General features: G+C 37.2%; 2 protein-coding genes across 7 annotated transcripts; one reads left to right on the top strand and one right to left on the bottom strand.

Moving 5' to 3' along the window:
- Positions 1-1,995: 1,995 nt before the first annotated feature.
- Positions 1,996-60,403, bottom strand: NGLY1 (N-glycanase 1). Of its 6 annotated transcripts, XM_032860984.1 has the most exons (14): positions 60,143-60,220; positions 58,422-58,494; positions 55,412-55,546; positions 49,540-49,654; positions 44,600-44,845; positions 29,916-30,081; positions 22,106-22,328; positions 19,543-19,664; positions 18,414-18,559; positions 15,807-15,917; positions 14,383-14,547; positions 10,347-10,532; positions 3,296-3,473; positions 1,996-2,926 (listed from the first exon to the last, which is right to left on the bottom strand). In XM_032860984.1, exons 4-14 carry the CDS (start codon positions 49,552-49,554, stop codon positions 2,751-2,753), a joined length of 1,734 nt encoding a protein of 577 aa, XP_032716875.1. In that variant the 5' UTR covers positions 49,555-49,654; positions 55,412-55,546; positions 58,422-58,494; positions 60,143-60,220; the 3' UTR covers positions 1,996-2,750. The 6 variants fall into 6 exon arrangements, with proteins under 6 accessions (XP_032716875.1, XP_032716877.1, XP_032716876.1 ...); XM_032860986.1 differs by lacking the exon at positions 58,422-58,494 and having other exon boundaries at positions 60,143-60,231; XM_032860985.1 differs by lacking the exon at positions 55,412-55,546.
- A 5,249-nt stretch (positions 60,404-65,652) lies between these two features.
- On the top strand, positions 65,653-70,102 carry OXSM (3-oxoacyl-ACP synthase, mitochondrial). Its single transcript, XM_032860990.1, has 3 exons — positions 65,653-65,742; positions 66,287-67,394; positions 69,650-70,102. Exons 2-3 carry the CDS (start codon positions 66,415-66,417, stop codon positions 70,050-70,052), a joined length of 1,383 nt encoding a protein of 460 aa, XP_032716881.1. The 5' UTR covers positions 65,653-65,742; positions 66,287-66,414; the 3' UTR covers positions 70,053-70,102.
- The last annotated feature ends 1,987 nt before the right edge of the window (positions 70,103-72,089 follow it).

Raw genomic sequence — 72,089 nt, forward strand, 5'->3', positions numbered from 1 at the left:
TCAGTTTCAAAATACATACAAGGTCACTATGATCGAATGAGACACCGAAGTCATTGACATTCATTAGACACTACAAAGGTGACCATTATTAGCTTAGGTCCATTCTAAATCTTTTATTAGAAATAAAGCACTGTTTTGGTCCATACAAAGATGTGACTGTAATACAGGCTAAGTGGGGTAAAACCAATCATGACTTGTGTTGCTTTATTCTTATTCTTTTTCCCCCAGGAGTGTTTAAGGAAGGAATGCCACCTGAGTCAGTTACTAGCTTAGAAGAGTGTATTCACTTGGACTATAAAATCAACATACAATTTATTGTTACAGAGGAAAAAAAGTCTTTAAAAAATTATTACACAAACACCAACGCAACCATATCTAGACAATCCATCATAAAAGTACAATAAATTTGTTCTCCAGGAAAGCTTACCTATAGGTAGAAAAATCACTGATTCTACTATCAATTTTAACACCTCAACTTGAACATTCCTATAGAAGTATCTATATTCATGAAACACTCACTAAAACAGCAACTCATTGTTTAGACAGGTCATTTAACTTCTCTGGGTTTGAGTTTCCTCAGTGAAAAGTGAGGATTCCGGGTGAAATGATCACCAACAACGCTTCCTATTCCAAAAGTCCATGATAAATGGTTCTCTAACCCTCCTTCAACATGAGGCACTTCTTTTCCTTGCAAACTGATAAAATTCACAATTTTATCAGTTGTAGCTTCTTGTTCATCTTGAGAATGTGAATTCCAGCACAAGTACTTTTTTAAACCACCCTCTACCCAAACTCACTGTAACAGAAAGCAGGCTGTAAAATTACCATGATGGGACCTGAACTGAAGCCAGAGTAAACAGCCTTTTTAAACAATGAGCAATGGCAGTAGAAAGCTCCTCAACCAGACAGAGCCTGTTTCCAGAAGGTGGTGCAGTTACGGCCACCCTGCCCTGGCAGTCACTCTCAGCGCAGCACACCATGTACTCCTCTAAGCGAGAGGATCCTAAAGGACGGCTACACAAACTATGCTCTGATACTAGTGTCGGTTTGAGGCGGGCTCTCCTATCAGCCCTTCCTTGCCTATTCCTTTGGCCTTACCAGTTTACCGTCACTTAGCTTTATACGTTACCGAGAATTGCTTTGCTCCGTGATTTCTGTACTATTGCCAACATTTTCTGTGTAATAAAAAAATCTATTATTATGTATTGGGTACCCTTGGGGTTGAGACTCTCATGGAATACACTTAAGAAAAGCGTGCAGCCACTTTTCCTTTTCAACATTTCACGTCTATAAAAATAAGACATTTGAACTCTAATCATTTTTTTGCTTACTGCCACAGTAAAAATTACAATGTACTCTTTTCACAGATGAGGTACATTCAGTTGAGATTGACATTTTTTTTTTACATCTTTATGCTTGCCAATCTCTAGATTTTCTCATGAGGTTAGGAAGGTTGGCCCACCTGCTCAATCACAATACTCCTGTGCCAATACCAGACACCTCAGGACAGGTAGAGTCAAGGCTCTCCAATTTTATGTATTTGGCCACTATATGAAGTTATGATTAGCGCAGGAGAATTCCAGAAACCCTTTTAATATTAAGACGCATAACTTTAGATGCAGGAAAATTTTTTTGAAATGTAACTTTTTAGCAAGAAACTGATCAACAGTTTGATTACAATTAAAAAGCAAATATAAGAATTTTGTTAGGCATCTTAGTGCATTTTTTTTTTAAATGCACATGAATATCCTATGGAGTTGCACAGGGTAAGAATCTCTGAGAACGTACTTTTTTTGTATGAAGAGTTAAGAACTCACTTTGCAGAACCTCACAAAGAGTGAGAGTACAGAACTGTGTCCTTCACCTTTGCCTCCTTTGGTGCTATCACAATGCTTGAACACAAACACTTAAATGTTCACTAAATTCAACTGGGGAGGTTATATGGACACACCAAAAACTCTTGATTAGCATATACTACAGAATCTAATTACATAGTTTCAAAGACAGGAACAGATCTTTATTCACTGAGGTAGATAGAAATACTCAAAAGTAAACTCAAAAGTAAAGCATATTCTGAAATGTCCACACATGGATTTATAATGTACTTCTGAATATACAGTCAATGTTAAATGTTTTCCTAACATTCGTCTATTCCAACAGTCTTCAATATTTAGCATAGCTTTATTAAAGATTCTTATTTAGCCAAAGTAAACACTAAAATGATATAAGGCAAAATAATTCATTTTATTTCTTAAATACCTATGTATGTACAATCATAAAAATGTTCATGCATTATAACTCATGAGATACTATACTTTCACATTTATTAAAAATTAAAAATCTTGGGAAATCTAATTACTTATGAAGAAATTAATGGCTGATCAAAAAACATCGTATTACTCTTATTAGCTTAAGATTATATCATAATCATGAATAGCATTTCATCATGAATACCTTCATTTTACTTTTAAAATTATACTTACAGTTTTAGATTAAAATCTCATATTGAGGCAGTAAGACTTTACTTCAAATTACAGTCACATATGGAAGGGGGCTTTTGATTCAAGGTTTCATTATGGTCCATAGTATAAAGATATATTTTCATGAGGGGTACATGATGGATAGCCAGCAAAAGAAATATGCTAGCAGAGGGTAGTAAATTGCCAACTAAGCATGCACTGAACCAACAGACTACTTTAGAACATGGTAAGTCCTTGATTATTGCCAGCTTTTCTATAATGTTCAGATTCTCAAAGGTCACTGAATTTTATAATTATCTCCAAACAATTTTCTTCATGGTCATTTAAGCTTTGTCTAAACAGCTGGGTATGTTGCCAAGCAACAACACCATCTCCTCTGCTTAATTCTGCTTCCAAAATAACTTCAGTGGCACCAGAAAAATCATGATAGGAGCGAAGAGTTTTGTCTGTTGGAGGAAAAAAAATAATTAACACTTCGCTTTTAGTAACTTAAAGAATATAAAGAGATAGTTTTGGAATACGTATTTTATACCTAACCTGTAGGTAAAATCAACTCTTAAAAAAATAAATACAAATTATTCCTTACAGAGGAAATATGTCTTTTGAAACAAAGAAATGACTTTTCTTCATCCATTTGTGTTTCACAATAAAAACAAACAGTTCTATTAGAATGAGGTTATAGAGGTTTTAATTTTAAATTTTTTTTTCTGCAGTTATATGAATGACTCTTGGGTATGAAAAGCTCAAATAAGTACCATTATTCTTCAGAGTGTTAAATATACTCATCATGATTAATTCTCCATTCAAATGCTTACCGCCTGACAGTTCTACTTGGGCTGCTTCAGATCGCAATTTCCACTGTATTGTTCCAGTCTGAAAGGTTTGACTACTTGTTTTAATGGAAATGCTATCTACTTTTAGGCCAACTGACCCACACTCCAACTTCCAGGAAATATAAGCATAAGATGATCCCTCCCTTCGGGCTAAATACACCTACAAAGGAGGAGGAGAACAAAGAATTGTCATAAAGAATAAAATAGTGTAGAAAACACATATAGTCAGTCCTACTGTCATGATTATTAAAAACCTAATTTCTTCCCCACTGAGGAGATTTTCACTGTTAACATTTTGCATTTTATCAGCAATTTTCCCTATTGTGTATTTTGCTCCGGAAGAAAGATAGCTGGGATACAGGTGCTCCGATAAGTATAGCCCTAAGGGGTAGATGTTAACCAAATTTTAGTAAATCTTATTTTCTTTTCAATTAGTTAAGTCCAGCTATTTGATATGAACTTGATGATGAGTCCTGCTGAAAATGAAGAATCCTTTTAAATGCAATTATTCTTTATCTTCTTTTCTAAGTCTGGATTTTCAGATAAGCTTTCCCAGAGCGGGATGGGCTATCCAAGTCAGGAAGGCAACTGAGTCATTCTTAAGTAATGGCTTAAAATGTAGTATTCATGCTGCCTCTTTACAAAGTATGCTCCCATTCCTTCACTATCAGAGACCCTTATCACTTTAAATGTATACTGTTTAAGGCATCCAAGTTTACTGGCTGCTTCCAGCTCATCTTCGCTCATAGTTTCATCCACATTCTACAAAATGTGCATGTGAACACTGACATCACAGCCTTGGTCTTTCACGGGTAACTTCATTCACTCAGGCTCAAACCCCTAAGAATCTGACTCTTTATTCACTTATCCCTCATGCTCAAACTCACACAGTAACTCATGCATTTCTTTGAAGTAAGTCTCAAAAAAGACCTGTCCTCATTTATACCATACTTACCACTATAGTCATGACTTAATGCTCATCTCTCTCCAACTGCCTAATTAACATTTTTAAAAGCCCACTTCCTTCCTACATTTGCATAGTTTAGAATGTACAGTAAGCAACTGGCTCCAGCTTTAAATCCAAACTCTCAGCTTTCAGTCCTTCACAGAATTTCACCCCACTGTGAACTGTCAATAATTCTCCACCTAAATGTAACTTGTATCAGATGAACTTAGTATGATCTTAACCAAATCACACATTTTCTGGGGGCACAGGCTCGGGATTCATATGGATTTAATAAATAGTATTTAAGTATTAAAAGTCTGCATACACAACCTATTCTTTTAGAAACCTCTAACTTAAATCTCAGGACAAACACAAGTACCATATGACACATCTGCCATGGAAATGTCCTACTACCTGTTTTTAGTCATCAAGTAAAAAAAATCAATCACTGCTAGTATTCTACTGATATTCTATTCCACTTCACAACCTATTGTTCTTCTTCCAGGTTAAATATGTCAGCTAATTTAATTGGAAAGTTTTTAGAATCAGTGAGCCAGAGGTTATCAACAATTAAAACAATCACTCCCCAAGGAAAATGATTTAAACTCTTTAGACTAGATTGTACGGGATGGCACACCTAGATGTATGGAAGTGTCGACTGCTCCACTCAAGTTCAGGGCAACCTCACTGTAACCTCCTCTAATGTCCATATAATGTCCTCTAAGGTCCATAATGTCCTATTGCAGTGTTCCTCCTACACCTGTCTGTGAGGAGAACCTGGGGCTACTGACCAGTGCTCCCTGGGAGTCACTGGTTCCATCTATCCTAAACTACTGGCCATCTATGGATTACCTATAATTACTACTTCAAAGGTGTGGATAGTAAAGGGGATTAACTGCAAAAGATGAGCCAAACAGTAGGGTTATTGGAAGAAAGGTGGTTGAAAAAAACAAAGACTGGGGAAAAGAAATCTTAAGACAAACACACTTAGATTTATGTCTCAGTATAAGCTTTTTTATGTCTTGTGTGTTTTTTAAGAGCTCAGTGGTTTCAAATGATACCCTCCTCCCCAAAAGTGGGGGTATAAAATACGACAGATTCAAGTCAGGTTAATTCAAATTCCTAGTTTACCCTCAGAATTGTCTTAGTAATACCACATGGGTCTAGGCCACAACTGTGATTTTAACTGTCATAACAAGGTTTATAATAGCTGTTGAACATGTCTGAGAGAATTGCTTATTCTAAAACATACATTTTTCAGTCATAAAGGCATCAGCTTTTAAGACTCTAAAAAACTAAAGGATAGGATAGAATTCACCACAGAATTCTTAAATGCTTAAATAAACATTCAAACACATTGTGAGCAAATAAAAGGTCTCTCAGGCTAAAGAAACAGTATATGGAAATAAAACAGACTCTACTGATACTGAAAATTCATGTCATCTTTTTCTTACAATATATTCCGTCTGTTCCATTTTAACCAACTAATTTTAACCTAGCATTTTTAGAGGTGGAAGTTATCAAGAACATGTATACTCAGTCTGATAACTGAAATGTACCCAAACAGTAAGATTTTTATAAACACCAATTATAGTCCTTTCTATGTGTAATAGCAACAGAACTGGTAATTATAATTCATTTAGGAGAAAAAATACTTTACAAGTTTTTAAATATTCAATTGTTTGGTCTAGAGAAAAAAAAACAACTTTTTTTTTTTTTACTATTAGGTGTTCCTCACTTTCTTGAGTTATCTTAGACAAATCTTTGCCTGTCAGCTTTTTAATTCATTGGTATCATTTACTGTGTGCAGCTCTACCTGCTTAGTTTTTCAGTTCTGGGGACTACCAAGAGCTACCTTACTTTAGCAGCAGAAAGAGTAAAATCAGAAGTCATGGACTTTACCCCTACAGACCTGAAATCTATACAGTACGCCAACCCCTCCCTCTAGTGACCCATCCTTGCCCGTTTTTTGGCAAGTGTAAGGCATAAAGTACAGGCAGATCACAACGTGTGGGTGAGAGTAAGACCAGTCTGTGTACGGCTTAAGGTCTCAGCTATGCCACTAACAAGGGACACAACAGAAACTTATCCTTTCGGTTATGGCTGTGACCACTATTTTCAAAACTGAGAACAATTTGCATGTGAGCTTCTTTATGCTCTACGTTTTTCACAGTCTATAGAAGATCCTCACTTAAAGATTTTCTGATCACTATATGCCAGGCTCTTCTGTCCACTGCTATGGTTTTCTGGAAGTTTGGTTTGTACTGCATTGTTGAAGCTGTTCTTTGCTCTGCTCTTAAAATGATTTTTCTGCTTAGCCTGTTAAGATTAACTCTAGTTAAAAAAAAAAAGCTTAATTAAGTTTACTGTGCAGCAGACACTCTGCACATATTCCTACACATATCTAATGAAACAAGTTGCATTTCAATTGATTTTAATTTAATGCTGGTAAACTGGTATTGCTCATGATTCTTATTTTTGGTTATTCCATTTTATCACTGCAATCAAACATTACTCACTGTCCCCACTGTATTTACATCTTTCTGTACTATGCTTATTTTTTCTATCTGCAGCCTCTGTAATTATCTCTGGATCATTAGTGTGAGCATGTCCTTCTCTTGCCTGAAATCTTTCCTGGTTTCCTGTTACATAACTGCAAGGTAATCAAAGTCCTTGGGACCTGACCACTGTTCACCTCTCTAGTCTCACTTCCCATTCTTCTTCCCCATATTCCTTACAACTTACTCTTCCCTGAATATACTAGGTGTTTCTCACCCCAGTGCTTTTGCACATGCTACATCTCCTGCTCCCTTCTTCTATATTCCTTCTCCAAAAGCCTACTCAGGTATTACTTCCTCTGCAAGGTCATCATCTCTGACTCAAGAAGACACAGTGGCTCTTCCTTCTGTCTTCTTTCCCTTAGAGTCACAAACAAACCCATATTCTTCTAGGACTTATCTCACTAATCTAAACAACGGGCCCACATGTCTTTCTCCTTCACTAGTCTATGCTCACCTTGAGGTCTGACTCCTAATTTATCATTACTGAATGACTAAATGAATCAATTCTTGACATAATGCCATGCACCAAAAAGTGCTAAAGTGACTCTAGTGACAAAGATGATACTTTACAAAAATGCAAAGTACTTAAGAACATGCCAAGGGATCGTCTGAATGAAGACAGAGCATCTTTGACAGTCTACACAGTCTTACACAGTCTGAGGGTGGTGTAGAATTTATGCCATATGCATTCAAACATTTTTCTTACATTCGGTAATCTTTACTAAACATTTATCAGGCACTATGCTAGATATATGCATACTGAAAGTACAAGTGAGTAGAAAAAGACAAAGCCTTTTCTTTGAGAATGTTTACAATTCTGGTAGGACAGAAACAAATAATCTATTCTTACACAAATTTGTTAAATAAATGTCATGAAGGAGAGGTACATGAACAGTGAATAAATAAAGGGGGAAATGGATCCAGTTAGCTAGGACTAGAAGGAGTGAGGCTTACCCTCAGTTCCAAACAAAGGAATAAGTGAATCTAACACAAAGGAAAGTAAAAGGGGCTCTGTGCAGAGGGCAGAAGGGCAGTCCAACTGCAACGTAGAGCAAGCGGGTAGCACGGTGCAAGGCAAGGCCAGAGAAGAAAGCAGAGGCCAGACTCAGAAGAGACTTGAGTTCTTTCTTACTCTACGAGCACTTAGTAATGACTGGGGTTTGGGAAATGCTTTTCTGGCTTAACAGCATGGAAAACAACTGTGAAATCCAGGAAGACTAATTAGGAAGCTATTAACACTTTTATCAAGGTGTTATCATTTGCCTCCTAAAAGATATAGTGGTCTTTTTGATTCAGCTTTTTATACTCCTTCCAAACTAGACGTCACTGAACTGTGTATCTGCCAAATAGTAACACTTAGTAAGTCTCCACAATCCTGGGAGGCTAACTCTGAGACAGTAAGAATCTGTTCTAAATATCTGAGGGCAAGGGGCATGATATCTGTCAGGATTCCACGCTGGAGGTTACTGAGGAAAGGTGTGGTGGGAAATAGGCTTCTTCTATTTAGTGGAGCTAGAGAATCTCTAGTCGGGAACATGCTAATACAAAACTAAAAATACGGACTTAGGTAGAAAATTCAATGTTTCAATGGCGATATATTACTTCTAAGTTATCAGACTCTGGAAGTGCAATGAAGATTCTCGTATTTTCTTCATATTATAACTTGAAACAGACTCACTCAAGTTTTAAAAGTGATGTCCTCTGCATAGGTACATCAAGGCATAAGCTTTAATTGAGTGGGAGTCTGTTTTTTATTTAATGGCCTCTGCATCTCATTTACAATATTTAAATCTTACTTATAAATACACCCTCTGGCTACAATGGTCTATTTAGAGAACTCCAAAACATGCCATGTACTCCATGCCTTTCCCCTGCTGTCCCCTTGCTTCATGAACACCTACTCATCCTTCAGCGTCCGGCTCAAATGTCGCTTGCTCTGTGGAGCTTTCCCCAACTCCCACAGCCAGAGCTAATTACTCCCTCCTCGGTGTTTCCATAGCAATGTGTTGATATCCTTATTATAGCACTCTGCATCATGGGTAAGATGGCTGTTTATGCTTCGGCTTCCCCTGTTAGACTGTGAGGGTAGACACTGTATCTTTATCTTTTTATCCATGTAGCTGAGACAATGCCTGATATTAACAGGCATTCAATAAATGTTTGCTGATGAACAAATGAGTAAGACAGAGAAGAAATATTACATAGAATCGACCTGTTTCTCATCACACCAAATTTTCTGCAGAAAGTCATTATTTTCTCCGTTAACTTTCTCCATTAACACTGCTGGTGAGGGAGAAGGGCATACTCTTTCATTAGTTTCAGAAGGGTAGCTTAGTCCTTGGATACATAACATGTCTATGCTATCCTGCTTTCTGTTCAGAACAATCTTTGGGATAAGGATAGTCTTCCTGAGAAGTTCATCCACTCTCATCAACTATATTGTCAATTACAGATACAGACATCTTAAAATTTTCAATTTGATCTTCTTCTATTTTTTATGTTCTTCAACTCAAGAAGAAAAGTCCTAAACCTACAATTATAATAATGTTGTAAACCATTCTTAGTTTAATACAAAAAGATCACCAATATAAGCACAAAGGTAAATTGTAGAACAAAAACATGACTGGAAAAAAAGGCAGGGATCCTGTCTCTGTATGTCTTCTGTATTCAATGCCTAGAACAGTCTAGAACAGTGATAAGCATAAACACTAGCAGCTGTTAACCCATGACTCACTTTTTAAACCTAGCCAATGTGTCTTACAAATGAGAAACTTCCCTTCCTACTCAAAAATCTTGGGAAGTCAACTTTAAAAGCTCCCTATAAGTTGATGAACTCCTATGAAAATCTATCAATAATATGGTTCGATGTACTGAGGTCATGTGCATAATTTTGTGTTCATTTTTTTTTTGGTGTGTATCTAAGGGGAGGGCAGTTTAAAGGCAAAGCTTCTACTTGTAACAGATAGCCTGTGACGACAATGCAGGTTGATATAAGTCAACTACTAGTCCTAGCATCTGTATCTTTATTCTTTAGGGCATGGAGAAGAAATAACCAATGTTGCTGCTCAATCATCTGCATTCTTATTAAATGAAAGTGTGTTAAATGGTTAACTCTTGGGACTTCAGATTAAATGTTAGAGTCCCCAGTAGCCTGCTTTAGTAGGTAATCAATAAGTACCTATCAAGGAATTAAATAACACTATATTTTATACACTCATGCAAAAATTAGTCATGAGCTGGCCATACATTTATTTTTCCCCACGAATGAATTAATTTCAGCCTCTTTAATGAAAATGGATGCTTCCTTGATACAAATGCACAAATTTCTTAGGGACTTTTGATTAAACGTTGGGAGGATTTTCTTTTACAGGTTTGAGTATTATTAAAATTTTGATAAATCAGTTTTCACTTTACATAGTTTTTTTGATAGATCAGTTTTCACTTTACATACACAGTTTTCACTGAAACAATCTACATTTGTTTAAACAATGACGAAGTTTTTAAATAGTCTCATGCATGAAATTACCATGTTCCAGTCTGTTTCAACTTTTCTGAATATGGATTCCATTTTCCACACACCATTCTCCCATCCGGAAATGGTTTGATTATTATTTGAAACTCGGATATAACAATCTTTCACAATATTATAACAAAGGTGGAGTTGTTTCGAAATCTTCTCATTTTCAGAGGGAATGAACAGAGTTTCTTTTCTCTTAAAAAAAGAAAGCAGAATTACTTTTCAAAATAATGGAAGACTCCACATAGTAATGAAAGTGATTTCCTAGAAATTGGGGTAAATTAGGATATGTCACCTTCTTGCTTAACTCACTCCAACAACTTCTACTGTACTTAAACTCCAAACCTTTATACTAGGACTCTAAATGATCTATTCCCTACTTACTTCTCCAATCAATCTCAAGTTACTCTTCCATTAGCTCCTCAAAAAGGTCCATCCAGGTACTTCCAGCTCAGGTCCCTGACACATACTCTTCTTTCTACTCTCCATATACTTGGTTCTTTCTCATCCTTCTGGCCTCAACTTAAAGCAACATTGGGTGCTAGGTATTAAACAATAAGAAAACTTCAAATGTACAAGAATCAATAAGCAGAATATAAAACATCTTAGAAACAAAAAAAGTGTGTGTGTGTGTGTGTGTGTATACATCACTGTCAGCATTATTAAAATAGTAACATTAAATGTATGAAAAAGATAATTCCCTAGTAGAAACTGTGATATTACTGTCAAACAGGTAAAGAAAAAAAGCAGCTTATTTTTAGAAAATGGTTTATAATCATGAATGACCAAGTGTGTAACAAAACTTCCCAGTTCTTTTCCTCTTTATCAAACATATTCTAGGGTACTGGGGCACCTGGGTGGCTCAGTCAGTTGGATGGCTGCCTTCGGCTCAGGTCATGATCCCAGTGTGGGATCAAGTCCCGCATCGGGATCCCTTCTTGGTGGAGAGCCTGCTTCTCCCTCTCCCTCTGCCTGCCACTCTGCCTACTTGTGCTCTCTATCTTTCTGTCAGATAAATAAATAAAACCTTAATAAACGTATTTTAGGGTACTGACATAAATCAAATGGAAATAAAATTTAAAAGTAGCATTATCTACTCATTAAAAAGGATAACTAATTACCAAAGGGAAAAGATAGATATTTATGCTACTGAACATAATCATATATGCAACTGAATAATCTGGAGTAAGAATAACATTAATATTTTGCAAAATCTTCTGTTTTTTTTTAAAGATTTTATTTTTTTAAAAGATTTTGTTTATTTATTTATTTGACAGACAGAGATCACAAGTAGGCAGAGAGGCAGGCAGAGAGAGAGGAGGAAGCAGGCTCCCTGCTGAGCAGAGAGCCCAATGTGGGCCTCGATCCCAGGACCCTGGGATCATGACCTGAGCCGAAGGCAGAGGCTTTAACCCACTGAGCCACCCAGGCGCCCCGATTTTATTTTTTTATTAGAGAGAGCAAGTAGGTGGTGGGAGGAGCAGAGGGAGAGGGACAAACACACTCTGCACTGAGGCAGAGTCTGATGTGGAGCTTGATCTCACAACCCTGAGTTCATGGCCTGAACATAAATCAAGAGTTGGATGCTCAAGTGACATAGCCAGCCAGGTAGCCCTCATAAAATCTTTAAATCTAAGATTAAGATAAAACTTTTCTCTCCAAAAATAATATCACCGTTTCCTTCTTTTTCCAAATGATTTCAAGGTACAGTTTCATTTTTTAAGACTAACATTTTTTATTATTCAATTTACTCTTAAAGTGTTGGTGGTATAGTGGTGAGTGTAGCTGCCTTTCAATTTACTTTTAAAATAAATATCTACTTCTAAAGAGGAAAACGATTTTTTAAATCCATGCCTGTAATGGTCTCCAGTAACTGGGAAATTTAAAAAGAAATTTCAAAAGGGAAGACAATCTGGGCATATGACCCAATTCATATTTTTAAAGTTTAATCAACTTACATGCCATACAAGAGGAAGCATATCCGTCCATAAAAAGAAAAAAGAATGAAGACCTAATATCGATGTTTTATTTAAACTGAACACAGCTGTGAATTAAATTAGCTCTTTTAAACTGGCTTCATTTAGATTTAAACTTGTAACTTGCACTGCATCAGCAGTGATTTGAATTATCTGTTGAATTTAGATCTTGTAATTCTGTGGCTGAACCAACACTTTCAACTGTCTCTTAAAGATGATGAAATAAATTAAAAAGCAAACATAAAGTTTACTGGGGATAATTCACCCATTTTGGACATATTCTTTTATTGGAGAAATGAGCGGCAATAATGGCAAATTTAGAAAAAGTAGATATAAAACTCTAATTTATTTGGAATTCTGATATGATACAGTGATGGGTTATTTTCCATCTAAGCATTTTTCATTACATATCTTCTTAGACATTTATATAACATGCTCAGTAGTGATTGACTTTGAATTCCCTAAGGGCAAGGGACAGGTCTACTGTACTTCCTTAATATCCATTACAGAGCACACTGTTTTTCACCTAGCCCCTAATAAAGGCACATTTCCTCTGTTCATTATTTAATTTTGGGTCATTAATCAAGACATAATGTCTTAATATAAATTTGACAATAGTAATCACACCAGAGATGATAATTTCTAGCTAATATGAGATGTATATAAGTATATAAGAAATAAACACTTTCATCCACTGAATTACCCAGAGTCTATTATTTTTCTCACTGTACTATATGTGTATGTATATATATACATGAAAACAGGTAAACAAGTTTCTCTAAAACGTATAAAATCTTATTTTGAAAAACTTGAACAGGCATTTCCCAAAAGAGGATATCCAAAATTTAAGGAACAGGCATTCAACTTCATTAGTCATCACCAAAATGCAAAGTAAAATCATAATGTAATACTACTACATACTACCAGGGCTGCTAAAATGAAAAAGACAATACCAACTACAGGTAAAGATGTGGAAAATTCTCATACACTGCTGGTGAGAGTGTAAACTGGCAAAACCACTGGGGAAAGCTGCTTGGCAGTATTCACCAAGGCTGAACACACTCCTAGCTCCTACTCGACCACCCAGCAATTCCACTCCTAGGTATATACCTAACTCAAACGGATAAATACATTCACCTAAAATGTGTATAAATCGTCTACAGCAGTATGATTTTTAACAGTCAAAACCCATAAACAGCCCAAATATCCACCAAAGGTGGCATGGATAAATTACATTTATACAATGGAGTATTATAGAGCAATGAGAATAAACGTGCCATTAAAAAGCAGTAACAAAAAAAACAAAAACAAAAACAAAACTGCAGCATCAAGTTTGAATTTCATAAAATAATGTTGAGAAAAAAAGTATTCACGCGAGTATGTATGGTACAATTCCAGTTACATAAAGCACAATAACAGGCAATACTAATCTATGATGTTAGAAACCACGATAATGGTTATTCTTAGTGGTGGCAGAAGTGACTGGAAGGGAACAGATGGTTATTCCTTGGATTCTGGTGGCCTATTCCTCAGGCTGGTTGGTGGTTATGTGGGTGCTCAATATGAAAATCTGGTAAGCTCTACTTTTATAATTTGTGAATTTTTCTGTACATACTTCAGTAACAGTTACACTCTACTGAAAACATAGAAAAATATTATTTTAAAATGCCTTGCTAACTACTGCATGTGGATATACTATGCCAATCAATTACTGCTTCTTTCAAAAGTTTGTGTTTTTCAATAATTACTCTAAAAAGTTCATTGGAAGGTCGTGGCCTGGGGCACCTGGGTGGCTCAGCAGGTTAAGTGTCTGCCTTTGGCTCAGGTCATGATCCCAGGGTCCTGGGATAGAGCCCTGCCTTAGGCTCCCTGCTCAGCAGAGAGCCTGCTTCTCCCTCTCCCTCTGCCTATAGCTCCCTTTGCTTGTGCTCTACCAAATGAATAAATAAAATCTTAAAAAAAAAAAAAAAAAAAAAAAAAAAAAAAAAAAAAAAGGTCATGCCCAGTGCATTTTTCTGTAAGCAAAGAGCACAGTACTGGAAGCAATAGAGAAGATTAGAATTAAATACCTCTAGACCCATTTCACCGCGGGCTACTCTCCAAGCCACTGACCCAGATATTCTTCCACCAAGTTCTCCAGGTTTAGGGGTTTTGGGAGATATAAATTCAACAAGCTCCACAATAATCCTCTGGAGAAGTTCTTTTCTTCTGTTTTCTGACAGAGATATTTGCCTCTGTAATTCATATTTTAAAAGAAGTCATTAAGATTAGGGAAATGTAGAGGTCCGCCTCTAAGAAAGAATATACATAAAACATTTGTATTTTAATGGGATCTTGAAAGACATAACCAACTTTTTGTTCACATGTAGTTATTTGGAATGTAAGACAATGTGGAAAACTTAAAATAATTTTACAAATTTTGTGTAAAGAAATAATTTGACATCCATAGCCAACTCTTTATGACCTTTATTGTCCTAGATTTTAAAATGGAGGTAGCAACTTCTGCTTCCAGCTATGATAGACTAGCTGTGTCAGACCAACTATCCTACCAAAGAAAGGTAGCAAAAGCTGGGCAAAACATTATATGCAGGTACACATGTACAAACACCTGTTTAAATACAACAGAAAGCTACCAAGGTAACCAGAGCTAAACAAGCTAAGATCCCAAAGAAAGAAATGAATGTGGTCAACTGAACATACTCCACTTCCTTCCCTTCCAGGCATTTGCCAATCATTAACTGGTCTGAGCCAAAGAGGGTGAGAAAGAAACCATGAAATGATATTTTATGTGCTGAAAAACACAGCAAATTTTTACATTATCACAGTACGGCGGACTAAATCAGCTGGAGTTCAAAGCCTTTCAAGGTGAGCGGCTCAAGGGCCGTACATTGGAAGGTGAAATTCCAAACAGACCCAAAGACATTTCACCTTGAAACTCAATCACTGGGTTAAGGGGATCTGCCCTATCCTAACTGCTTGCCAGAACCAAGATTAGTGGTTTGGCTTTTAAATCATAAAAAACCCCACACTTGTATAATAGTAAAAAATTTCAATACTACCAAAGGGATATTAAATAAAAACTGAATCTTCCTTTTTGAACCTCTAATGCCTTTTTCCAGAAGAGTCACTGTTAACAATTTCCTGTGCCTTATTTCAAAAATTTCCATTCTTGGAGAAATGTTATAATTATATTCAAGACACAATTTCTTTGAAAAATAAAAACACACTTTTTATGTCTAGTATTACATACACTGAAATTTTGTTTCACGAAACTTTGGAAAGAGATGATATGATAACTGAATACACAAAAAAGCCATGATATTTAAAATAAGACCTCAAAGTTTTCAATGAACAAAAAACCATTTAACATATTAGAATATTTTTGCTTGCAAAATAATGCTGCTACTCTCAGAGTTTCAATGGGTTAAAAACTGGCCATTCCTGATTCTATAAAAACTTTAAATGTCCTCTCAAAAATGCCAAGTGCTCATACCTGTTTATTAAGTCCATTAATAGTTTCTCGAAGTAATTCTTCTTTAACCTCAGTTCTTCTGGAGATTACCTCATCATGTTTACAAGAATATCGCCAAGTGACATCAACCACCTCAAATTACAGAATACAGTATTTAACAAGAATACAACCATCAACCTTAATTTGCTAACTACCTAGAATGTATATAATTCTTAGTTTTTTTAAATGCTATCCTTTGTTTAAATTTTAAAACCTATTAAAAAAAAAAAGAATATGCTTTTTATTTATTTTTCTAAGATGTACACTTCCAGGAAAGCCTATGATAAAATGAGATTTCCAGGGCACCTGAGTGGCTCAGTGGGTTAAGCTGCTGCCTTCGGCTCAGGTCATGATCTCAGGGTCCTGGGATCGAGTCCCGCATCGGGCTCTCTGCTCAGCAAGGAGCCTGCTTCCCTCTCTCTCTCTCTCTCTGCCTGCCTCTCCATCTACTTGTGATCTCTCTGTCAAATAAATAAATAAAATCTTTAAAAAAAAAAAATAAAATAAAATGAGATTTCCAGAACATTTCGTTTTTTAAAACTTATTTACAAAGTTGATTTCATAAAATTAAATAAAACCTTGTTCCATTTTTATTGTATTAAATTTACATTAAAGAACTAATTTGTGACAAAGGTACAAGACAATTTAATGGAAAAAAGAGAACATTTTCAACAAGTGATGCTAGGGCAACTTGTTATTCTAAAGGAAAACAATGAACTTCAACCCACACAGTGGACTACATACAAAAATTAACTCAAAATGGATGACAGACCCAAATGTAAAACCGAAAATATAAAACTTTGAAAAGAAAACACAGGATAAAATCATTGTGGCTTGGGCTACGCAAAAATTTCTTAGATACGTCAAAAAGCACAACCCATCATTTCCACCATCTATACGAATACTGAATCATTATGTTGTACACATGCAACTATATGTCTGTTATACCCCATTTAAAAAAGAAAAAAAGCACAATCCCTGAAAGAACAAATTGATTAACTGGACGTTATCAATTATGTCTCTTCAATAGTCACTGACAGAATGAAAAGACACACCAATAACAAGGAGAAAATCTTTACAAAGCATCTATCTGGAAAATGACTTGTATGCAGAATATAATGCAGAATATATGAAGAATTCTCAAAATTCAACAATAAGGAAATGAACAATCCAATTTTTAAAAAATGGGCAAAGAAAACTATGCATGGCAAATTAGCACATAAGAAGATACTCAGTATTATGTCATTAGGGAAATGCAAATGAAAACCACAATGAGATACCACCTCACATCTATTAAGAAGGCTAAAATTAAAAAACAATAACAACAAAAGCGACAACAACAAAAAAAAACAAAACCAGATGACCATACTAAGGATATAGAAGTTAGCAAGCATATAGAGAAACTGGGAACTCTCACATACTGCTGGTGAGAATATGAAATGGCATATGACTTTGGAAAAGAGTTTAGCAGTTTCTTTTTCCTTCCTTTTTTTTTTTTTTTTTTTTAAGTTTAGCAGTTTCTTAAAAAGTTAAACATACACCTACCATATGATCCAGTCATTCTACTTCTAGGCATTTACCAAAGAGAAAAGACAGCATATGGCAATATAAAGACTTGTGCATAAATGTTTACAGCAACTTTATTTGAAATAGAAATAATAAAAAACTGGAAATTACCCAAATGCGCATCAACAGGTGAATGGATAAACAAACTATGGTATATGCATACAATGGAATATTCAGTAATAAAAACAATTTTTTTTTATGACTTTAAAAATTTTTTTTGAGAGACAGGGAGTGGAGTGAGCAAGAGAGAACATGAGTTAGGGAGGTGAAGTGGAGCGAGAAGGGGAGAAGCAGGCTCCCCACTGAGCAGGGAGCTGGACACGGGGCTCCATCCCTGGACCCTGAGATTATGACTTGACTCAAAAGCAGATGCTTAACTGACTGAACCACCCAGGTGCCCCCAAATAATAAATTATTGATACATAAGAATAACATGGATGAATCTCAGAATTATTATGCCGAGTAAAAGAAACCAGACCACGCTCACCAAAAAGAACATACACTGTATGATTCCATTTTATATAAAACTCTGGAAATGCAGATTCATATATAGTGAAAGAAGGCAGACGCATGGTTGCCTAGAGAGTGGTAAGAAGGAGGGATAACAAAGGAGATAAGAAAACTTACAGGGATAGTGAGCAACTTCACTATCTTTTTTTTTTTTTTTAAGATTTTATTTATTTGACACAGAGAGAGAGATCACAAGTAAGCAGAGAGGCAGGCAGAGAGAGAGGGGGAAGCAGGTTCCCCGCCAAGCAGGGAGCTGATGCGGGGCTAGATCCCAGGATCCTGAGATCATGACCTGAGCTGAAGGCAGAGGCCTAACCCACTGGGCCACCCAGGTGCCCTGTAAGTTCACTATCTTGACTATAAAGGTAATTTCATGGGTGTACACAAATGACAAAATTTATTAAATTATTTATTTTCAATATAAGCTGGTTCTTATATGTCAATTATACCTTCAAAAGCTGTCCGAAAGAAATATTTCATTCTCAGAATATAATTTTTGCGCTTATGCCTTACCTCATCCTTAGAAAATGCAATGACATAGGAAAGCTTCTTGCCCCACCCAATTTCATAAAGGAGTGGCTTATCACAGACATCTTCACAGGCGTCACAGTGCAGCCACCGCTGCTGAGAAGGAGAATAGACTTCTGTCCAGACATGGTCTACTCAAGAGACAAGAGAGCAACAGAAAGAAAGGAAATAAAAGTTAAGTTTATAAAACCAGAATGATTTCCAACAACTATCCACAAACTCTAAAGATAAGGATCACAGAAGAATTTGTAAGGGTCTAAATTTTAGTTAATAGGTCTGAGCATTTTGTGGCACACAAGATTCTTAGCATACTTGTTTAAATTTTTTTGTCTCTCTGAAATCCTTAAAAATGTTTTTGGACTATGTCCTTTAATGCGGTCAGTTTTAAGCTTAATTAAAAATAATGTGAGCTCTAACTCTAAAAAGGTGAATATATTGAACAACGGCATCAAAAATATCAGGCTCAGTCTTTGCTAATATGAAGGAGCTAATGACACTTTTGAAACTGTAGTCTCTTTTGCCCTGTAAGACCCAAACCAGTAGGAGGTCTAACGAAGGATCTCTGGTTACTGATGTTCTATATTTGATTGTAAGAGAACAGTAATTCTTAAGTGAAGGTTTCATTTTATCCTAAAAAACAATAGAAACACAAGTAAAATTCTGACAAGGGAAACAACTTTTAAATACGTAGAAGAGTCATTTCTAAATAAGGACAATAAAAATTTCACATGGTTTTTATTACCCTTTTTGTACACTGAGATTTAAGATTATTACACCTTTTACACTAATTGCTATCAAAACAAAGATTTCTAGAGCATATTACATGTTATTATTCATACAGAAAAAGCATTAAAGTGTCATGATAAACTGTTTATAAAACAATGTTTATATTGTCATGTTTAAAGTGCCCAGCAAAATGTAAGTGTACTACAAAAATCTTGAGATTCCCCACAAAAAACTCGAGGTTGATATTCTTATTTTACAGAAGGCAAATGGAAACTCAGAATGAATGACAAGGCCAGAGAGTAACAGACAGAAAATGATGAGCCCAGACTGTAAACCCAATCTTGAAGTCTGCATAGCCCTATTGATCTGCTCACACCATGTTTTGTACCTGTGTAATCCCAAACATAGCGAGCTTCAAACCCTAAGGCTCGGCAGCACAGTGTAAAACAATTGGCCCACTCGCCACACCGTCCACATCTTGTTTCCAAAAGTTTCTCAGGATTATTATATCTGTTTTAAAATAATCATAAAAAAGCTTTGATTCATTAACAAAGAATTTTAAACATTTTTTATTACCTCTGTGCTAAACAGTAATATTTCTTATTTTGTATTTTTAAAAATTATTTTAAATTGAAATATATTTGACATACAATATTATATTAGCTTCATTTCACATTCTTAGACAGTGATTATAGAGCCAAGAATATATTATTGTTAACAGAAGCTTTTTTGTTACTTTTGTTAATTTTTTGTTACTTTTGTTAATTATGTTAATTTAATTAATTTTGTTAATAGAAGCTTTAATGAAAATGATTAAACAGTGGTACAGCCTTCAAGGAGTTTACAGGCCTTAGAGGAAGAAGAAATTAACACAAAAACTAATACATGGCAGAATGTGACAAAACCATACATTAGGTCAGATTGAGTGTTATGTAAGAGTGGTTGTGAGGACAGCTTGTATTTAAACTGGGCCTTGAAGGGCAGATTAGATTTGGATAGGAAGAGATTCTCTAGAAAATCTGCTTAAAGCATTGATATTATTCTAATAAGTGGTATAATTAGCTCATGCATTTAAAAGGTAAACAACTTAATAAAAATTTTAAAAACTAAGTTGAACTCAATTCTACTTAAAATACTACTTTTCTAATGATTTTTTTTTTTTTTAAGACTTTGTCAGAGAGAGAGAAAGCAAGCAAGTGAGCACACAAGCAGGGGGAGCAGCAGGCAGAGGGAGAAGCAGGCTCTCTCCTGCTAGGGAAGGAGCCGAGTTCAGGACATGATCCCAGGACTCTGGGATCATGACTTGAGCCAAAGGCAGATACTTAAACCAACTGAGCCACCTAGGCATCCTTCTAATGATATTTTTGATTGATTTTTTTTTCCCTTCTTAACTCCTTAAAGGTGCTTGCTAATATGGAAGTTGTTTTTTGAAAGATGTTTGCAACAATGTTTTAAAAAGGTACTCCAATTATCAAATTATCATAAATTGGAGAACACCAAGCTTTGCATACTGTGTTGAGAAGGATCTCGGTTGATAAAGCTAAACAAGAAATGGGCCCTAGCTGAGTAGAGATGCTGGCCGTGAGCTTGTGGAAGGAAGCCATTATGTGAATAAACTGGCTCGACAATGACAAGTTTGTCTTAAGTAGACGCTGTTGTTTAAACTAGCTAAATTAAATGAATTTAAAATTAAGTAGTTAAGTAATTGAAAAAAGATGTAAATTTATATGAAGAAGTAATAACCACAGAATTAGAGCATCCTATGCCTCTTCTATATACTACTTGTATCAGTTGAATGATCAGCTTAGCCTAGAATTAATAGTGTTCATCATCCCAACTCTATACATAGTTAAACAAGTTAACATTAACAAATTAACAGTTAACAAGCAAACAAGTAGAAAGGAAAACAGTAAATATCTTTGTTAGCTTGTGCCCCCTCCACACTGCATTATCAGTTTATATCTAACGGCCTAGAAAAGTTTATGAGGAAAGAGATTTAATTATTATTTTTTATCTTCCAATCTTTGCAAAGTGCCTGTGGCAAATGTATGCTGACTGAAGAAATAACCTGAATTAATTCTATGTCATTCATAGATACTAGATTCTGTATATTCCACAGGGCTGGTTCCTAGTTAGGACACAACTGAGTCCTTAAGCTCCAAAAATTAGGGATTTCAAATACTTGGTATCTTTTCCTGACCAGTGATACAATCAACATTTGTAAGTATTGTCAATTTAAAAAAACACTGGTAAGAGGCTTGTGAATTAAAGGATGAAAAAAGTTAACTAAAAAGTTCAAACTTTTTTAGTTTAAAATTTAGGTAATGAGGATATGTTAGGTTGAGCCTGGGAGGCACCTGATTAAAACAAAATTCTGTTGTTAAAAAGAAAACAGCAAGATGGTATTATACTTCTACCTTCCATATTACCATCTGATGATTATTTTAAGTACAGCATTGTCTTTAGTGTCACAATTTATCAGTATTATTATTAATGTTGCTAGTGTTATTTTTATGTGCTATCAATCATTATTAAAGTTATCAGAAAGTTAAAGTTATATAAAGATTAATACAAAAGTTACATTAAAAGTGCTAAGACTATACTCAATTTATATTCCAGAGCAAGAATAAACATACGTTTCCTATAAAAAGGCAGTAATTACTTTAGACTTTGCAGGCCATATGGCCTCTGCTGCCAGTATTCAACCCTGCCACTGGAGTGTAAAGAGTTATAGATCATAAATACATAAATCAGCATAAATGTGTTCCAATAAAACTTTATTTATAAAAATAGGATGTGGGTTGGGTTTAGCCTGTCAGCCACAGCTTGCTGACCTCTGTCCTAGAGGAATGTATTTCTAATAATTGAAGAGTTCATCCAACAAAAATTCTTTTCTAACCATTCCATTAAGGAATAATGGAATCTAACTTTACTGTCCCGTGGACACCCACCTTGGGAATCGATTGCTGAACTGGCATGCACTGCAGTAATGATCTTCTACTCTGTTTGCACCCCACTTCATCTCATCATCATTGGGGAATAGTGATTCACCTCTACACTTAGTCTGGCCTCCACATTTGCTGCACAAAATGTCATTCACCCATTGAAAAAATTCTTCCTTAAACCAGTGTAAAAGCTCCAGCAGAAGAAAATCCTCATCACTTACATTAGTACCTGAGAAGTTAAAACAGAGCCAAGTAAGATCTAAAGCTGATAAAAACTAAAAATAGACATACATACTTTATTCTCGAATATGGAGCCAAAATAAATGAAAATATAAGAAGATCTAAAAGGTTTTCTCAAATCTGATGCAAGAAAAGAATTGTCAGCATATTGTGAACCAAATACACTGTACATTTACAGGGGCAGGACATTTACCACTCTGTAACCTCTAATCAACATTATGCACTAACAAGTGAACTGAACACAGCAACCTCTCAGGGAACTGTGGTCAATAAGTAGTTGATCTTGAAACATAGGGAGGTTAAGAAATCAGTTTAATTTTAAAACATTTAAAAAGGACTACATTCAACTTTTTATCAGGTATATATACAAGTAAACAAGAAACAATAACAAAATCACTAGCAGAAAGCACAGAATTCCAGACACCTTAAAAATTCAACCTATCAGCTTTTCTATCAGTGTTTCAACTATACAGTATAATCCATCTGTGAATACTCACCATAAATCACCAGAAACACAACTATGTCCACACAGTATACAACAACCCTGGCAAGTAAGTACAGCCTATATTATATAAAATTGTACCTATTTGTCAAAATAAAAAGATGTCTCTTAACCATATTCAAGACTGTGGTACCTTGGGTAAGAAGAGAAGGAGAGGAGAAAAGAATATATAGGAGACATATAGGAGTTCTCATCTCTTTCAAGTTTTATTATTAAGAAGTGATCATAAAACATACATATGAAGGTACTATATGGCATAATGTGAACATCTAGTAAAGTTTAATGCTGGTCACAGGTGTTTGATACATTATACTCTATTTCTATAGTTATACTCCATTTGTTTGATATCGTTCAAGATGAGAAAACTGTATTAGGAAAAAAACTAGAGAATATAAAGGCTAGAAATATATTATGTTCCTGGATGGGAAAACAATACTCCAAAGTTGTTACTCCTCTACAAATTAACCTGTAATCTAATGTAAACCCAATTACAAGATAATTTAAAAAGTATTTAATTTAAAAAATTTATTTAAGAATTTATAAAATAATTTTTCATAAAATTTGGCTAAGAATATAATAAATTCATTTAGTAATGTCAAAACACATTACAAAATTTTAATAATTACAATATTGTGATATTGGTGAAAAAAAAAAGCAGATCACTGAAACAAAAGAATGATTCCCAAAAGATCTTTTTTTTCTTTTTTTAAAGATTTTATTTATTTATTTGACAGAGAGGACAGAGATGACAAGTAGACAGAGAGGCAGACAGAGAGAGAGGGGGAAGCAGGCTCCCTGCTGAGCAGAGAGCCTGATGCAGGTCTTACCAGGACCCTGAAGGCAGAGGCTTAACCCACTGAGTCACCGAGATGCCCTGATTCCTAAGATTTTTAAGTGATACATGATATCTAATAAAGTTAGCCTTTCAAAGTAGTTCTAAGAAGATGGACTGTTCAATAAATGATTTGGGGACAATATATAAATTCTATATTGAGAGAAGGAATACTATAAAGGTAACAGAAGTCACAGAATATGTTAATGACTGTGGTAGGGAAGGGCCTTCTTAAGCAAGATGTAGACTGTGAAATCAGTAATGGGAAAGAATAAGCTTTCTTAAATTAAAAGTTATAGCTTATGAATTTCAAAAGATACACTAAATGAAATTAAAGAACATCGGGAAAGGGGCATCTGCCTTCAGCTCAGGTCATGATCCCAGAGTCCTGGGATCAAGCTCAGCATCAGGCTCTCTGCTCAGCGGGGAGCCTGCTTCTCCCTCTGCCACTGCCCCCTGCTTGTGTTCCCTCTCTCGTTGTGTCTCTCTGTCAAATAAATAAATAAAATCTTAAAAAAAAAACCAACAGAAAACAACACTGGGAGAAAAAAAAATGTAATATATCTAACAAAGTATCCAGAATATATAAAGAATTTCTATAAATTGCTAAGAATATTAGCAAACCCATTAGAAAAGTTCAAAGTCTATAAAAGAAGTCCAATAATTTCATTAAGTAGAAATAAGTACTCTCGGTACTTCTGATGTAAACTGAAAGATAATTTGTTTGATAGGATCCTTTACAGTGTTAAGTCACACACCCCTGATACCTTTATATTTATCTCAGAGAAACACTTGTGCATATACACCACAAGGCATGCTTTACAAGAATTCTCACTGCAGGAGCATTCAAAATAGAGAAAAATGGTAAACAGTCTCAATGTCTAGCAACAGGGAACTGTATAAACATTAGTATATGCATACTATAGAACACTATGGAGGGTTCAAAAGGTTTCTAAGACAAGTTAGTAAATGAAAAACACCAAGAAACTGAAGATACATGGGATGATAAATTTTATGTAAACCCACACAACTGAAACTATTTTTGCAGGTAACTATGCATGTAAATACATACGAGAAGGTATGAAAAGAACATATCACACGGTAATACCTGTTACCTACAGAAGAGGTGTAGGACTGACTGGGAGGGAGAGTTTAGCTTTTCTCATATAATATGAAAGTTTGTATTAGATTACAAATGAACTTTAGAAATACAGCACTGCCACCCTTCTTCTCCATCAAGTGCCTAAAGCAGAGTAATCTTTTTAAAAATGCAAGGCCAATAGTCACTTGTGGTTAATGTGTACTTAAAATGTGTTGACTATAGCTAAAGAACTGGACTTTTGATTTTTTAAAGCTTAATTTAAATATAAATACCTATATGTGGCTAGTACTGCCCTGTTTTCTAGAATCTTTGCAATCGCTCCGTTCCCCCTTGTCTTTTCATTCTGGAAATCTCCTTTACTTGCAGAGATTTACCTATCACCCTAAAGTGTACTCCAGGCCTACATTTTCACCTGGTTCAGATAATGGCCAGCAGGTACTTTAAAGCATTTCCCTTCAAAGACTGTTCCTATTGACTCCTCTAATCTTCCAGTTGCCTGAATTCAAAACTGGACAGTCCTCCTTGACATTTTCCTTAAGCATACACAATGCCTTGTCACATCAAATGCACTCAGCAACTGCAAACAACATGTATTCTATCACCCCAGTAACTCACATCCATTTTCTCCCCTGCTGTCAATACCCTGTTCACCCTCATTCCTCTTTTGGAAATTCTATTACTACTGTGTTTCCACTCTTCTCTCCTTGCACTCTGTTATTCTTGTTCATTTTACAAGTTATAGCTAGATCAATTAAGCACACCTCTGAGGTCACTCACATGCTTAAAGCTTCGATGGTTAATGCAGCTGAATTAAGTAATCAAGAATACTTGACTTCCTTGAGCAATGGCTTTATTTCCTCCTTGCTAATGAACAGACTACATAACCTTTTTGCTTCATGTTCAATCATACTAACATTGTAATGTTAGCTTTACCACTAAGACATGTACATCCTCCTTATTTCTTTGGTCCTTATTTTCTATTTCAAAACTTTGTCGAAAGTATTCTTTGTTCCATTTTATCTCTAGTTCTTTTAGGAAAGATTAAAAATGTAAGATAAATTCAGTATATATTTCTCTGCCTGAAATTCAATGTCAACCAAAATATGATCTCAGCCTACCTGATCTCTCACTACTCTTTTACCCACTCCTTACACTACACATAGCCAGATTTTATTACTCATTGTTCCCCACATAGAATATAACTTTTCTGCCTCCATACATGCTGTTCACTACATTTGGAACAATACCCCTGATTTCTGCCTTAGTAATTCCTGTGGCATCTCAGGTTATTATTCCAATTCATCCTTTATAACTTTAAAAAAAAAACCCCAAAACTCAATCTTCTACTGATTTTCACAATACCATTCTACCAACCTGATATATTCTTTCTTTCCTACTTAAAGCTCCATTATAGTGCTCTTAAATTTTATGTGTGAAAGAATATATAGACAAATCTCATAAGTCACACTCTGATGTGAAATTATAGATGGCTTATCTTACCCCCATTTTCTAAATTTTCTACAACAAAGCCATGTATTATTTTTATAATTACAGGGAAAAAATGCCAGGCAAATGTCGAGAGGGAGACTGCTGTGTCTCCTCTGTGGGGCTCAGCCAAATGAGTCACACATAAAACATGCTCTGGTAAGTACCTGTTAAACAGGCATTTATGTCAGGGATTATCTAAAGGAGCACAGTACTTTAATGTGGACAGGGTCTTTGTGATCACATATTAATAAGCATTCTTACTCCATAAATTATTAAAAAAACTGTTAATTCAAGAATATGAAGAATTGTCTCAAGGTCTCACAACAATGTTGCTGAATTAAGTCTCAGGCCCAGAATGGTTTTCAAATACAAGAAAATGACATAGTATAATATAATAAAAACAAAACTACCAAAATACAATAGGCAGCAAAATACCTAAATGAGATATGTGAGGAGTGATTAAATGATTAAAAAATGGAAAAGAGACTCATAGTTAATCCCTCAGAGAGACTTCCAGTTTTAGCTCTGACATGTAAAGAGCTTAGAGTTGTCATTCCCATCATTACGACAACAAAAAACTGAACAAACCAAAATCACTGACTTTTCTTGAGCTCCTTAGAGTTCACAGGGCAAACTGTCACCCTAAAATCTGGAGAGACAGACAAATACAGAGAATCTCAGACAAATACATGGAATCACAACCAGCCATCTGCTATACAGAACAGAAGCCACCGGAGCCATTAATTGGTAGAAACACTTAAATGATAATTTTGACAAACTGCTGGAGTCTGAATATGGACAAGCTTTAATAAGAAACACAATCTTAGGAGGGGTTCCTTACACTTTTGTGGGTTTTCCTTCCAACAATCCTACCAGGTTTTCTTGGTGAAGAGCCAAAAAAGATCCCCTCATAGCTCTGAGAAGAGAAGATTAAGAACTGCAAAGTATGGGGCACATGGGTGGTTCAGTGGGTTAAGCCTCTGCATTTGGCTGAGGTCATGGTCTTAGGGTCCTGGGATTGAGCCTCGCATTGGGCTCTCTGCTCAGCGGGGAGCCTGCTTCCCCCTCTCCCTCTGCCTGCCTCTCTGCCTACTTGTGATCTCTGTCAAATAAATAAATAAAATCTTAAAAAAAAAAAAAAGAGAATTGCAAAGTATGCCCAGAGCCTTCTTTACAATTAAGACTTACTCTTCAGGGAAAAAGATTTTACTAGAGCCTTTGCTGAAGTGGGGAAAGGGAACTTCCTTGACCTTAGCCACCTCTAGCCTTCCTATCTCATCTATGGGAGGAAAAAGTTAAGAAAGACTTGGCAAGGTCACAGGTCTGAGGATACAGGCCCACTAAAGCACTGAGATTTAATCATCAGATTACAGAGGGCTTCTACTCCCCCTTGCCTTACCACTACACCAAAAAGGCTCTGGTGTAACAACAATGGAATCTACTAAAAGATGCAGACTATATCTAAGGAGGAGTTTTTTAGAAACAACAGGGGAGACAAGAATACCAGAGGAAGTCCGAAGTTTCTGACACCTACTGCTAACATTAAACATAACCCAACTCCTTGATGTAAGACCTTATATAAAGGGCTTATTCATCTCAGCTCCTACTACCCAATACATCATGTCTAACTTACAACAAACAAATACAAGATGTATTAAAAAGCAAGAAAAATCAGTCTAAAGTGATAAAGCAAGTATCAGAACCACCCTGATTTTGGAATAAACAAACAAAGAATTTAAAATAACTATATATTAGGTGTTCTCATGAAAAAAGTAAACAACATGTAGGAACAGATGGATAATGTAAATAGATTTTTTTTTTTTGTCTGTTTAGAAACTTCAAAAAAATTTAGAGGAAATGCTAGAAATCAAAAACACTGTAACAGAATGCCTTTCGTGGGCTCATCAGTAGATGGGACACAGCCAAGGACAGAGTCAGTGAGCTTGAAGGTAGGTTAACAGAAACTTCCCAAACTGAAAATCAAAGACCAAAAAAAAAAAAAAAATAAAGAAAAAAGGAAAAAGAGCACAGAACATTCAAGAACCGTAGGAGAATATCAAAATGGACCAGAACATCTAAGAACTGTGGGAAACTGAGGCAGAGACAGATAAAAGTAAAATAGGATACCTTCATTTTGGAATACCAGAAGGAAAAGAGAGAAAGAAACGAAATATTTGAAGCAATAATGGCCACGAATTTTCCAAAATTAGTAAGATTCCAAACCACAGACCTCGGATGCTTAGAAAACACCAACCAAGAAACTACACCTAGACACGTCATATTCAAACTGTAGAAAACCAAAGATAGAGAAAATCTTGAATAAAGCTGGGGATGGGAGTGAGCTGGGGGAAATGGGGAAAACCTTACCTAGACAGGAATAAGGATGAGGATTATAACAGACTTCTTGTCATAAACAATGGAGGCAAGAGTACCGGAGGGTAAAACATTTAAAGTATTGTTGAAAGAAAACCTCACCAACCTAGAATTCTATATCCCAGTGATATTTCCTTCAAAAGTGAAGAAAAAAATTAAGGGTTTCTCAGGCAATAAAAAATTGAGGAAATTCATCTCTAGCAGATCTGCTCTGAAAGAAATATTAAAAGAAATTCTTTAGGAAGAGGGAAAATGATATAGATCAGAAATTTGGATCTATGAAAAAGAAGTGTCAGAAAAGGAATATATGAAGGTAAAAGAGAATCTTTTATTTTCTTATTCTTGGCCTAAAAAGTAACTTCTTTAAATCATAACAAGAGCAATGTATTGGGTGATTACAGCATATGACTGCAATATTATAAGGATGGGAGGGAAGAACTGGGATGATTCTGTTAAAAGGTATCTGCGTTATACATGAAGTAGAATAGTGTTTTTGAAGATAGACACAGTTAAAACATTTACTGGAAACTAAGGTAACCCCCAGACAAATTATATAATCCCCTAGAAAATATAGTATTAAGAAATGACTTAGATAAAAGCTAATCACATAAAAACTCAAAGTAAAAATGCTAACACTGGAAAAACCTAACAACTAAAATCTTAAGACTATTAATGATAACACACAAATATTATTGGTTGATGAATGTGGTAGGTATCATTCTGAGGCATTTACATGTACTATTTTATTTATTTAAAAAAATCATCCTATTTTCAAATGAAGAAACTGAGGCATAGAGATCAAATTACTTGCTCAGTGATGCACAGTAAAGTGGCAGAGCTGAATTTATTCCCAGGCAGCAGACAGCAGTGGGTGAGAAGAACCATATCATATACCTGTAAACACTCTCTCTTTATTAGCCGAAATGAATCAATGGTCTAATCATATGGATTAATCTTCAATGTGGCTTCTAATTCACATTAAAATTCACTAATAATACTATCATACGTTCCACAGACTTAAATTATATTATACCTAAAGAAATTCATATACCAATGATTAAGCTGCAAACATATACTGAGGTTTAAAAAAAAAAAAAGATGTGTTAATGATGTGTCTATGAGGTACACACAGTAATACTTTACCACTGTTATACATCTTAAAAATCAGAATAGAAATAGGTTAGAATTTTATGATGTACACAGCAAAAGGCAGCATTTCAGTGTTTCTCTTTAGCAACAGATGTATATTTAGCAATGAATGGTTATATAAAGCTACTACCTTTATCCAATTTTCTAGCTCTAGATAACTTTTCTTGAGATCTCCTTTTTAGTTCTTGGACTGGAATACAAGCCAGTGCTTTCTCTTGGAGAGCAAGGTTCTCATAGACCAGCACATGCTGAATGTTGGACCGGAGAACTTTTAGAATGACTGAATCAGTAGTAACCTAATAGAAAAAAAAAAAAAAATACTGGTTAGCTTTTCTTTGTATGCTACAAAAATAACATATAATCAAAAATGGTGGTTCTATGATTTCATAGGTAAAGAGGAATTATGGGTTTACTAAAATATAATACTCAAAGCCTATATAATATTAGTTTTAGGAGATACCCTAGAAGTATATCTTTAGGAGATATCTTTGTCACAGTCAAAGATATATCTATTCTTTTTCTTGGAATATATTATTGAGGATATATTTAAACAGAGGTATGCTAGATTCTTGATTACAAGTTTGGATCAAGATAGTGCTCTGAGGGGTGCCTGGGTCGCCCAGTCAGTTAAGTGGCCAACTCCTGATTTTGGCTCAGGTCATTTCTTGGCTCAGGTAATGGTCATAGAGTCCTGGGATTGAGCCCTGAGTCAGGCTCCATGCTCAGCAGGGAGTCTGCATGAGGCTTTTCTCTCCCTCCCCTGCAGCCCCTGCCCCCATTCACATGCACCTGTGTGTTCTCTCTCTAAATAAATCTTAAAAAAAAAAAAAAAAAGACAGTGCTCTGAGCAATGCATCTGACAGCCCTTCCAGTTCAAATCCCTGCAAGTAACATAATTTAAAAAAACAACAACAAAAAAAACCCCTCCATATGGCATTAGTAAAGAAGGAGTACTCTTCAAGGATCAGGAATTTTGAAAAATTCCTAAAAGAGGAATAACAGATACAAATGGACTAAAGGAAAAAACCATGGAAATATGACTCCCCAAAAGAGTGGTTATACAAACTAAAAAAAAAGTTTTCAAAACAATCCCAAGGACAGAGGAGCCACAGGATCCAAAGCAGAAAAGGGCCTTGGAACAAACGTTAGTGACACTGGCTGGGCTCTGCAGGAGGAATAGCTAGACATCTCCCGCCTGTCCCCACCCCATCATTCCTTCTCAACAAAGAAGCATGCTTCTGAGAAGTGAGAGAGGCTGCTTAGTCCCAAAAGGAAAGGGAAACATCCAAGCTCACAACAGTGGCTTCTGGTACAGCCCATCTTGTAGCATGTCCTACCCCTCCCCATGGTTGCTAGAAGCAGATGCCACATTGACAGGCTAGCAGGAGCTCTCAGACTCACTGGATCTGCAACAATCTGCACTGTTGCAAAGATACACTAGAATCAACATCAGAAGAACTAACCCTGTGGCCATTAGCAGCAAGTCTATCTTCAGAGATTTGACAGTATACTGTATTCAGAGAAAGACAACTATGGATCTTGGAAATTAAAAATTTAAACACTGAAATAAGACAGTACACATCGTGTCAAACAGTAGAATAAACATAGTTAAAAAGTAATCAATTAGAAGACTAAGCCAAGACATTTTCTGAGAATGTGGCACAAAAAAACCAAATAGACACCGAAGATAAATCCAAGTTTCCAAATCCAGTTAACAGAAGTCTAGAAAGTAGAGCAGAAACAGTAGAAAAGAGAAACTTCTCAAAGAAACAATGGAAACCAATTTCTGAGAGCAGAAGAGCCAGTATGAATGGAAGAATAAAACAAAGCATATAATAGTGACATTTTGTAACAGTTAGGTAGAAAAACAAAATCCCAAAGCCTTTTATGAATCAGATAACGTCACTGGAAACAATGAAGCAAATTCTTTGAAAATGTGAGGGAAAATGACTGGGAATATAGGATTCCTACCCAATCAAGCTAATCACACAGGAGGGCAGAATATATACGTTTTCTGATATGTAGCAGTACAGAAAGTGTACCACTCACAAATCTTATCTAAAAGAATTCTTAGAGAAGTTATTGTCCCCTCAAAATACAATATAATCAAAGTAAATAAACAGCTCACCTAGGAGTAGAAATTGATATAAATAAAAGTGGGAGGAGTGAGTTAAAAAAATAAACTAGTAAAACCTAAGTTCTGATTATAAATAATAACTGAAAAGCAAAATCTCAATTTTTCTCATAAAGAAGGTATCAGGGAAGGGAGCAGAAAGAGTTAAAGCTTTCTGAGGTTCCTGTCTTGTTATGTTATTAAAAATATATAAAAGTTGGAGCGCCTGGGTGGGTTGAGCCTCTGCCTTCAGCTCAGGTCATGATCTCAGGGTCCTGGGATCGAGCCCTGCATTGGGCTCTCTGCCTGGTGGGGACCCTGCTTCCCCCTCTCTCTCTGCCTGCCTCTCTGCCTACTTGTGATCTCTCTCTCTCTGGTAAATAAATTTAAAAAATTTTTAAAAAAGTAAATATTTGTATTAAAAATTTAAGGGCAATAGGGGTGCCTGGGTGGCTCAGTGGGTTAAAGCCTCTGCCTTCGGCTCAGGTCATGATCTCAGGGTCCTGGAATCGAGTCCCACATCGGGCTCTCTGCTCAATGGGGAGCCTGCTTCCCCCCTCCCCGCCTGTCTCTCTGCCTACTTGTGATCTCTGTCAAATAAATAAATAAAAATCTTTAAAATAAAAAATTTAAGGGCAATAATAGAAGACTAAAAAAAGAAGATATTTAACTTTCTAACTTCTAAACAGAAAACAGTGGAAGAAAACTGCTCTCAATATAAAACAAAGATAGAAAAAAGGAAAAAACAAAAGCAAGGACACAGGTAACACAAAATAAAGAGGTCAGAAATAAATTCAAACATATTAACAATTATGGTAAAGATGAACGGATTAAATATGTATATTAAAATGCAGAGACAGATTAATTTAAAAAATAAAAACCATTATCAAATACTCCCTGACATTATCCAGGACTTTTTTTTTAAAAAGTTTTAAATTTTTTTTTTATAAATTTATAATGTATTATTAGCCCCAGGGGTACGGGTCTGTGAATCGCCAGATTTACACACTTCACAGCACTCACCATAGCATATACCCTCCCCAATGTCCATAACTCCACCACCCTCTCCCTACCCCCCTCCCCCCAGCCCCTCTCAGTTTGTTTTGTGACATTAAGAGTCTCTTATTATCCAGGACTTTTTAAAGCATTGGGGATGGGTGCCTAAGACAGATATCACTTTATTGTCTAAGAGAGAGGAAAGGTATTAAATAATGACAAAACCACCATATTAAGTCAACAAATATTTGTGTATAAATGTGTGTATATGTTACATACTGGAAAAATAATGGAGACCAAAACAGTCAAAGATATTATCCTCACGAAGTAGTCTATCGATACAGCAACTAATACTGGTACAACAATGTTCATTTACTCAAATATTTAATGCACCTTTATTATTTGCTAGGTACCAGGGATATAATGGTAAGTTAGTTAATTTAAAATAGGTGTAAGAAGAGTAAGCAAATACAGAAGACAGTGACACTGTACAACAGGGTTCTGAACCTAGAATTCCCTGAAAAAATGGTATTGCTCGTATTTGTGGTTAAGTACTAAGGATAAGAAGCTAATAGGAAAGGGAAAAGGTGAATCCTATTGGAAGGAACAGCATATAGGTAGCTGGGGAGTGTGTTTGTGAGGATATGTTCAGGAAATTATGTAGGATCAGACACAATTCAGGGTGTTGAAAGCATGGAGAACCAAGGGGGAATGGTGGAGAATGCTGAGGATGAAGCAGAGTTAATAAGCAGCTATCTTTCTGGTCTACCTCCATTGTAATGGGAACCTATTAAAGACTTTTAAGCAAGGGAGTAAAACCATCAGATTTACATCTTCAGAATATCACTCTAGCTCAATCTTGAGAAAGGAGGTTACAGATGATCCAAGGGGGGCCTACTGCAGAACTCTGAAAGAGCTAGTGGCTTTAGTAGGAGTAAAGTGAATAAAAAGAACTTAGGAAATAGGATCAGCAAGTCTTGGTGACTGAACTGTGGAGTCGGGGGGGCAGCCGGAAAAGTAGGAAAATATATTAGTAATGATCTGTGGATTTTGAGTGAGCAACTAACTAGGTCAATGGCTGAACCACTTATGGTAGAAGAAAAACCAAGAAATGACTGAGCTAAAGATGATGAACGGTTAAGTAAAAATGAACTGAAAAAAAGTACATTAAATTTGGCAGCATGGAGGTTTTTGATGATCTTAGGAAGATTTCTGATAGTGTTAGTAAAAAAGAAATTGTAAAAAATTTAGTTGTGTAACTGTGTCCCAAAATGGACTAAAAGGTTTAGGTAAAGGAGCAGCACAAAATGGTCTATGGGAAAGTGTACAGAAATTATTAGAACTCCTTTTTTTTTTTTTTTTTTTTTTTCAAAAAAAAAAAAAAAATAAAGCAATTAGGTTATAAGAACACTTAGTATTGGGTGATTAGTGGCTAGCAAGCTGGCCTGAGGAAAGAAAGGACCACAAAGTACAGGGAAAGTTAGCAACTGGCACATTCACATTTAATACTAATTACCATATTACAAGGTTTGGCAATTCATATGTACCTGGCTAAGTGAATTTACAGATTATGTTATACAGTTTTCACTAACAAATGCTCAACTGTAAAAGATTACAAAGACTGGGAGCACTTGGCTGGCTCAGTTGGTGGAGCATGCAAGTCTTGATCTTGGGGCTGTGAATTCAAGTCCTGAGTTGGGTGTGGAGATTATTTAAAAATAAAATATTAAAAAAAACATCGGAGTGCCTGGGTGGCTCAGTGGGTTAAAGTCTCTGCCTTCGGCTCAGGTCATGATCCCAGGGTCCTGAGATCGAGCCCCACACTGGGCTCTCTGTTCAGCAGGGAGCCTGCTTCCTCCTCTCTCTCTGCCTGCCTCTCTGCCTACTTGTGATCTCTGTCTATCAAATGAATAAATAACATCTTTTTAAAAAAAAATCTACTCATCAACCTAAATTATGTTCTGAAGGTCTTTTGAGTATAAGACTGTGATTATCTTTACTTTAAAATTTTATTTATATGAAAGAACACGAGCGGGAGGAGAGGCAGAGGGAGAGGGTGAGAAGCTGACTCCCTGCTGAGCAGGGAGCCTGATGCAGCTCAATTCCAGAGCCCTGGGATCATGATCTGAGCCAAATGCTGACACTTAACCAACTGAGCTACCCAGGCACCCCTCACGTCAATGATATTATTAACACATTTTTAAGAATTAAAAATATTTACTCACTAGCTTCTGTTGACATTGTTTCCTGATACAGTATAATGGCAGAACAGTACATGTATATAATTTATAAATAAAAATTTATAAGGCTATGCTCAAACATTTTACTGATAGTGTACATGATTGAAGAAGGGAAAGCTTGCTAAACATGTATGTGAGACGTAAAGATACAGTGATGAATACAGGGAGCTCTTTCGGAAGCTTTCTGTAAAGAAATGAGACCCAGAGGACATGTAGTACCCAGGGATATATGTATGTTGGCTTGTTTCTCAGAAGAGTTTACAGGAAAGCTTCCTAAACATTAATCTGCTTGTGAAAAACACAGATTCCCTAATTCCACCCCCATCCCTTTCCAATTTAGCCAGTCTAGGGTTACATCTAGGAACCTGAATGTCCAGCTCATCCTGATGCCAACAGCCTAACCTTAGATGAAAACTGCCCTAAAGCAAGGTTTAAATGCCAATGAAAAGAATCCTCAAGATAAGTCCTAGTCCACATGAGATTCCACACTAAACAGAGGAGAAGGGATGCAGGGACAAAGAAGGAACTGCCTTTTATTAAGAGCAGACACGGTTCCCCATTCACAGAAGGGATGAGTGCAACAGATGATTAAAGAAACTTACTGAAGATCTCGTGATGAGAAATCCAGGGTATTCCCAAGAGGGAGGAGTACGTTCTTTTACCAGAACTGATACAGAAACAGACAAAATAGGTCTCCATTTTTAAAGAACTCTTACAAAAAGGAGGCACAGCTATATTTTTGCTGTTGTTTTTACATGTAGTTTTTCATTTACTGAGAGAGGGTAAGAACTCATCTAGAGAATTTTTATTTTCAATTTGATACTTCCAATCTGGAAACCACCTCACTCTTTGTGGTTTTTATGGCACTCAAACAATCCTGAATGAGAGTTTATTTTCTTGCCTGATTTCTTTACATATTCTTTGGCACAACTCCATACACACTAAGAGATAAAAGCAAAGACTGCTGGTTGCATGGTGACTACAGCAGTGGGGCAACCACATAGACAGGTAGCAGATAATTGCCGGAGAGAGGTGAAGTTATTTAGCATACAAATAGAAGTTCAAAACGTGCAATCTGTCTGGTTTTAGGTCAAAACGATGGTTTGCTTCACTGATCAACACCTGGATTTCAATTATTTTGGTTTCTAATTGAAATATATTCAAGACTCTTCATTAATTAAAAAAAAATGTATATTTTGTCAAATCATGGGATACAATCCGTACAAGCTGGATTAGCAAATTTACTTCTTTAGTAAAGGACCAGGGGTTCTCAAGCCCACCAGTCTTCCTTCTGCCTTTATGCAGCCTTTTGCTTTTGTGACTTTTAAATTTAGAATCTGCCTTTTTAAGCATAGAAGTTCTGTTTAATAATTTAACATTAGTTTTAAACAGCTTGTGACTTTAATCACCTTATTTCTTACAACCCCTCTTTTTTTTCTATTTATAAAGTAAATGTTGTTGTAATAAATTGTCAGGAAATACCGAGTGGTATAAATAATATGGAATCACCTATAATTTCACCCTAAGATAAAATTATGGCTAAGATACCTGTATATAGCTTTCCAGACCTTTTGAAAATGAAAGTATTTGTGTATGTGCATTTTTTTTTTTTAAGATTCATCCAATTTTTTTTTTTATATATAATTTTATTTTTTATAAACATATATATATATATATATTTTTTCCCCCAGGGGTACAGGTCTGTGAATCTCCACGTTTACAAACTTCACAGCACTCACCATAGCACATACCCTACCCAATGTCCATAACCCCCCCCCCAACCCCCCTCTGCCCAGCAACCCTCAGTTTGTTTTGTGAGATTAAGAGTCACTTATGGTTTGTCTCCCTCCCAATCCCAACTTGTTTCATTTACTCTTCTCCTACCACATTAACCCCCCATGTTGCATCTCCTCTCCCTCATATCAGGGAGATCATATGATAGTTGTCTTTCTCCGATTGACTTATTTCGCTAAGCATGATACCCTCTAGTTCCATCCATGTTGTTGCAAATGGCAAGATTTCATTTCTTTTGATGGCTGCATAGTATTCCATTGTATATATATACCACATCTTCTTTATCCATTCGTCTGTTGATGGACATCTAGGTTCTTTCCATAGTTTGGCTATTGTAGACATTGCTGCTATAAACATTCGGGTGCACGTGCCCCTTCGGATCACTACGTTTGTATCTTTAGGGTAAATACCCAGCAGTGCAATTGCTGGGTCATAGGGTAGTTCTATTTTCAACATTTTGAGGAACCTCCATGCTGTTTTCCAGAGTGGTTGCACCAGCTTGCATTCCCACCAACAATGTAGGAGGGTTCCCCTCTCTCCGCATCCTCGCCAGCATCTGTCGTTTCCGGACTTGTTAATTTTAGCCATTCTGACTGGTGTGAGGTGGTATCTCATTGTGGTTTTGATTTGTATTTCCCTGATGCCGAGTGATATGGAGCACTTTTTCATGTGTCTGTTGGTCATCTGGATGTCTTCTTTGCAGAAATGTCTGTTCATGTCTTCTGCCCATTTCTTGATGGGATTATTTGTTCTTTGGGTGTTGAGTTTGCTAAGTTCTTTATAGATTCTGGACACTAGCCCTTTATCTGATATGTCGTTTGCAAATATCTTCTCCCATTCTGTCAGTTGTCTTTTGGTTTTGTTAACTGTTTCCTTTGCTGTGCAAAAGCTTTTGATCTTGATAAAATCCCAATAGTTCATTTTTGCCCTTGCTTCCCTTGCCTTTGGCGATGTTCCTAGGAAGATGTTGCTGCGGCTGAGGTCGAAGAGGTTGCTTCCTGTGTTCTCCTCAAGGATGTTGATGGATTCCTTTCTCACATTGAGGTCCTTCATCCATTTTGAGTCTATTTTCGTGTGTGGTGTAAGGAAATGATCCAATTTCATTTTTCTGCATGTGGCTGTCCAATTTTCCCAACACCATTTATTGAAGAGGCTGTCTTTTTTCCATTGGACATTCTTTCCTGCTTTGTCGAAGATTAGTTGACCATAGAGTTGAGGGTCTATTTCTGGGCTCTCTATTCTGTTCCATTGATCTATGTGTCTGTTTTTGTGCCAGTACCATGCTGTCTTGATGATGACAGCTTTGTAATAGAGCTTGAAGTCCGGAATTGTGATGCCACCAACTCTGGCTTTCTTTTTCAATATTCCTTTGGCTATTCGAGGTCTTTTCTGGTTCCATATAAATTTTAGGATTATTTGTTCCATTTCTTTGAAAAAAATGGATGGTACTTTGATAGGAATTGCATTAAATGTGTAGATTGCTTTAGGTAGCATAGACATTTTCACAATATTTATTCTTCCAATCCAGGAGCATGGAACATTTTTCCATTTCTTTGTGTCTTCCTCAATTTCTTTCATGAGTACTTTATAGTTTTCTGTGTATAGATTCTTAGTCTCTTTGGTTAGGTTTATTCCTAGGTATCTTATAGTTTTGGGTGCAATTGTAAATGGGATGGACTCCTTAATTTCTCTTTCTTCTGTCTTATTGTTGGTGTAGAGAAATGCGACTGATTTCTGTGCACTGATTTTATATCCTGACACATTACTGAATTCCTGTACAAGTTCTAGCAGTTTTGGAGTGGAGTCTTTTGGGTTTTCCACATATAGTATCATATCATCTGCGAAGAGTGATAGTTTGACTTCTTCTTTGCCGATTTGGATGCCTTTAATTTCTTTTTGTTGTCTGATTGCTGAGGCTAGGACTTCTAGTACTATGTTGAATAGTAGTGGTGATAACGGACATCCCTGCTGTGTTCCTGACCTTAGCGGAAAAGCTTTCAGTTTTTCTCCATTGAGAATGATATTTGCGATGGGTTTTTCATAGATGGCTTTGATAATATTGAGGTATGTGCCCTCTATCCCTACACTTTGAAGAGTTTTGATCAGGAAGGGATGCTGTACTTTGTCAAATGCTTTTTCAGCATCTATGGAGAGTATCATATGGTTCCTGTTTTTTCTTTTATTAATGTGTTGTATCACATTGATTGATTTGCGGATGTTGAACCAACCTTGCAGCCCTGGAATAAATCCCACTTGGTCGTGGTGAATAATCCTTTTAATGTACTGTTGAATCCTATTGGCTAGTATTTTGGTGAGAATTTTTGCATCTGTGTTCATCAAGGATATTGGTCTGTAGTTCTCTTTTTTGATGGGATCCTTGTCTGGTTTGGGGATCAAGGTGAGGCTGGCCTCATAAAATGAGTTTGGAAGTTTTCCTTCCATTTCTATTTTTTGGAACAGTCTCAGGAGAATAGGAATTAGTTCTTCTTTAAATGTTTGGTAGAATTCCCCCGGGAAGCCGTCTGGCCCTGGGCTTTTGTTTGTTTGGAGATTTTTGATGACTGTTTCAATCTCCTTACTGGTTATGGGTCTGTTCAGGCTTTCTATTTCTTCCAGGTTCAGTTGTGGTAGTTTATATGTCTCTAGGAATGCATCCATTTCTTCCAGATTGTCAAATTTGTTGGCGTAGAGTTGCTCATAATATGTTCTTATAATTGTCTGTATTTCTTTGGTGTTAGTTGTGATCTCTCCTCTTTCATTCATGATTTTATTTATTTGGGTCCTTTCTCTTCTCTTTTTGATAAGTCTGGCCAGGGGCTTATCAATCTTATTAATTCTTTCAAAGAACCAGCTCCTAGTTTCGTTGATTTGTTCTATTGTTTTTTTGGTTTCTATTTCATTGATTTCTGCTCTGATCTTTATGATTTCTCTTCTCCTGCTGGGTTTAGGGTTTCTTTCTTGTTCTTTCTCCAGCTCCTTTAGGTGTAGGGTTAGGTTGTGTACCTGAGACCTTTCTTGTTTCTTGAGAAAGGCTTGTACCGCTATATATTTTCCTCTCAGGACTGCCTTTGTTGTGTCCCACAGATTTTGAACTGTTGTATTTTCATTATCATTTGTTTCCATGAATTTTTTCAATTCTTCTTTAATTTCCTGGTTGACCCATTCATTCTTTAGAAGGATGCTGTTTAGTCGCCATATATTTGGGTTCTTTCCAAATTTCCTCTTGCGATTGAGTTCTAGCTTCAGAGCATTGTGGTCTGAAAATATGCAGGGAATGATCCCAATTTTTTGATAACAGTTAAGACCTGATTTAGAACCAAGGATGTGATCTATTCTGGAGAATGTTCCTGTATGTGCATTTTTAATAAGAAAATTGAAATATTATATACATATACACGACATATGTTGTTTAATTTTGAATTCTCAGTTTATCACTTTTTCCCCACGTAACAACTCTCTTAATGCCAAAAAGACCGTATCATCATTTTTAATGGATGCTAAGAATCCTGGTATATGGACATGTTATAATATAATGAGCCCCTATTGAAGGTTATGCAGTATAGTTTACCTTGAAGAATGGTGGATTCACAACAAGAAACTGGAAATTTAATCTAATGTCCAAATAGAAGACTTCTTATCTAATAAAGATCAGATAGAGATCCAGACTAAAACGTTTCCTATGAGATTAAGTTTAAACCAACTCAAAAAAAAAAATAAGCCAACTCATTTTATCATTGTCTAACAATACAATATTACAACACATAATTTCAAGAGTAATTTCAGACGATAATTCTTTTAAATAAATAAATGCATACCCATATACACAATGGGCAATAATTTCTAGAGTGATTAGAGTTGATGAAAAGTCCTTAATAATTCTATACAAATGCTAAAAGTAGGCATGTGCCAAATAAAAGTATGCAGCTAAACTAGTTCTGTAATAACAGAGACTTATTTTAAGCAAATCATACTTCAGAATCACATATTTTCAACCTAGATAAAGTTGCAAAATTGGAAATATAATGCCTTTAACATTCCAAGGTCTATGTCTTTGAAAAACTATCTCTGCTGTTTCAAAACTGCTTTCGAAGACAAAGCGTATAAAAATATATAAAGGTTTATTGGGAAATTATGTCCTTTAGGAACACTAAACACTCAGCATGTATAACCAGTAAAAATTTAAAAGTCAATTGAGTCATTAGGGAAATGCAAATTAAAGCCACAATGAGATACTACCTAACATCCACTAAAATTGCCATAATAAAAAAAAACAATAACAAGTGTCAGGGAGGATATTGAGAAACATTCACGCGCTGCTGGTGAGAATGTAAAATGGTGCAACAACTTTGGAAAACAGCTTGGCAATTTCTTAAACCATTAAACATAAACTTACCATACAACCTAGTGGTTCCACTCCTAGGAATCTACCCAAGAGAAATGAAAACACAAAGCCTTGTATGTGAATATTCATAGCAGCCCTATTCATAATTGGCAAAGATGGGAAATAACCCAAATGTCTATCATGGAATACTACCCAGCAGCAAAAAGGAATAAAATACTGATGCATCCTACAATATGAATAAACTTCAAAAACACACAAAGAAGCCAAAAGCAAAAAACTACATATTGTGTAATTCCATTTACATAAAATATCCAGAGAAAGCAGCAAAATAAGTTTCTAACAACATCAACTCTTATTGAGTACCAGGATATTCCAGGACTTTACATCCTAAAGGAAAAGCTTACTGGCAAACTTCAACATCACTATCACTTTGATTTGTATTTCAAAATTTTACTTGATGCAGTTTTAACCAAAGAAATATTATAATAGTTATGAGCACATCAGTGCTCAGGATTTATCTAGTTTATACACATTCAGTACTTTTAAATTTTTATTTATTTATTTTTAAAGATTTTTATTTATTTATTTGACCGAGAGATCACAAGTAGGCAGAGAGGCAGGCAGAGAGAGAGAAGGAGAGAGAGGAGGGAGCAGGCTCCCTGCGGAGCAGAGAGCCTGATGCAGGACTCGATCCCAGGACCCTGAGATCATGACCTGAGCCAAAGGGAGAGGCTTAACTCACTGAGCCACCTAGGCGCCCCATCTTTCTCTTGCTGCTTGCCGTTGGTCTATTTTAATTACCAATTAAGTACACCCACTCAAAACAGGCAAGGCAAGGGAATATAGATGTCAAATTCTATAGCATAACAAATAGTGGTGATGAATGCTTAAAAAACAAAATACTTTTTTAAACTATGCATTCCAGTGATCCATGGATAAACAAGACTTGGTGATAAAAAATAAGATTCATTCTAATTTCTCTTGAGGAACTCAGAAAAAGATAGTGTCCTGAGGACTAGAGAAATAATTGGTAACAGACTGCCTACTAAAAGCATAGGTCTTTGGGAAAGTTTATTTTCCTCTAAACTCTACATTTGTTTTGTCAATAAAATGACATTTTGTTTTTAGTTTAGAATACAGAGGCTTTCTAGTGATTACAGAGTTTTAAAGGCTCAAATTATATATGAATTACAAGTTTAAGAATTAAAAAAAAAGGGGTGCCTGGGTGTCTCACTCAGTCAGGTGGCTGCCTTCTGCTCAGGTCATGATCCCAGGGGTCTGGGATCCATTCCTGCATCGGACTCCCTGCTCAGCAAGGAGTCTGCTTCTCCCTCTGTCCCTCCCCCTTCACATACTCTCCCCCTCACCAAATAAATAAAATCTTAAAAAAAAAAAAGAGGTTACAGAAGAGTCAGAAAATGTGAATTTACCTCCTCACTCAGAACACTAACAAAATACTACTTAGTCCAGGAAATAGCTATTTTGTAAAATAAAATGTTTTCATGTATTACACTCTTTTCTGAAAAGCTGGTTAGTACTGTGCATTTTAAATTGTAACAATGAAATTCAATCTTAAAAGGGAATCTTAAAAGATATATTCTAACACTATAATTAGAAAACATAAGAAACAGTGCTCAAAATGAAGTTAAATGTGCTTCTGTTATCAACCTTAATTGTAAAACTGAAGACAACCTCAGGTATTCCAAGATGGAACACACATGCTCACAAGAGGGGCACAAAAGAATCCACTGGGGCACATCTTAGATTTACTTTTCATTTCATTTTTTAAAAAAATTGTTGTATAAGTGCATAACATATTAGAAGTATATAATTTATAAGGAAATAGATGCTGGGTTATATACTCAACATTTTACTACTGTTAAGATGTCTAACCAAAAACCACTCTTCCAAGGAATGGATGGACTAGGGTTACTATTATGTCATACTGGAGTTAAGTAGTTACATTTTTCTGTTACTCTGTGAATGAAGCAGCTCAGATACTTTACGAAAAGAATTATTATTACCAAGAGCAAACCTTTATAATTTACAAAGTCCTTTATAGTTTACAATGTTTTCACATATGCTATCTCATGGAATACCCACAGCCACTTAGTATCATTTCTAGTTGATCAGACATATTCAGTAATAGTTTCTAGAAGACATTTGTAAACACTAGTTGTGAAGCTAATCAGAGGAGAAAATATTTTCAAGACTTAAAAGTTAATCTAAGTAAATTGAAGCACAAAGAAATATGTTTTAGAGGAATTAATTCTCCATTTAAAAAAAAGTCTGGAAACCACTCAACAAGAATTACATAAAAGGACAGTTAACACTGTCTCTTCCCCTGATAGCCTTTACCACCTTTATTCTTTATTTTTTAAAGACAAGCTTAGGGTCTTCTCAGCATAAACAAAGAAATGACCCCCAGGGAAGTGAGGTTAAGGACTCTGGAATTACTCAACTGGAGAAAATTAAGGGCAGATTTAATAACTGACTCTCTATATAAGACCTGCTTTACGGAGGACACTGACAAAATGTTTTACGAAAATTAAAATAAGAGGATACGAGTTGAAGCTGGTTAGTGATAAAATTACTATAGGAAAAAAACAAAACGCGAAATCTTTCTGAGTGAAAATTCAGAGGAAAGCTTCGCTATCAAAAGGAATTTTTGTAAATAGGACAGTTTCCTATTAAATAAGATCAGTTCGGTGTATCAAGGATGCCTGTAAGAGAAGAAAGTTTGATTGCAGTTCTTCAGAAGCATGTATCTGTGTATGCTACTAACTGAACTTCATTAATCTGGTGGCACCCCCTCAATAAATTTATGCATTATTGTTTACCTTAAAGAGGCTGATTTCTTTTACCAAACTGAGGGGTTAATAATGGTTAGGCTATTGGAATTAATAATGTTCATAATGAATGGCAGCAGGTAAAATTTAGATCGGAAGTACCAGTGCAGTAGAGGTTTGATTGCCATTGTCCAGCAAGTCTGTTACTCTGGTTTTAGGTTAAAGACATATATATGCTAATTTATGTTACTGATTTATGTACCAAGGCAATGGGTACATTTATGAATGATAAAATGATGAAATGCCCAAGAAGCAATGAACCAAAAGTTAAGATTTAAAAGTATAAAACAAGATAACCATTTTCCCTACTTTGTTACAAATTTGACAATTTTTTAAAGACTTAAGGAAATGTGGATGTATTACAATTCTAAGAACCAAGAATAACAAGAGCAAAAATTCAAGAATAAATCACAACATATCTCAAAGCTTTTGCTGTTTCAATACTTTCAACGGTTAAGAAAGGTTTAATTCTAACACTACCGTTGGAGCAGATGGTGGATTTGATGACTGTCCTTCACTGTTCCCTGCGTGCTGGGTTAACCCACTAGGATTTGAAGGCTGTGTTACAGGAAGCTGGGTACTGGATGCAGGCTGCTGAGGTAATTCAACTTTGCAATTCTTATTTGATCCATCCAATCTGCTACTTCTCTCTATGGCAATCAGGTCACGAATTTTTTGCAGCTGCTCCACTGAAGCTTTTTTGGGAAAGATAAGATGTGTTTCTCCCTGGAATTTATAAAATTGGTAAAAATTTTAACCTTCGCTTTATACTGATAGTCATTCATATATATCTATATCTATAAAATGAAATCAATACTAGAGAATACATCATCATTTTAACAATCATTCTCATTTCCTACCATTATGGTATTTTTTTTTTAAATAGTCAAAGGTAAAAAGTATCTATATATGAACCAGGAAGTTAAGAAAATTGGTCTCCTCCTTTGCATATCATGCTTAGCTTATCTGATTGGTTTAAAGGCCATTAGAAAAATACTTTCTTTTAGGAATAATAAGTTACAAAGTCTCATAAGAATTATAAAAATGCACATTCTTATCTTCTCTGCAGTAGTATATGATACTACTATTCTCTGTGAAATTCCCTATGAAATAATAGTAACTACTAGAGATGTAGCCATACAAAATGATCTAGGGTCAAGAAGTTTGACTCTCCAAACCCAAGACTTTGAAGAACAGCTACGTGATTAGAAGTCTGGATATGGGGGGGCGGGTGTCCACTAATATTTCCTAGAAAACAAAAAGTACAGCCTCGTGGTCAAGCCAAAACTATGGACTGTTAACAATAATATAAAGGTGGTCCAAACAAAACAATCAAGCAATAAAAATCCCACTCCTCAAGTAGTGATTCATTTAATGAATACCCATAATATAATCAGAGTGCTTTAAGACACAATAAACATTACAACAAAGCTCACAATGTGAAACAAATTACAAAACAAAAAAAAAGTTAAATATCTTCAATCATGTTTCAAGGCTGTGAGAAACAATAGTATTAAAATAGTAATTCCACCAAATGGATATGGGATAAAATATTGTTAACGTGCAGTAGACAGACTTGTAGATTTTAAGCACTTAAGTTAGGCTCCACAACTGAGAATGATCTATTTCCCTGGTGATGGCAAACCTTTCAGAATCAACTGACCATTACATTTCTCATTAACAACATGAAAATTAGTTTCATATGAATCCCTTTTAAAAGGGATTCAAAAGAGGCCATTAAGCTCTATATATTCATTCCCTATAAAAGCTATAAAAACAAAACCATCATTTATTGTATTCATGTGTTCTAGGTGCTATGATAAACTTTTACGTATGTTATCTCAAGTAATTCTCACAACCATCCTGAAATGAGGTATTAGGTTTATCCCTATTCTTTATATGAAAATATGAAAGCTCAGAAAAGTAAAATTATCTGCCTGAAGCTAGAGACTAATTGTTGGAGTAAACCTTGATCATTAAGCTATAATTGACTACACCTTAGACTGAACAGGGACCAAAAACCATAAGCTTGTACTAATAGTTGGAAGTGTTGAGCAAAAAGTGAATATTTCTACAGCTGTGATGACATACATGATTAGCAAAAATTGGATCACAATGATTTCCCAACATTAGAAAGGAACCACCCCACATCTCTGATAAGGTTTCTCTTCAGAAATCAGATATCTAGGCTGAAACCAAATATGGAGGTTTCCCATCTCATACTGTTAGTGCAGCAGCACTGAGAGAGGCAGAAGACACCATGGGCTGAGGTAGAAATCCAGCATAACAGGTACCGGGATCTATGTTCAGTCCATACCTCAGAGAAAGCCCTAATAAGACAGAGATGCTACTTGTGCCTTGCTCCTTTCCCTTCTAGCTTTACAGGACCAGTTTTAAAAGAATGTATGAGGGGGCACCTGGATGGCTCAGTGGGTTAAAGCCTCTGCCTTTGGCTCAGGTCATGGTCCCAGGGTCCTGGGATCGAGCCCCACATTGGGCTCTCTGCTCAGCAGGGAGCCTGCTTCCTCCTCTCTCTCTGCCTGCTTCTCTGCCTACTTGTGATCTCTGTCTGTCCAATGAATAAATAAAATATTAAAAAAAAAAAGAAAAAAAAAAAAGAATGTATGATTATGGCTAAAGGGTCTGTACCAAAAAGTTTCATCAACCACACTGTCTTTTCACAAAAGGACAAAATTACAGGCTTAATGCAAAAGGACAAAATTACAGGCTTAAAATGCACTAGATCTAATAACAGTTTAAAAAATTAATGAGAATTCCAGTATTGAACAAAATCCGTATTTCTCAACATATTTTTGCAAAGACAATTTTCACTATCAGATGCTAAGCCAACCTGTCTCTGCCCACTAAGTGCTGGTAATATCTTCCAGTCACCAAGACAACTAACCCCCCGCCCCCCGCCATGGGACCTGGTGAGAATCACTTCACTCAGCAAGCTGGCTGAGTCACATATCCATGTGGATCCCAGTCTTTCTCAACCTCCTCAAAATCTCTACAAAGAATGTAGCCTCAGAGGCAAGTAGGCCCAAAGTGCTCAAGATTTTAATATTTAATAATCATTTAAAAACAAAGAACATTTTGGGACGGGTCTGAGATTCCTAGTTCATTTTAAGCTTACTAAGTTTCTTTCTAATGGTAGAGTTCAGTTGCAGTTCCATTGGTTCCTTCTGCAACTTAGCCACATTGATAAAACATTTACTGCAGATGGGTCCTGAGGTGTGAAGTCTAAAGACAATCAGGACCTTGAAGTATAAATTAGCCTGATCAAAACATGTTAATCTTTTCTGAAACTTGCTCCATTTGTGTCAAATACTACTCCAGCTCTCAATGTGGCTTGTTACCTGGCAATGGTGTGATCAACCTTTGGGTCTGGCTAAGATGGGCTTTCTAGAATGTGGGATTTTGAGTCCTAAACCCAGGACAGCCCCAGGCAAACTGGGATGGTTGTCACCACACCCGGCACTCAAATATTTGTTGAATGAAAAGACAAACAGGATTCCACAGAATATGTGACACTTCAAAACTGAGAAATCAGTACAATTTCCAGTTGTCATTTATTAAATTTTTCTGTCATTTAACTCAAAAATCTGTATTTCCTTTAATGAAATCAGCAATGTTCTCAATATTGCCTACTATACTTTAAAGTTCTTTATGTTCAGAGGTCTGTAACTAATAAGCAGATGACAACATAACTTCTATCTCTAGGTTGACCTTTCGTTTTGAGTTATGGACTCATATATTCAACTGCCTACTTGTTATCTCTACTTGAATGTTTAACAGTATATATAGGTTATGATTATCCAAAAGAGAAGTAGTGATTTCTCCTGACATCTGCTACACACTCCAAGATGTCTCAATCTGAATTAATGGCACGTGCATCCATTTAGATGCTCAAACCAAAACCTAGTAGTATCCCTGATTCCTTCCTTTCCCTTGTACCCCTCTCATCAGCAAGTCCTGCAGGCTCTTTTTCAAAAAAAATTCTAGATGCCTCGACTTTTCCCCCATCTCCACTGCTATTAGTCTTTAATTCAACAAATGTTTACTGAGTGCCTCAATGTGTTCTAGGAGCTAGCAACAGAGGGGACAAAAAGACAAAAGGCTCTGCCCTCAGGGAACTTATACAAACCATTTTTGTTTCTCCTAAAGCTTTCTAACTGGTCTCCCTGCTTCATCCCTTGCCCCCATCCCAGAACATCCAGAACATTCTCTATACAGCCACTAATGTAATCTTTTAAATATTCTTCCCTGCCTAAAACCTTCCTATGGTTTCCCATCTCACTTATAATGAAGTCCAAGTCTTTATCCCCACACCCTAGATTCTGCTGGCCTGTGTAGCTACTCTCTGTGCCAAAGCTAATCCTACTAGAAGTCTGTTGCACATCTGAATGCTTCCGTTTTAAGTATTCTTACCTGAGGGCTTCTTTTCATTTAGTTCCCAGCTCAAATATTATCTCCTGAGAGGCCTTCCCTGACCACTCATTCTTACATAGCTGCCCACCTCTACAGTTGCTTTTTCGTGTATTAGCATGCCTTATTTTCTTTTTTGCACTCATCTTTGCTTTCACGTCTACTGTTGTCTAACCTATTAGAATCAGGCTTCATGTGAGATGGGATCATTTTTTCTAGTTCACTACTATACCCTTCAGGGCCTGAAACAGAATCTAGGGAGAAAAGCAGAGAGGCAGGAAGGAAAATACTTCTTATGGCAACTCAGCATATCTCTTTTTAACAATTTCTATAGCCTTGACATTTCTGACTGCTATGGACTGCTGTGCATCCACAACCTGGCTCAACGTCTTTCAATAGTCCATAAACTAGAAATGGTTAAGCATATATACATAAAGAAAACTGACAATATTGATAACTTTCATTGTGTCATAAAATTAAGCTATGCCACAAGACTTGAGAAGATGAAAACACTGAACTTTTATTTTGACTAAAAAACAAACAAACAAAAAATACTGACATTCTTCTCTTCTGTCACAGAAGAAATCCCTTACATGTGTCAATTTAACTCCGCTTTTCTGCATTTACTCTTTTCATTTCTTACTGGAGACAGGTGGTTAGACCGTGCTAGTATTTATGTATACTTACAAATCAGATTTTTGCCAAAAGTCTAAAGTGACCCACAATTTGGTCTTTGGGTTGTACGTCTGACCTTCCTGTTTTAAAGAATTAAAACTTGAAAGAATTTTCCCTGTGGGAGAGTTGTTATACTTTACTGTGATTTCAAAATTATTTACTGTGACTTTTAAATATCTAATAGGTGAAGAAGTAGTTCCACAGATTTTCAAAATAATATATTAATTTAAAAATATTATCTTATTTAGATATTTATCCATCAACATTATAATAAATTCTTTATATGTGAACCAGGAAAAAGAAACCCTTTAACTTACCTCTTCAAAGCCCATTTCAAATAAACACTCAACGGCTCCTCTAACAGGTAAGAGTCTAGTAGAAAAAGCTGTGTTTCCAATCCGGATAGATCTATATTTTTCATCATTAGGGTTTCTGATTTAAATAAAAAAAAGTATGATTATATACAACAATTTACACGTTCCAAAGTGTTTTTGCACTCCTTTTTAAATTTTATACTGGCAATACTGGCTACGAGGTAGTAAGGTTCCCAACCTTAAAGAAAAAGGAAGCACAGTCCAGAAAAATAGCCGGATTTTGTGATTCTTACCTCAATATACAGTTACTACCACCTTACTGTTTAATTTCATAGCTAATGATATTAATGCTTCCATAAGGGAAATCCATGCGACATTTTAATTCTATGCTGTTAAAGCCACATACCTTTATGAGTTTTTAGGTTGCTAAGAAAAAAAACTAGGTAAGCTCCAGACATAGGTGCAAGTTTTGCCTATTTTGTTCTGATTGATGACAATCAAGAATGGTGCCTGATGCATACAGATGGTGGTTAATAAATACTTGTGAAATGAATGAATAAAAGAAACTAAGAAGCTTTACAAAAAAGGATCACAGTTCCTCAAAGACTTTACCTCTGATAAATACAAATCCAGGTATACCTTAGAGTCAGTTGATTTTCTTTCTTCCCTAGACCAATGATTGTTTTTATACTAAGTTCTGCTTCAGCTCAAGATACATTTTTGTCAGAGCCAAAAATTTTTTTACCATGATTAAGATTTTGAATATCATACATGGGATGAGACCAGCATATGAAAAACTTTGATATTTTTAATAACCTTGATAAATCAGAAAGGCTGTATTAAAAAAAAAAAAAGAAAAAAAAATACAAGGTTAAGATAACCACAGTATTGGGGCGCCTGGGTGGGACAGTCAGTTAAGCGTCTGCCTTTGGCTCAGGTCATAATACTGAGGTCCTGGGATGGAGTCCTGAATTGGGCTCTCTGCTCAGTGGGGAGTCTGCTTCTTCCTTTCCCTGTGCCCTTCTACCCCGCTCATGTTCTCTCAAATAAATAAATAAAATTAAAAAAAATAATGACACTATTATACTTTTATTACACAAAGGAACTTCAGAACATAATTTAGGATGATGAAATTTTTTAAAATTTTATTTATTTATCTGTCAGAGAGAGAGGGAGAGAGAGAGACAGCATGCTCTCAAGGACAAGCAGGGGGAATGGCAGGCAGAGGGAGAACCAGACTCCCAGCTGAGCAAGGAGTCAGATGCTGGACTTGATCACAAGACCCTGGGATCATGACCTGAGCCAAAGGCAGACACTTAGCTGAATGAGCCACCCAAGAATCCCGATAAGCAAATTTCATATCTGATACAAACTCCCTTACAATAGTAGTGGCTTCCATTAGCACTATTCTAAGAAGGATTCTGAGGCCGTGTCAGGGGTCCATAGGAAGGAGTGCTGAGGCCATCTGCCTGGGGTATGAAATGGATGATGGACAAATGTTAGCAACTGCTAGCAACCATTAAGCATTTTTGTCCTAATTTGTAGAAATTTCAACATATTTCACATTTGTTTTCTATCAAGCAACTCTCTATTGCCAAACTTTCATATATACATAAATCCTTTTTAAACTTTTCTTTAATTTCAAAAACTGTACAAGTTTATTACAGAATACTGAGAGATAAAGCTCTAAAATAGTATTATTCAAAAGGTCCACAGACTGGTGCCCACCTGTAAACTCCTTGTTAGTCATTCATGAGAAGTACAGAAATTGAGACTACTCAGCAATTTTATAACAATTTGCCATGAAATTTTTATTGTACTTTACAAAGTTATAGATCCACAAAAAATTGGAAATTAAAAATGAAAACACTGTTCTTCAACATGGATGGTTAAAAAACACAAATAAAAATATATCTGCCACTCTTTTATTCTTTGTTTTAAATGAGAGTTTCTCAACCTTAGCATTATTGACATTTGAGGTCTTTGTTGTAGGGACTGCCCTGAACACAGCACGATACTTAGCATCCCTGGCTTTTATGCCACATTATATCATAAGTGTGCCTCTTTTTCTTACCACTTAAAAAACATTAAACTATACAATATTTTTACTTTATCAAGGCCAGTTATAGATAAATGAAGCATCTTTTCATGATATTCAACACATTTTACAGGGTCATAACCATCAGTACCACCAGGATGATATAATGTACTGGTGCAAAACTGCCTGATTTTTTTTTTTTAACCTATTCTCCCCCCAATAGCTTCCAGATTTTTTACATGATCAGTCTTTCTCTGGCTTTAATTTTATATTTTTTCCTCCCTCTTTCACGACTGTTTAAAAATTCTTATAAAACCTAGACTAGTTCTGATACAACTTATTATTTTGATACATGTTTCAAAATAACTCTTGATACAGCTTTTCTGCTCTAGTCTAGTCAGCAATTTTCTGTCTTTTAACATAACGGGCCTCACAATACCATTTATCTGTTTTTCTCACTAAAAAAATAATGCAAACAAAAGCAAACCAAAAAGACCAACAGTAATGTCTGGCTACCCAAATTCTATCTTCCTGTTTTTAAATATGCTGAGCACACCAGCCATAGCACTGAACACACAACAGTGCCAAAAGTTTGTCCTGAAGCCCCCAAAGGCAGAGGGAATTTGGCCATAAAGCCATCAGAGCTCAAATCCAACAGATCCCATTCCCTGCCCCTGGAAAAGTACCAAACAAACACTTTCTAAATCTCTAGCTTCACAGCATATCCCCAAGTATCCACCATCCTTGAACTCATTACTATTCTCCTTATCTGGCAGTGGCTAAAGTAGCCCTAAGGATCACGTTTATTTTTGCTTCATTTTCTTCTTTCATTAACTTAATTTCCTCTGTAGATTTTTCTCAAGTATTTTTTGCTGTAATACTTCGATGTGTTTTTTTCTACCTCTGCCGACCCTTAACTATTTCTGCAATTTGTAATATTTATCTTGCTTGTTTGCAATAATTTTTATTTTTATTTTTTGGTGTGTTTGTTGGACGATGTTAAAAGAATGGGATCTTGAAAGGGCAGCAAAATGTCCTGTACCTTACTACCACTTTGAATACATTTTGCTGTCTTCCTAGTTGTCTTACCCCCTACTTGTCTTTGTTTTTATTACTGAATGGTTAAAAAAAAAAAAATCCATGCTTTTTACCTTCAAAGTCAGAACTGACCATATTTAAGAGCTTAAAACACACTGGGGGACCTGGGTGGCTCAGTCAGTTGAGGGTCAGGTTTTTAGTTTCCGCTCAGGTCATGATCTCAGGATCATGGGATCAAACCCCCATGTCAGGCTCTGTGCTCAGCATGGGGTCTGCTTGTGATTCTTTCCTTGTTCCTCTCACTTCTAAATCCCACTCCCCCACCCCCTTCTCTCTAAAATAAACAAAAAAATAAAATCTTTTAAAAAAAGATTTGTTTTTAAAAGACTTTATTTGAGAGAGAGTGAGAGCATGCGCACGTGACTGCACATAAGCAGGCTCCCCGCTGGATAGGGAGTCCAGATGCAGGGCTTGATGAAGGGCTGGATCCCCGGACCCTGGGCTCATGACCTTAGCCAAAGGCAGACACTTAACTGCCCGAGCCACCCAGGCACCCAAAAAAGATCCTAAGACATGTTAACAGTAGGTTTCCCAGAGGTCACAGACTCAGAAAAAAGAAAACCTTCAATGTTTCTATTTTAGAATTTCAGAAATGCTGGTAATTAAATATATTTAGCCATTTACTAGCCCTCTACCTCTTTAGAATTCATAATCTTAGAAAGGGTTTACATAAACAGAAATCTAGTACACAAGAGATCCTATAATCTTGTATTTATTACTAATCACAAAAGTTGATTTGCAGGCCATTTAGAAAATAGAAAATATTTCTAGTCCTTCTGAAAATCTATTCTTCTGTGATACATGTAAATTTTTCAAAAACGTCTTTAGAACCATCTGGGAACCATCTCTGACTCTAGCTCTACCACTCTATGTAGCTGACAAAAAGGGAACCACACACATAATCTAGCTTGTTCAACATGAAAAAACTGAATAATCTCTTTTGCAACAATCTATAATGCAGGCACTTTTCTTTCCTCTTAAAATTGAGGAAACTGAAAAAAAAAAAAAATGACGAAACTGAAACCCAGAGACTTTACATAAACTGCCTAGAGCCACACTCTTAAGAAATGGTTGACTGGGATTCAAACCACTGGTCTGATTACAAAGCTTACATACTCTCCACCATACAATATACCAACAAACTCACCAATCCTCAATTAACTTCCCTCTCTCAATTTCTCTAGTTGTCAACAGTCACCTAGGTCAGAAAGCTGATGTTATTTGAATTATTTTGTCTCCTCTACTCATTGCATTCTGTCATCAAGAACTGCCAATCCCTGCCTCCGACTGTTCTTTCTACATTCTATCCCCATTCATGCTTATGATTACTGTAACAGCTTCACAAATGGAAACCCATGCTTGTGCCTTACATCACTATTCTACATGAAACTCCTTCATGTATCTCTTTGACTCTAGAAAGTACAATTATTTTCTCTTGCCTCTTATATCAAACATAGGTTCTCTACTATTCCTTGAACCCATTTTATCTTACCAAACCTCCATTCTCAAAACTCTTCCACACTAGGTCCCTCTGCTATCTCCAGACATAAACATGTAACTGCTTGAACACTGTCTTCCAATTGTTCTCTAGATTTAATGCTGTGGCTACTTTCCATACTCGTGTTCTTCTCCTAAACATAACTTTTTTCTTAGAAGAAACCACTTTCCATTCTTGGCCCTTCCCAGCCCTACGCAGTGCAGTTTGTAACCAATACCTGTGTGCAGTTTGCAAAGGAAATCAACCATCTTTTTTAAACAATGAAAGGAGCAAATTATCTACAGAACACATGCTAGTCAAACTATTATTATTACTGAGACAGCTCAACTTTATCTAGAAGTTAGTGAACTATAAAAAAAAAGGTAGAAAGTCTCAAACCCATAGCATATTGTACATGCGAATTAGCTTACATTTTATTCTAGAATTTCATTAGCTTTATGACTCTTAGTTGGGGAATAAGTAAACATCACCTGAAGCAGAAATCTGAAATGTAATCAAAGGTATCATCTTCACTTGAATGCAGAGACAAGTAATGTTATTAAAAAAACAAGGGGTGCCTGGGTGGGTTGGGTCATGATCTCAGGGTCCTGGGTCTCTGTTTGGCGGGAAGCCTTCTTTTCCCTCTCCCTCTGCTGCTCCTCCTGCTTGTGCCCTCTGACAAATAAATAAAATCTTAAATTAAAAAAAAAAAAAAAAAACCAAAACACCTACTAATGAAATTCTTATTTCAGCACTAATTTCATAAGATACTATGTCAAACCCTGAGGCAGGAACAAGATATATCAAGACAACATCCCTGACATAGTCCCTTATCTTTAACACCGATCAATTTCCCAAAACAGCAAAAGCAAAAGAACTCTTGGTTTTCTCTACTTTTAAACAAGTCAGAGTAATGGATCTATAAGGTAGTATAGTTAGAATCAAAAAGAGATCAGAGGCTTTTCTGTTTAGAGGTTAACAAGTCACTGGACTTAGAAGTGGAAGAAAGAGTGTTTTCTAACTTCCTGAAGCCTAAAGGAATTTAAACTCTAATTTAAGAGCAGGGACTAATTAATACTACTGTAAGCATAGCTCTGAGGTATTATAGTTTTGAGTCTAGACCACTGTAATAAAGTGAACATTACACTAAAGCAAGTCAAACGAATTTTTAAAATTTTCCACTCCATATAAAAGTTACGTTTATACTATTCGGTAGTCTATTAAGTGTTTAATAGCATTCTATTTTTAAAAATTGTACATACCTTAATTAAACATACTTTAATGCTAAAAAATGCTAACTACCATATGAATTTTCAGTGAATTGTAATCTTTTTGCTGGTGGAGGGTTTGCCTCAGTGTTGATGGTTGCTAAAGGCTGGTGTCGGTGGGGCAATTTCCTAAAATAAGACAATGAAGTTTGCTCTATCAATTGACCCTTCCTTTCATGAACAATTTCTCTGTAACATGCAACGCTGTTTGATAGAACATCTTCCAAAATTGGAGTCAGTCCCCTCAAACCCTGTTGCTGCTTTATCAACAAAGTATGTTATAGTCTAAATTCTTTGTTGTCATATCAACAATCTTCACAGCATCTTCACCAGCAGATTCCATCTCAGGACACCACTTCCTTTGCTAATCCATAAGAAGCAACGCTTCATCCATGAAAGTTTTATCAAGAGATTACAGCAATTTAGCTGTATCTATAGGCTCCACTTCTTTTTTTTTTTTTTAAAGATTTTATTTATTTATTTGACAGATATAGATCACAAGTAGGCAGAGAAGCAGGCAGAGAGAGAGAGAGAGAGGGGAAGGGAAGCAGGCTCCCCGCTGAGCAGAGAGCCCAACGTGGGGCTTGATCCCAGGACCCTGGGATCATGACCTGAGCCAAAGGCAGAGGCTTAACCCACTGAGCCACCTAAGCACCCCTGTAGGCTCCACTTCTAATTCAAGTTCTCTTGCTGTTTCCACCACATTTGTAGTTCCCTCCTCCACTGAAGTTTTTCCTCAAAGTCATCCATGAGGGTTGGAATCTATTTCTTCCAAATGCCTAATAAGGTTGATATTTTGACCCTCTTCCATGAATCACAAATGTTAATGGAATCCTTTCTAAAAGTTTGTCAACTTACTTTGTCCCGATCCATCAGAGGAATTATTATCTATGGCAGCTATAGCTCTACAAAATGTAACTGTTAAAGACTTGAAAGTCCAAATGACTCCTTGATCCATGGGTTGCAGAATGGGTGTTGCAGAATGGATGTAGGCGGCATGAAAACAACATTATGTCACTGTACATTTCCATCAGAGCTCTTAGGTGACCAGGTGCATTGTCAATGAGCAGTATTTTGAATGGAATCTTTTTTCCTGAGCAGGTGTCAACAGTGGCAGTCAGTAAATTGCATAGCAAAGAGATGTGCTGTCATCCAGGCTTTGTTTTTTCCATTTACAGAGTATAGGCCAAATAGATTTGGCATAATTCTTAAGGGCCCTAGGATTTTCAGAGTGGTTAATAAGACTGACTTCAACTTAAAGTCACCAGCTATATTAACACCTAACATAAGAGTCAGCCTTTTGAAGTCAGACATTGACTTCTCTTTTCTAGCTATGAGATCTTAGATGGCATCTTCTTCCAATAAAAGGCTATGTGGTCTACATTGAAAATGTGTTGTAGTGTAGCCACCTTCATGAATGACCTTAGCTAGGTCTTCTGGATAACTTGCAGCTTCTCATCAGCACTTGCTACTTCACCTTGCTTTTTTGTGTTATGGAGGCAACTTCTTTCCTAACACCTCATGGACCAACCTCTACTAACCTGCAACTTTTCTTCTTCAGTTTTCTCACCTCTCTCAACCTTCAGAGAACTGAAGAGGTAGGGGCTTGCTCAGGATTAGGCTTTGGTTTTAAGAAAATGTTGTGGCTGGCTTCATCCTCTATCTAGACCACTAAAACTTCTTCCATTAGTAGCAATAAAGCTGTTTTGCCTTCTCATCATTTGTGTGTTCATTGGAGTAGCATTTTTAACCTCCTTAAAGCACTTCTCTTAAAAAACAAAAAACAAAAAACAAAACAAGAACTTCTCTTTTGCATTTGCAACTTGGCTGTTTGGGACAATAGGCCTACCTATCATGTATTTTGACATGCCCTCACTAAGCTGAATCACTTCTAGTTTGGGGTTTAAACTGAGAGACGTGCAGCCCTTCCTTTCACTGCAACACTTGGCCACTGCAGGGTTACTGAAGGGCCTAATTTCAATAATTATTGTGTGTCAGAACACAGGGAGGCCTAAGGAAGAGAGAGGGACAGGAGAAGGGCCAATGGGTGGAGCAGTCAAAACACACACAGCATTTATAGATTAAGTCTACCATCTTATGTGGGTACAGTTGGTATATCCCAAAACAATATTAACATCAAAGATAACTGATCACAGAAGAAAGAAGATGTGGTATACATAATCACAATGGAATATTACTCAGCCATAAAAAAGAATGAGATCTTGTCATCTGCAACAACATGGATGGACCTAGATAGATGGCATTATGATAAGAGAAGTAAGTCAAAAAGTGAAAGACAAATACCACATAATTTCACCTCTATGTGGATAAAAAAACCAAAATAAACAAAAATTAGAATCAAACACATAAAAACAGAGTACAAAAGATGGTTGTGGGCGTGGAGGGGGAAATGTGGGATGGGCAAAATGGGTGAAGGGGAGTGGAGATATAGGCTTCCAGTTACAGAATAAGTAAGTCACGGGTGTGGGTGTGGGGCACCTGGCTGGCTCAGTCAGTAGAGCATGTGATTCTTCATCTTGGGGTCATGAGTTCAAGCCCCACACTGGACACAGAGCTCAGTTAAAAAAAAAAAAGTCATGGATATAAAAGATACATATAAGTAGTTAATGGTGTTATAATAGAACTGTATGTGATGGATGGCAACTACACTTGTAAGCACTGCATAATGTATAGACTTGTGGAATCACTATGTTGTACTAGTGAAACTAATGTAACATTGTGTGTAAACTGTATTTCAATTAAATGAAAGGGCTCACTGATCACAGACCACCAAAACAAATATAACAATGAAAAAAGTCTGAATATCACAAGAATTACCAAAATGTGACACAGAGATACAAAGTGAGCTGTTGGAAAAAATGGAACCAATAGGCTCACTCAATACCACAAACCTTCAATTTGCAAAAAACAAAACCAACCAACCAAACAAAAAGCCAGTATTTGCAAAGCACAATAAAGTGAAGAGCAATAAAACAAGGTATACCTGTACTTAAACTAACAAGGGTAGCTTTTCATACCATCTTCAATTATGAGCTCCAGATTCCTAATTCAATACCCTTTGAATCAGAAACAGAAATCAGATCAGAAACACAAGCCAGAGGAAAGACTGTAAAATGAACTGACAGCATGCCAAGCTTCTTCTATGAGTTTGATAAATATTCATAATGGTAATTATGATGCCAAGTCATTATTTGCATGCAGTTTTCCTTCCTCAAAACACCTTGATCTTAGCATTTTGGGTTTCACTAGATTAAAAGCAGAAGTGAATCCTATTACAAGGCCACTTCCCTTTTCTGAATAATGGGATTTAAATGGCTTGGTTGCTTTCCAGTTTGGAGGTCCCAGCTCAGTAAGACCTAGAGGACTCAGCTTATGAGTTCATTCATGCAGAGTCTATTGGCATCCCTGTGCTTTGAAGAGCTGTTAGACCTCACAAGGTAGAGGTGAGTTGAGAAGGTGTCACAAAGGAGAAAGGCAGTCTCCACATAGGTCACAATTGTGTAGCTGTGTACACTACACATGCTGCACATCCCTTATGGCATTTGGCATATAATAAAGGCTCATTTTCCCTTCAATTTACTTTTAAAATCTTTAATGCTACCTCTATGAACAATGTATTGCCATGAACAATGAAATACCATGGGTTAAAACACTACATTTGTAACCACTGTCTCTAAAATTGGGTCACATCAAATCTATAACCTTGGAACTAAGAATTTCCTTTTAGACTTCATGCCAATATACCCACCACTTAGAAGAAAAAGTGCACCAAGGGGTGAGGTGGGCTAGAGAACCTAGATAATAATCATGGTGACCAGATGAATGAGGTAACCCCACAAGTACCTGGCAGCTGGAGCTCTTTACCCTCGGTTCCATTTCCCTCCCCCACACAAGCCACATGATTTGATCTAAGAACTGAAGCAGATAATGATTCAAAATGAATAATCAAACTTGCATCCCAATTCCCCCAAACCTGTAAGGTCCCTTAAGGATCTACAAGTGTACTTCTGCTCACAAGAGAATGAAACAAATTACTCTCAGCCAAGGTAACCTTTATCAATTCTTATTTAAAAGGTCATGTTGAAAAGCAGAATACAAGTATCAATATGAAAATTATAACTTTAATATGGTTAATAATATTTTAACCAACAAAAGTGGGCAGGAAAAGACCATAAAAATGTAAACCCCCCACCACTTCAGTAGTAGTATGCTTTAATATTAAGGTAGTCACAAGACGTTAGGGCGAGGATTTTGTCGAGACTAACTTCTCATAAGCCTGTGGCTAAGGCACTCTGTTCGGTAAAATCCACGCACTGGGAATGAAACACTGTTACCGTTTCTGTACTGACATTAAGACAGTTAACCCGAAAGGAGGCAAATGTTTAGGGCACGCCTTCTCACCTTCCTCCACCCTGCGCCATCCCCGCGACCTCCAGTTCACCCTAGAGCACCCCGACATTAGGTGCCAAGTCACAAGTGCAAAGAAACTTACTCTTCTCGGGAGGGAGTAGCCCGACCGGGTCTCGAGGCCCCTGGCCCGTGTGCTCCGATACGGAGCCAAGGCCGGCTCAGACCCCAGTCCCTTTTGGCCTCGCCACCCTTCGGGGCCCGAGCGGGCACCCCTAAACCCAGGCCAACCAGGCGCCCCCTCACCGTCCGCCGTGGCACCCTCCCTCCCCTCCGCGCGACTCCTCAGCCCCGCACCTGAGGATGTTGTCCGCATAGGTGAGCAACAGCTTGGAGGCCTCCAGAAAGGTCTCTGGGGTGTTCTGGCACAGCTCGGCCACTGCCGGGGACGCGGAACCCGACGAGCTGCCCAGCGCCGCCGCCGCCATGCTTGAGCGCCCGCGGCCGTCGCCGCCCCTCGCGCGCCGCGTCCCGTACTGAGCAGGCGCTACAGCGCGCTACCTCCTCTGCGGCGAGCCGGGAGGGGCGGGGCACTCCACCCGGAGGTCGGGGGCTCGGCCGGGAGGGGCAGGGGCGGGGGCGGGGGTGTCCTCAGCCGGGCGGGCTGGGAGCGTCTCTGGGACAGTCGGGGTTTGGACCTGGAGTCCAAACCTGGCATCATCGCCAGGGCCTCGGGCTTCGATCAGAAAGAAGGGGCGGGGTGCTTGGTTGTCAGGGCCGGGGGGGCTTCAGCTGGGTGGGGCAGGGAGATGCTGGCCCATACTGGCCAGTTTGTCCCAGAAACCCGGCTCCTTCCGCGCCCTAGTGTGGTCTTCCATTGATCCAGCCAAGAAGGTGGGAAAAACCCCGTAGTACAACCACCCCTTTCCCCCCAGACAAAACAATCTTACAGCTTCCTCCTCGAAGACTGCTCCGTGTTCCTAGATAAGTGAGGATGAAAGACCCCAGAAGGACCGAGCAACAAATGCTTAAAACCATGTTTAAAACAAATGTTTAAAATGGGTGTCTGTAAACTTTACTGGGTTTCTGGTATATAGCTTCTTTTTAGAATTAGATGAATGATGGAAAAATCTTTTTCATAAGTGCCAGTTCAAATAGCATGACGTCTCTGTAAAGAATTAGTTTTTTTTTTTTTTTTAAGATTTTTATTTATTTATTTGACAGAGATCACAAGTAGGCAGGGAGGCAGGCAGAGAGAGAGGGGGAAGCAGGCTCCCTGCTGGCTGGATGCGGGGCTTGATCTCAGGACCCTGGGATCATGACATGAGTTAAAGGTAGAAGCTTTAACCCACTGAGCCACCCAGGCGCCCCAAGAATTAGTTTTCAAACCCAGGTTGCAACGTAGTGGGTTGTGGACTCAATTTACCGTCCGGTGACCAGCATAAAGCATATATACCATAAGGACAAAATAGAATAGAATAAAATGGGAGGGGGGGGTTGGCAGTAAAAATATGCATCTCACATGGTAAGCGCAGGTGTTATTTTGTGACTTTGCTTCATAGGTAGATCATGTCATTAATGTCCTTTATTCTTTTAGAAGATGAATCCTAACTTCTTTAATCCATCTCTGCCTCACCATGTCCTTGAAAATGTGCTTTACCAATGGCTTCCTTCTTTGCAGACATATCTTTCAAACTTCAACAAATATTCTCTTGAACTTGTGTTTTTAAGGTAAGTTATTTGCGTAAGTTGCTTATTTAAATGTTCTTGATTATTTATCTCCTGTTTGCTTCTTAAATTTGAAGTTTTCTTCCAGTATCTCAGAGCAAGACCTTGAGCCAAGCCATGTGCTTCAATTACCATTCATTTACTAGATATGAGGGAAAATTTTTTAATATGTAGCTTTTTGGAACAGCTTCCAAGACCAGTGTGTTTAACCAATAGTATGTAACTAGCTGCTGTAATTAAAATTTTTAGTGACTTAACATAAGAGAAATTTCTTGTTCACATAGCAGTTTAAAAAGCAGGTGTCATTAATCAGTGGGCTGCTTTCCTCCATGTAATGATCCAGGCTCCCAAGGCTGCTTCCATCCTGTAGAATAGAGGTCAACAAACATTTTTTGTAAAGGGCCAGATTGTAATGTTTAAGGCTTTGTGGCCATAGGGTCTCTGTTTCAACTCTTTAATTCTGCCTCTGCACTTGTAGTTCTGTAGATAGTACTTTAATATGAATGGTCCTGGCTGCATTCCCATGACACTTTACAAAAATGGGCAGCCTGCTGGAATTGGCCTGTAGTTTGCTAACTCCTGCCATAAGGCCCCAGAGACTTCTGCATTTACTTAGTGGTTGGGCAAAAAGGAGGCATACCTGCTTCTTAACCACATGGGCCCAAAATGACATACAGCATTTTCTCTACCATATAATTGGAGAAAATGAAGCCCTATCTAGAGAAAAGAGGGAAGGCTGGGAAATGTCCCTAGCTGTACATGTACTACCCACAACTCTAAAGGATGGAAAGGTGCGGGGAAGGGGGCCTAGAATTATAGCTAGGTGTCTCTAACCACAAACTATATCACCTTAGGGGGCACTTGGGTGGATCAGTTGTTAAGTGTCTGCCTTCGGCTCAGGTTATGATCCCAGGGTCCTGGGATTGAGCCCATCATCCGGCTCCCTCCTTGGCCGGGAAGCCTGCTTCTCCCTCTCCCACTACCCCTGCTTGTGTTACCTCTCACTGTGTCTCTCTCCGTAAAACAAAACAAAACAAAACAAAACATTACATTCACCTTAATTTGAATTTCTTTTTTCACATTTGTTTATCCTTATAATAGCTTAAAGTTATTATATACTATATAGTATTTTGACTTTTTTTTTTTTTTAAGTAACACCACTTTTTGTTCTCTTTCAAATAAATTCTTAGGAGGAAACCCAGTACATAGAAAGCACCAAAGTGGATATGCTGTAGAATTTAAGCTGGGGGGTGGGGGGGTGGGGGGGACAGAATGCTATCAGTTTAGCCTGAGCCTTAACAGAGGTAATGGTCACCAGGTATCTTTATGGGGAACATGCAAACACAGTGTGAAAACCAATGCCATAAAGTTCATGCTGTGATAATGCAATCCAAGGAATCATAGAAATCATCATTTTGAGGGTAATTCAGTAAGTTATTATTTTAAGTCACCTGAAATTTAAAGCATTCCAAATTACTATTTACCAATACTCCCATTGAAGTTCTTAAGTACAGTCTCTCTTGGATATCACCATTTATGCAGCTGGTTAAGAGAGTTTATTATAAGTGACTTTGACTCATTGTTTTCCCTGTCTGCTTCTTCTACTAAGTTGAAAATATTTTGATTTTTCAGTTCCTTTAGAAGAGTTGAAGATAGTAGGCTACTCTTAATCTCTTTATACTTTTTAACATCGTGTCAACTCAAGGGTGTTCTAGTTTTAAACTAGCATTGAACTTTCCATTCCTTTACTTGATTTTTTTTCCTCCAAAATAATAATTTAAAAAAATATTTTTTTAAGATTCCAGCTTTATTAAGCACACCATTGTTAGAGTTGACACATGGGGGCACTATTCTTAAATGGAATAGAAAAAAGAAATAATCCATTAAATTTCCCCGGGGTTGAAGTCTGTAACAGGGAGAGGAGGTGAAGCCTTTGAGGAATTGGTATGGTGATTCACTATTGTGTGAGTGCATTAAGTGACTACCCAACATTTATTGAGCACCTGTTTATACAAAGTAGTCTGATGGAGGACATAAGAGATTGTTAAAGAAGTAGGAAAGACAAAACTGATGATCATACCTTACACACAGCCCTAGAACTGATGAAACAAAAAAGTTACTGTGAAAAGAAAAAAAAAAGTCATTTGGTAAAAAAAACCACACACAAAGCATTGCATATATACTAACCAATAAAGTGTATATGTTTATTCATTCATTTCATAATTCAGTCATTCACCAAATATTTATGGAGTGACTACCAAATGCCTGGCACTGTGCTGGGTACTGTGAAGCAGTGAAGTAGATAAGCACAGGCCTTGCTTTCATGGATGTTACAATGAGTTTACAGCCGTGGTTACATCAGCATCAGCATCACCAGCAAGAAATACAGTACTAAATCATTTTGTGGCTATTGGAGTATCATAGGCATTTTTACCCCTTTCCAAACCAAAGGAAAGGAGATCAGAAGTAGAAATAAAAATGAAATAACTTTTTGGTGGTTTTACTTTTCTACAAGATTTTAACTGATTTGTCACTTCTTATCCAAGATATTCTTGTGCTATTACAAAAGAGAAAAAACAGCACATTAAAACTGTATGTTTCATAGGAGGTTGGGTTCAAAAAATATATTGTAGATCTTTTCACATTGTAATTTCAACATATTCCATAAGAATGAAAAGGGACAGCAAGTTTGGATATTTCTCTCAAGTTTTAGTTATTTTATAACAACATGTGTTTGTTTAATTCCTCTTTTTTTTAATATTTTATTTATTTATTTGACAGAGAGATCACAAGTAGGCAGAGGCAGGCAGAGAGAGGAGGGGAAGCAGGCTCCCCGCTGAGCAGAGAGCCCGATGCGGGCTTTGATCCCAGGACCCTGAGATCATGACCTGAGCTGAAGGCAGAGGCTTAACCCACTGAGCCACCCAGGTGCCCTGTTTAATTCCTCTTAAATTAACTCTCTATTTAATGAATAAAGTCATGCTAAGAAGTAACTGAATAGGCCTTGGATCAAGACTCAAGGTCATACTGGGCTTTCCTAAATTATTTTACGCAAAGTATATTTCAAAACTCGTTTAAGTCCAGTACTAACCAGGAAAAGATAAACTTAACCAAAATTCTCTAGAACTGAGAATGAAGGCCGAGCACTCAGAAACAATCATTTCAAGACACACTGTTCAGAAAGAAAGAAATATGGCTGGGAGGATCAGATGCAGATTATATCGTCAATCCTTTATCTAAGAAAAAAGGACACAAACCTCACACCTGGGATAGCATGTAAGCAACAGAGGTCATCTAAATAAATATCTTGCTGCTTTCTTTCTTTTTAATATTTCATGTTATATTTTCCTTTATAGATTTACAGCTCTAAACAAATGAAGTTACTGTATTTTTTAGACACTTAGCAATAAATGTCTACAATTTCTATTTTTGTCTCCATTGTTGTTAGACATTACACATGGCATTTGGAGCCCTGCCCCAGAACCAGTAATTTTTAAAAAAGTAAAAACGCTTTATTATTACAAAAGTATTATTTATTGTAGACGAGATAGTAAATAAGACTAAGCAAAAATGGGGGAACTTCACAATCATTGTACATCCTTGCAGATCTTAAAAAATACACACACACACATATATACACACACACATATTTTAAAAGTTATATATACTATTTTGTAACCTGTATCTCCTAACATGGTTTCAACATCTTTCCACATAATATTCACTTACAAAATTATTTTAAATGGCTGCACAGCTTTTAGATGTACTACAATAACCCATTTCCAGATGTCGGGCACTTTGGTTAGTTCTCCTTTGCTATTATAAACCATTTCGGGAGGTAGAGTATGAACTTTGAGGCTACAACAATTTCCTTAATTCTTTCCAAGGATTTCAGTAGACTATGATTGCGTCCCTTTTCCCAGCAGATAGAAATATTTGGACATCATCATTACTCCCCTCCCCTCGCCAAAATCCTTTTCTGATGGGCAAAAAAATCTGTCTCATCACGTCCCAGGAACGTTCTTGGTTATCATCCAGTCACTGAGATCGGCAGAGGGGCCTTTCCACCCCCGCAACCGGAGCCTTGCCGCCCGCGGTCTGACCTCCACCAAGGTGACGCGGAAGAACGGCCCCCGGCCGCACCCAGCTCAGACACAGCGCTTGCGCGCGCATGAGCGGACGGGCGTGTGGAGACAGCGGCTGCGCGGCCGGCGTGAGGCTTCGTGAAGGTATCAGCTGCTGGCTACGCTTTTCCTTCTGCTCCTCCACCGCCACATCGGGTGTGGGTTGAATCGGGGAGGGGGAGTGTGATGGCCTGGGCCTGCTTTCCTTTCCTCTGGGCGTGCTTTCTTCGGGGGGCGTGTGTGGTGGTGCTTGAGAGGCGGTGTGGGGAGTTGGCCACGCCCCCTCACTCCCAAGCCCCGCCCTGGGTTAAAGCCCTAGTTTTCACCATGCTTTTGAAGACCAATAAAGTTCACCTACCCCCGCCTCAAGAGAATAGGCCCTGGTGTTTTTTGTGTCATCGACACCAGAAATACTCCTTGGAATAAGGCCTCAGTAATCCTAATAAAGGATGCTTTCTGCAGTCCATAAAAGGCTGGGACTGCCTGTTTTTCGTGGTGTAATTCTGTTGTGAACTGAATGAATCATTTCGCCTCTTTGTCTTAGACTATCTGAGGGTACTTAACAGTCTAAAAAGGGAACTCCAAACGGTTTGATGATAAGTCTAAATTAAAGTGATGTTAACGTTGTTTTTCCTGTCTTCATTAACAGCTCACACCGAGCGCCAGAAGGAAATCGGCTATCGTTTGTTAGGCCTATAAAGTATTTAAACAACAGTGATTGCCTCCAGGACGTGTTGTGATCTGTTACAGGAATGTGTTTCTGATCGAATCTCAATCATGTTGTCAAACTGCTTGCAAAATTTCTTAAAAATGACAAGCCCTCATGTATATCCAAGATTATGCCAGCGACTAATAGGAAGTAAAAGGAGGTTTTCCGGAACTGTGCCAACGTTCAGATTTCGTAGGCGGGTTGTCATTACAGGCATTGGCTTAGTGACTCCTCTGGGTGTTGGAACTCAGCTGGTATGGGATCGTCTCATCCGAGGAGAGAGTGGAATTATTTCATTGGTCGGTGAGGAGTATAAGAATATCCCTTGCAGTGTTGCTGCTTATGTGCCAAGAGGTGGTGATGAAGGTCAGTTCAATGAACAAAACTTTGTGTCCAAATCCGATATCAAGTCCATGTCTTCTCCAACCGTTATGGCCATTGGGGCTGCAGAGTTAGCCATGAAAGATTCTGGCTGGCACCCTCAATCAGAAGCTGATCAAGTGACTACTGGAGTTGCAATTGGCATGGGAATGGTTCCTCTTGAAGTTGTTTCTGAAACTGCTTTAATGTTTCAGACGAAAGGTTATAGTAAAGTCAGCCCATTCTTTGTCCCTAAGATTCTAGTCAATATGGCAGCAGGCCAGGTCAGCATTCGATATAAACTCAAGGGCCCCAATCATGCAGTGTCTACAGCCTGTACCACAGGAGCTCATGCTGTGGGAGACTCCTTTAGATTTATAGCCCATGGTGATGCTGATGTGATGGTGGCTGGAGGTACGGATTCTTGCATTAGTCCTTTATCTCTTGCTGGGTTTTCCAGAGCCCGTGCTCTGAGCACAAACCCTGATCCTAAGTTGGCATGTCGACCATTTCACCCCAAAAGAGATGGTTTTGTAATGGGAGAAGGTGCAGCTGTGCTGGTGCTGGAAGAATATGATCATGCCATGGAACGAGGGGCGCGGATCTACGCAGAAATTTTGGGCTATGGACTCTCAGGTGATGCTGGTCACATAACTGCGCCTGACCCTGAAGGAGAAGGTGCCTTAAGGTAAAGACTTGTTTTGGTTTTTTAATTTATAGATGTATTTACCTATTTGAGCGAGCGCACAGGGGTGGGGGTGGGAAGGGCAGAGGGAGAGGGAGAGAATCCCAAGCAGACTCCACATTGATGCAAGGATCCCAGGATCCTAGGACCCCAAGATCACAACCTGAGCTGAAACCAAGAGTGGGCTGCTCAACCCACCGTACCACCCAGGTGCCCCAAGACTAGTTTTATTTAAAATATTTCTTCAAAAAAGACATTTTATTAGACTTTCAAATTAGGGAGTCCAGTATTGTAGTATCTGCCTGTGGTGTACACTGTCTTTGATGTTTTTCCATTTTAGACTAAAAACGGTTTTGAATTCTTTGCTTTAACATATTTGAAATATTTGAAAGCATTTGAGCATCCTTAACAGAAACTGGATTTTAGTTAAGGCATGTAAAGTTGTGAAGAGGGCCGTGTGTGTCTTCACCAATTTTTCATACTTCCAGTTGTGTTTAACAGCTGTCAGAGTGCTCCCTCCCACAGTCCTCCTCTTTGGCCCTTCATCATCTCAGAGAGCAAAGTCAACCCTTTCTTCTAGTTGTGTCTGGTCTCTGTGCCATTTCAACCGGGTTCTGCTGTTACTAAATCAGTACTTTCTAACTTTTCACCACCCAGGGATACCAGGGATATTAAAATGCAGACTCTGACTCTAGGCCTGGGGTAGTGCTAGAGATTCTGCCTTTCTTTTCTTTTCTTTTTTTTTTTTTTTTTTTTTTGAGATTCTGCCTTTCTAACAAGCTCAGTGGACGCTGATGCTGCTGGTTTGAGAACCACAATTTGAAAAGCAAGTTGATATCGCAGAAGAGATAAGTTAAAAAAAATCCCTGTTAATGTGTTAGCTAATGGATTAGCCTGCTTAGATCATATTATGTTTTAACCAGTTTACTTGGCCAGGGGTTGGCAGACCTTTTCTGTAAAGGCACAAATAGTACTTTCAGCTTTGTGGGCGATAGGGTCTCTGTCACAATTATTCAAATCTGTCTTCTAGTGCGAAAGCAGCCATAGACAATATATAAATGAATGGACGTGCTCCAGTGAAGCTACAGTTGACCTTTGAACAATGCAGGGGTCAGGGGCACTGGCCCGCTGTGCAACCAAAAATTCCATGTATAACTTTTGACTCCTCCCAAACTTTACTCATAGGCTACTGTTGACAAAAAGCCTTACTGATAACATAAACAGTCAATGAACATGTATATTGTTTTCTTATAATAAGGTAAGCTGGAGAAAAGAGAAAGTTGTTTAGAAAATCATAAGGAGGAAAAAATACATTTACAGTACAGTAGTATAAAAAATCCACATTTAAGTGGACCCACACTCTTCAAAGCCATATTATTCAAGGGTCAACAGGCATCTGGCCAGGGCCATAGTTTACTGGCCCCTGAATTATGCTTTTGAGTTTTAGCAAATAGTTGTTGGTGCTAGAAGTGTCAAACAGTAGCCAGCTAGATGAAGAACTAGTTATATTTAGGTGAAACCCTTCATCACACTTCAAATTACTCCCGGAGCTACCTCTTAAGGAAATATATGCCGTCCAGAGATCAGGAACTGAAACAGAAGGTGTTGACATTGATGATGTTTTCAAAGATTCTTTTAGAGAAATGTTTTATTTTCTGATTTGTTTGTTTGTTTTTGCTTGGTGTTGTACTTCATTTATTTAGCATTCTTACAGCCTAAATAGAATTTCGGAAAGTTATTTGAAGCACCAAAGTAATGGTGCAGCCATTTTTAGATTATTGAGAAATATGCCAAGTTTTACATTTAAATGTGCAAGAAAAAATTAAAACACAGTTATAAAATTTTTTACCACATTTGGAATCACTACATACACACATACACACACATACACACACCCCCCCATTGATAAAAAATTCCTAGAAGAAAAACTATTCTAGGCTTGAGTCAACATGGTTTTTCCTCCAGAGAAAAATACCAATTCAAATAAATGGAAATATATTTTGTTTGAGATTATAAAACCTGTAGGCCTGTGTGTTTATCTCAAGGTGTTGAATCAGTCCAGGGTATTGGGGGTTACTCCTTATTCCCATGCAGGTGGCATTTTAATTCATCTGGTAATCCAAGTTGGGGTTCTGTTATTAGAGGAAAGGATTCTCTTCACCCAGCATATATGTTTATTTTTTTCTTATAAGCCATATAAATACTCCTGTGTTCAAATTAAACTTAGTTCTGATGAACTTCTTTCCTTATTTTATTAGATGTATGGCTGCAGCTGTAAAAGATGCAGGTGTACAACCTGAAGAGATATCCTATGTCAACGCGCATGCTACTTCCACCCCATTGGGAGATGCTGCTGAAAACAAAGCTATCAAACATCTTTTCAAAGACCATGCACCTGCCCTTGCAGTTTCTTCAACTAAAGGAGCCACGGGACATCTGTTGGGAGCTGCAGGGGCAGTTGAAGCAGCTTTTACTGCTTTGGCTTGTTATTATCAAAAACTACCACCTACTTTAAACCTGGATTGTACAGAACCAGAATTTGATCTCAATTATGTTCCACTAAAGGCACAGGAATGGAAAATTGAGAAAAGATGTATTGGACTCACCAATTCCTTCGGTTTTGGTGGTACTAATGCAACACTTTGTATTGCTGGCATGTAGGACAAATAATTTGTAATTAAATATGATTTTTTAAAAAAATATGAACTATATTAAATGGAGAAATAAATGTTTACATAAATATATCAATATGTATCTATATATTGATCTGTATCAATACCCAGATACCCTTCATCTGTGTCAGGGTTTTTCAACGCTGCCACTATCGATATTGTGGACAGGATAATTCTCTGTTGGGGTAAGGGGAAGCTGTCCTATATATTACAGGATGCTGGGCAGCATCCTCACCTTTACCCACTAGATTTCAGAGGCACCATCTTCTCTAGTTGTGACAAACAAAAATGTCTCTAGACATTGCTAGGTGTTTTCTGGGTGGCAAAATGGTCCCCATATGAGAACCACTGATCTCTATTTTCCTAATACTCTAGGTCAAACAATTCTTTGATGTTTCACCTGCTCTTGTATCTTCCAATAACATTTGGTGAGTAGCTGTTCTGTGCTAGGCTAGGTTGTTGCATTGCACAACTCTAGGCTTACATTCCCATACAACATAAGGAGAAGGAAGACACATATAACTGGGAGTTTGCCTCACTGATCAACATTCTTTGAATAAGCAGTCAGCCAGCAGCAAACTAGTTACCCTTCTATCCAGCTAGCTCTCTTTTCTTCGTATTATCTATACAGAGATGCAATAAATTAGTGGAATTTCCCTAAATGTCCAAGTCATGAGTTCTCTGAAAGAAGGAAGTAAAATTGGTTTGGTGTTTCTTACTCCTTTTGTAATTATGGTGGCATCTAGTGATTAATGGAGATAAAGTTTCTTGGGAAGTGGAGCAGAACTTGTTGGTGACTTAAGCCACATTACCTCAACCCACCTTTATTATAGCTATGGTAGATAATTTTTGTGTCTGCTTCTAATGTCCCTCACAAGTGCTGGTGGTGTCTCTAATTTTCCACGCTGGGGCTTTTTCTAAAGATCTTTTGGGATCTCATTCATCCCCATCTGGCTGGAAGTATTGGGAAAGGGATAGGGACAAGCTCCCTAGAGCAGCAGTCAATACCAAAAAGAATGGGATTAGTGGTTAAGTGTGTCAGCCTCCTCCCAGAGGGATATCTAATGTTCTCCCCAGTTCCTCAGAGGGTTTCTGGTCAGATAAAACTTCACCGCTCAGGGCATTAACCAGTTCAATAACTTCTTTCCTGGCTTTTCCCCTTTCCCTTTTTTCCCTTTCTGATTTTTAATCCTACTCCCAGGAATCACCTCCCAAACAAACAACCTGGTGTTAGGCTCTGCTTTGTGGGAGACTCAAACTGAGCAAGAAGTGGGTGTTAAAATGGGGGTTCATAGAGCAAAGGGGTAGAGTGAATAAGTGGATAAATGGATAAATGGAACATGTGTATTTCTGCCGAACTGAATTGTGTCCCACATGTTTTAATAGGCTGGATATATTATCTACCCACTGACCTTAACTATAACACTTAATCCCCTGTATTCCCAAGACTGCAGCCATATTCATTCAGTTATAATCAGTTCTAATTGTCATTGGCATGTATTAATTTACTCAACCAAAATTTGTTGGTTGCTAACTATGGAGGTTTTGTACTGGCTGCCAAGAATAAAGTGATACGTCAGGGAAGGTTTCCTGTTTTTTTCTTTTTAAGGTTTTATTTATTTGACAGAAAGACACACAGCGAGAGAGGGAACACAAGCAGGAAGAGGGGGATAGGGAGAAGCAGGCTTCCTGCTGACCAGGGCCCTAGGATCATGACCTGAGCTGAAAGCAGCTGCTTAATGACTGAGCCACCCAGGTGCCCTGCAGGGAAAGTTTCCAAAAATAAGCTGAGCCCAGAGGCGCCTGGGTGACTCAGTGGGTTGAGCCTCTGCCTTCAGCTCAGGTCATGGTCTCGGAGTCCTGGGATGGAGCCCTGCATCTGGCTCTCTGCTCAGCGGGGAGCCTGCTTTCCCCTTCCCCTGCCTGCCTCTCTACCTACTTGTGATCACTCTCTCTGTGTCAAATAAATAAATAAAATCTTTAAAAAGAAAAAAAAAAGCTGAACCCATAGGTTCAGGGTGAATAG

Source organism: Lontra canadensis, unplaced genomic scaffold, assembly GCF_010015895.1.
Source record: "Lontra canadensis isolate GAN:19392208 unplaced genomic scaffold, GSC_riverotter_1.0 scaffold20, whole genome shotgun sequence".
NCBI lineage: Eukaryota > Metazoa > Chordata > Mammalia > Carnivora > Mustelidae > Lontra > Lontra canadensis.

Bases quoted from the DNA above. Each gene is read 5' to 3' on its own strand.
- NGLY1 (XM_032860983.1), bottom strand. From the start codon at position 60,273: ATGGCGGCGGCGGCGCTGGGCAGCTCGTCGGGTTCCGCGTCCCCGGCA. The intron at 30,082-44,599 runs GTAGTGTTAGAA...TTTTTCTATTAG, and splicing joins ATCCACCATCTGCTCCAACG to GTTACTACTGATTCAGTCAT. The intron at 18,560-19,542 runs GTACAAAACATG...TCTCTTGAGTAG, and splicing joins CTATGTTTGGGATTACACAG to ACCATGTCTGGACAGAAGTC.
- OXSM (XM_032860990.1), top strand. From the start codon at position 66,415: ATGTTGTCAAACTGCTTGCAAAATTTCTTAAAAATGACAAGCCCTCAT. The intron at 67,395-69,649 runs GTAAAGACTTGT...TTATTTTATTAG, and splicing joins GAAGGAGAAGGTGCCTTAAG to ATGTATGGCTGCAGCTGTAA.